At 41.8% G+C, this 72,089-nt stretch overlaps 3 protein-coding genes across 11 annotated transcripts; 2 read left to right on the top strand and 1 right to left on the bottom strand.

Moving 5' to 3' along the window:
• Positions 1-31,259: 31,259 nt before the first annotated feature.
• On the top strand, positions 31,260-32,804 carry LOC147610857 (cell number regulator 4-like). The gene is made up of 4 exons (XM_086785440.1): positions 31,260-31,423; positions 31,537-31,608; positions 31,755-31,967; positions 32,484-32,804. The coding sequence occupies exons 1-4, from the start codon at positions 31,363-31,365 to the stop codon at positions 32,543-32,545; spliced, it is 408 nt and encodes a 135-aa protein (XP_086641566.1). The 5' UTR covers positions 31,260-31,362; the 3' UTR covers positions 32,546-32,804.
• A 7,753-nt stretch (positions 32,805-40,557) lies between these two features.
• Positions 40,558-52,523, bottom strand: LOC147610856 (uncharacterized). Of its 9 annotated transcripts, XM_086785485.1 has the most exons (11): positions 52,243-52,474; positions 51,814-52,028; positions 51,635-51,724; positions 51,401-51,485; positions 50,372-51,298; positions 48,329-50,275; positions 48,062-48,223; positions 42,340-43,934; positions 41,766-41,817; positions 41,270-41,690; positions 40,558-41,193 (listed from the first exon to the last, which is right to left on the bottom strand). In XM_086785485.1, exons 2-11 carry the CDS (start codon positions 51,907-51,909, stop codon positions 41,070-41,072), a joined length of 5,499 nt encoding a protein of 1,832 aa, XP_086641611.1. In that variant the 5' UTR covers positions 51,910-52,028; positions 52,243-52,474; the 3' UTR covers positions 40,558-41,069. The 9 variants fall into 9 exon arrangements, with proteins under 9 accessions (XP_086641611.1, XP_086641606.1, XP_086641608.1 ...); XM_086785480.1 differs by having other exon boundaries at positions 41,766-43,934; XM_086785482.1 differs by having other exon boundaries at positions 40,558-41,184; positions 41,766-43,934.
• An 8,806-nt stretch (positions 52,524-61,329) lies between these two features.
• LOC147610855 (histone H3.3b-like) lies at positions 61,330-63,762 on the top strand. The gene is made up of 3 exons (XM_086785301.1): positions 61,330-61,364; positions 61,460-61,568; positions 63,667-63,762. Exons 1-3 carry the CDS (start codon positions 61,330-61,332, stop codon positions 63,760-63,762), a joined length of 240 nt encoding a protein of 79 aa, XP_086641427.1.
• The last annotated feature ends 8,327 nt before the right edge of the window (positions 63,763-72,089 follow it).

Here is a 72,089-nt window from a genome sequence, read left to right as displayed (position 1 = left end):
AAAAAATTATTTACCAATGATAAGAGAAAAATCCTTTCATTAATATTTTGATTCTATAGAGAGGGAGGCACTAATTTGAGGGAGACTCAAACTTAGATTTGAGCCTCCATTACATGAGCCTTGATAAAAGGCATCAATACCACACATTTCATTGAGGCTCAATTTCAAACTAGAGGGACCCAAGGAAAGAGTTAAATCATGTCAATCTCCTGGTTCTATGTACGGAGAGGATCAAACTCAAGACTAAACCTATTTTGTAGCAACACCTTAGAGAATAGGCATCACCAAACCAACCTCTCTTTGATAATTTGAGGCATTGAATAAAAGAAGGCTCAAACTTGAGTTTGAGCCTCCATTGCATGAGCCTAGAAAGAGGCATCACCACCACACATTTCTTTGAGAATAATTCTCAAGTTTGAGCCATTTAAATCGAGAGTCAAATCATGTAAATCTCCTATTTCTTTGTAGGGAGAGGCTCAAACTTGAGATTAAGCCTCCATTACAAGATCTAGGATAATAACCATAGGCCAACAAGAACACATTACACAATTTAAGGCTCATTCTCAAGTTTGAGCTATAGAGGGAGGCATTAACTTAGGGAAGGCTCAAACTTGAGTTTGAGCCTCCATAGCATGAGCTTACAAAGGAGACATCACCATCACACATTTCTTTGAGGCTCGAACTGGAGTTTCAACCATCCATGTCAAGAGCCAAATCATGTCAACCTCATTGTTCTATGTAGGGAGAGGTTCAAACTCAAGATTGTGCCTCCATTACAAAGTCTTGGACAATAACCATCACTAACACATAATTTGAAGCATTACCACATGAGGAAGGCTCAAACTTGATTTTTGAGCCTCCATTGCATGAGCCTATAAAGAGGCATCACCAAAACAAACATTTCTTTGAGGCTCAATCTTGAACTTGATCCATCCAAGTACGGATTCAAATCATGTCCATCTCCTACTTCTATGTAGGGAGAGGCTCAAACTCGACTCGAGTTTGAGCTGGAGAGGGATGCAACATCACCACCACACATTCCTTTGAGACTCAATCTCAAGTTTGTGCAATCCAAGTCAAGAGTAAAGTTATTTTAACTTATGGTTCTATGTAGCGAGAGGCTCAAACTTGAGATTGAGCCTCCATTGCAAGAGTTTAGACCATAGGCATCACCAACACCCCTCTATTTGAGAATAGGAGAGGCATTACTTTGAGGAAGGCTCAAACTTGAGTTTGAGCCTCCATTGCATAAGCCTAGATTCAAAACCACACACTTCTTTGAGGCTCAATTTGAAGTTTGAGCAATTCAAGTCATATCAATCTCAAAGTTTTATGTAGGGAGAGGCTCAAACTTGAGGTTGAGCTTCCATTGCAAGAGCTTAGCCAATAGGCATCACCAACACCTTCTTTTTGACAATTTGAAACACAACTTTAAAGTTTGAGTTAGAGATGGAGGCACTAAATTGAGGAAGGCTCAATCTCAAATTTGAGCTTCTTTTGCGCGCCTAGACAAAGAGGCATCACTACCACACATTCTTTGAGATTAGGCCTCATTTACTAGAGCTGAAATAATTTGCATCACCACACATTTTTTGGGGTTGAATGAGCCATCCAAGTCAGGAATCAAGCTATGTGAATCCATCCAAGTCAGAATTGAAGTCATGCCACTATCTTTCTTCTATGTAGGTAGAGCCTCAAACTCAAGATTGAGCCCCCATTGAAAGAGCTTAGATAATAGCATCATCAGAGAAAAAGACCTTCTGACTCAAAAGTGTGTTGCCTTGTTCAAGTGAGGAGATGTTTATAGATTATTGTAGAAATAGAGGCTTGGGGGATAGTTGATATTGGAGTGCAAGTTGTTGCATTGAAATTCTCCTCATTATGCCTATGGTGGAGGTCTCAAGAGGTGGGTTAATCACAAGAAGTACCACCTCCTCCTAGCATTGGCTTTGCTCATCTTCTTTTCTATGCTCTTCATAAAATATATCAAGAGGTCGATACTTGGACCCCTCATCCTCTTCCGACGCACATTGTAGCCAAATGTGGTCTGATGGTGACGAGGATGGTGACCAAACTTTGCAAGAGTAAGGATGGCATCCACATATATACTCTTGGAAAGTTTGGTCACCATCGAACCACATTTAAACACCAAACAAATAGACATCAAAAGATGCAACAAGTAGACATCAAAAGATACAAATTACAATGAGAAAAAGTGGGACACCAATAATATAATAGTAAAATTTCAAAGTAAAAGTCATGATAATATTAAACTTATCATCATCAACACTCTCTCTAGCTCTCAAAACATCTAATATGCTTTTGTGCTCATCTACATGAAGCCAACAGAGAGGTTGAGCGTTGCTTTTGTGGCTCTGGACTCGATCAAGATGAAGCTTGATTGTAATCACAAGATGAGAGAAGATGTAGGCCTCATGATCAACCTCATACTACTGGAATTGAATGTATCTCCCATGCTTGCAAACCCGCTGAAAATAGTAACCTGCCATGACCATAGTATGTGCATCAAAGTGAACCCCATGACCATCCATGGCATCCTCGTTGTTGAGAGTTCTCTTTGGCATAGAGTATCTCAATAGATAGTAGTCCACCTGCTCCTCATTACCATCGGGGGCAATGATGGTAGAGAAATCATCCATGGTCCATAGTTAACTGCAAACATGTCACTAGCATCAAGTGCCATAGTAGGTACAACTTGCATAGGATGCTCAGGTGTAATCACTCCCTTAGTCCAAGGATTTACCCATGTAGACATGACACACTCACCCAATCACCCTCAATGCATGCTTCACAAAAGCATGTAAACCGCTATGTGAAGACAATGGGGTCATTGTGCGAGACGCGCTCTAAATGGAGTGGAAGCCCAAAGTGCCTAGAAATCAAATGCCACTCAAGCAATTGACAATGCTACCATCCACGCACCAAAAACATCTCCTATAACCATCCTCGCATCACATGAGGAATAAGAAGAGGCCACACTACCACACTCAAGTGCCCTGTACACCACTCCACCATTTGCTGTGCATGTCTAAACCTCTCTACATCGAGTCGAAGCTGGTGTCACCGTAAAGCGTCCTTCACGCATGAACCTGCGTCATCATGCTCCCCCTTTCCATGGCTAGTCTCAAAAAGTCTCCAAATGACCTATAAAGCTAATTGAACTGTCTCGAAGACTTGAACTTGTTGCCATATATATAGACAGTGATATGTGTGAACACACTTAGGACCGCCGGGGCACTTTTTCCCTCTTTAGGAGATTTTTTCCCCCGGCTTCTATATACGCCCATCATTCTTGGGCTAACTTATCTTTGTACATACATTGACACAATCTAATACACTTTGTGTTGTGTGCATTCTTGCTTCTTCTTCTCCAAGCTTTGTGTGCATTCTTGCTTCTTCTTCTCCAAGCTTTGTGTGCTTTCCTGCAACCCTAATTCCAACAATTGGTATCAGAGCAGGCATCGGCTCCCAGGGCTACCCCGCCGCACCCTCCGACTCACGTTCTCCGATTGAGGTGAGCTTTCACGAGCGCTTGCAGGTCCCTATACTCTGCAAATAAGCCCATAGGGCTTAGCGTTCTCAGAAATTGCATCTGAGGTCGTTTTGGGCTCCGTTTTTGCATTGCAAGTTCTGCACAGGTATTTTCGTCATTTTCTGCAGAAATTTCGACAGTGCAGTTTTCTACAAAACAGGCATACATATTCTACTATGGATCGTGCTACATAGCACGAGTTGTTTTTTGTTCAGTCTTTGCATCATTACAGGTAGCTTTTGCATCAATTTCAGTCAGTGGGGCCATGGCTGATAACAACAATGATGTATTTCGCATGTTATCTGCTGATGACAAATTGGATGGAGACAGCAACTACCCACTTTGGGCATACATGATGCAGCATGTTTTGGTTGCAAAAGGAGTGTGGAACATTGTGCAGGGTATGGATGTACGTCCATGTTCTGTGGATGTAGGATCTGTTGAGGATGTTGTAGGTTCTAGCAGCTCTAGCAGCTCTACTGTTGCTGCTGTTTTACCCACTGCTGAACAAGCTCGTTGGGATGGTAAAGATGCGCAGACTCATGCCTTGATTGCACTTTCTGTCAAACGTAACATCACCCCACATATTCGTTCAGCTAAAACAGCAAAACAGGCTTGGGATATTCTAGCTGGTTTGAACGAGGCAAAAATCTCTTACCTACGTAAAGAGCTAGAATCGAAGATAATGCAGGAAGATGATGACATGAATGTTTTTCTTGCTGAGATTAAAGATCTCAAGGAAAAGTTGATTTCTGCAGGTGAGATTATACCTGATCATTCTCTTGTGCAGACTGTTATTGATGCTTTACCTGAGTCATATCAGACTTTTGCTTCCACGTGGAGACTTGTTATTGAGGACAGACCTGATGTTGTCAAGTATGATACGTTAGTCAACAAGCTCTTGCAAGAAGCGCAGTCCAGGCAAAACAGGGCTAGGCAGCGTGCAGTTGATCAGGCATTTATTACTGCCCAGTAGAGAAGAAGTGGTAAGGCAGCCCCTTCCACTGTTTCTTCTCCTATTAATAGGTCTGCAACTTCTTCTCCTTCCACAAGTAGCAACAATAAGTCTGAGAAGGCTCTTGATAAAGGCAAGAAAAAGACTAGGTGCAACTTTGTAAGGCAAATGATCATGTCATTAAGAATTACCCTAAGCTAAAGGCTAAAGAGGCAAAGAAGAAAGAGTCAAATGCAGCCACAATAGCGGATGCTTCTACAAATGCAGATTCTGCAAATGTTGTGCAGGATACAGAATGGGCGTTTAGCGTGTATTGCCAGTATGACCCATTTGTACATGATGCATGTTTGGTAGTTTCTGTTGACTCTCATGTTTGGTAGTTTCTGTTGACTCTCATGTATGGTATTTTGACAGTGGTGCTACAAAGCACATTACCTCGCATCGTGATATGTTCACTTCTCTTGAGGCTGTCCCTAATGGGAATACTGTCATATGTGCCAATAATGCTTCTTACCCAGTGAAGGGCATTGGTAAATTGCACCTATGTCTAGTGGTAATCGTTGTTAGATACTCGTAACAGCTCATCACAATGACACACTATCACCTCTCTGAAATCTGCTGAATTGAGAGGGAGTCTCTGCACTGTATGCAACTGCCTAGAAGATTTACCATCTTTTTTTGGGCTCGTTGCCACTCGTGCTGGCTTTAGGCTTTGGACACTCAGCCTTCATGTGCCCTACATCATTGCAATTAAAGCAGCGATTTTCCTTTCGCGCTTTAATATATTGCTCTTTCTTTTGGATTTCGGTGTCTCTTTTCTTCCTGGATGGTCGCGGTTTTTTAGACCAATGACCACCCTGTCCTTCCTGGTCCGTCCTATCCCCTTGTTTATCATTGCGGAACCCTTTTCTTTTAAGGCCTGACCTCCTCTTTTCACTACTCTCGGCCCTGCTAGAACCACCACGCGCACTACGGCGCTTGATGTCATTGAATATCTGCGCGTACTTAATTGCCTCTGCTAAGTATTTAGGCTGTAAGGGCTCTACGTACTCAAGGTAATCATCTTTGAGGCCTCTCTTAAAGCCTCGCAATGTTTGGAATGCATCGATTCCCTTTAGCTTGAGTACTATCTCCCTATAGTCTGAGATATATTGAGTTAGGGATTTGTTCTCCATCGAGCACTTGTCCCATAACTCCCAGCTTCTCTCTGCCTCATTAACAGGCAAAAATTCTTTTCGAAACATCGTTTCAAACTCCGTCTAAGTGGCAGGACGAGTTGTCAAACTCATCCACCACTTGTACGCTTTGCCGGTTAATGAGAGGCTAGCCTCTACGGGCTGTATACGGCTAGGCTGCTGTCGCAGCGCGTGCAAATCTGACCACTTCGCTAGAAACATATTGATCGAGTCTTTGTTTCTCTCCTTCTCCTCGCCACCAAAACTAGGTGGCTTTAAGTCTTTTAACGATGAAGCTGTCGCTACGGACGGCCTCGCAGGCACATCGGCCTATACTCCTGCAACCCCCACTGGCGAGGCTACGCTCACCCGTGCCATAGAAGCTCGGCTACCACGAGGAGTTGGAGTACTAGCCGAGGCAGCTGTCAGTGCATCTAACCGTGTGGAGATGCTCTGTAGCATCGTGACTAAATCAGCCTGGACTTTACCCATATTGTTTAGTTTGGCATTAAGATATTTAAACAGTCCACTAGAGAGCTCCGTCTCTGTCAGGACATCAGCAGGGTCCAATAGGTCATAATCGTCGTCGTCATAATCCAAGAGGTCCTCCTCGGTCCCCTCGGCGACGTCGGTGTTCATGTCCTCAGGCTCGTCGGTGTTCATGTCCTCAGGCTCGTCGGCCAGAAAGGGGTCATCTGCCAATGCGGCCGCTCTGCGGGCTCGCTGGGTCCTAAGGCGGGGTCAATAGACGAGGAGGGCGCTGGTGGATCACGCGTGATCGACGAGCGCACTCCGGACCGGACAACGGTCGGGCGTGTACGGCCTGACAATTCGGTCGGGGTCAAACCCGCGCGACTGAGGACAAGAGACCTGAAAAACCTAGAGAAGTAGAAGGCGGTGGGGACACACTACGCCTAGCAGACATCTTTAATTCTTGCAAAAAACAATGCGAGAACTCGAAAATTACCAAAAAAATGCTAATAAAATGAGCAGTGGTGGAGAGAGAATAGTCACCCCCCTTTTCGGTTGCCTGTCGATTTGTGTTGCGCTGCGAGCCTCCAGACAGCGCCGCTTCTCCGGGATGCTCCGATCCGAGAGAAAAAATGCCTGCAACTCATAAGAAAAATAAATTTGCTCAGGAGGCTGTGCCTGAAACAGTCGGTTATCCCTTGCAGGGATTATCCCTCCCCAACCGAGAGAGAGGATCCGTTTGAATTTAGTTTCATTTTTAATTTTATTAAAAATGAATAATTAGAATATATGATTTTTTTTTTCTTCTTCTTCTTCTCTGGTGGCCGCCTGCTGCGCTGGTTGGCTGGCCGCCGCCTGGACTGGCTGGCCGCCGCTGCCCGGCTAGCCGCCGTCACCGCCTGGCTGGCCGTCGCCTGGCTGGCCTGGCCGCCCCGCAGGCTCTTCGCCCCCCCCTCAAACAACGCTCGCATTGCTCCAGCAGGTCGTGGGGCTGGTCTTCGCCCCCCCTCCCACACAGTAGAGAGACAGAGCTTACACCAAACGAAAATTTGCTTCGCAAACAAGCTTCAACGCAAAAAAAAAAAAAACGAAATGCTTACCTGCAATTTGCTTTGTTGTGTGCGACGGGGGGAGAGAGAGAGAGAGAGAGAGAGAGTTCTTCCCTTCAAAATGTCTTCCTTTCAATTCTGGCCGCCTCCCTCCACACACCCCATTGTGGAGATAAGGATGAGAAGATGAATGGTTGAAAACCATTGAGTGGGCTCCGGTCCCTCGGTCACGCGCGGACCCTGACGACCCCATCGAACCGATGCTCTGATACCAGTGTTAGATACTCGTAGCGCCGCTACGGGTGCTACCACAGGAGGGATCGGCCTCTGGCTCACCACCCAGCCATAGAGGAAGAATGAGGATTGCCCCTCATTCCCCAGGCTATATAGTGTGTGGCCTGCCGTCCACACTAGCCTGGCCGCCCATGACTCCGCATGGGCGTCCTCTCCCACTGAACCCCGGACATGGCCATCCGGTCTGCCGTCAGTCACAGGCGTTACAGCCTACGTGACACTCATTCAGGTTTTCAGCATGCCTCTTATGCATCAGATTGTTATGCTTTGGCTGTGTCTAGTATGTGTGAAGAGGAAGAACCTCTTTCATTTGATGAGGCAAAAAAATCAGAAAATTGGTTGGCTGCAATGCAAAGTGAATATGATGCTATAATGAAGAATGGTACATGGTCTTTGTGTGATTTGCCTATTGGTAAAAAGGCCATTGGATGTAAGTGGGTTTTTAAGTTGAAACGAAAGCCACATGGCAGTGTTGATCGCTATAAGGCTAGACTTGTTGCAAAGGGTTATGCTCAAGAAAAGGGCATTGATTTTGATGAGACCTTTGCTCCCACTTGTCGTATGACTACCATTCGTAGCATTTGTACATTGGCAGCTCATAATGGTTGGAATGTACATCAGTTGGACATAAAGACTACATTCTTAAATGAAGATTTGCATGAGGAGGTGTATGTATCGCAGCCTCGTGGTTTTGTTCAAAGAGGGCAGGAAAACAAAGTGTGCAGGTTGAAAAAGGCTTTATATGGTTTAAAGCAAGCTCCACGAGCTTGGTATGAAAAGATACATGCATATTTGACTGCACATGGTTTTCAGAATAGTCCAACAGAAAGCACTTTGTATGCTAAACGTGTGGATGATGTGCATCTAATCATTGCTCTCTATGTCGATGACATGTTGCTCACAGGACCAAATGAGAGTCATATTGCTGATTTTAAGGCTGAATTGAATGCCTCTTTTGAGATGTCAGATTTGGGGCATTTGCATCATTATTTAGGGATACAATTTAAGCAGTGTGATGGAGGTATTGCTTTGTGTCAGACAAAGTATATTGAGACATTGTTGCGGAGATTTGGCCTTGAAGACTGCAAGCCTATTGCTACTCCAATGGAGACAGGTTTGAAGTTGAGTCTTCATGATGCTGGAGATCACTTTGATGTCACACACTATCAGACAGCTATTGGTTGCCTCATTTATGTATGCATTACGAGGCTGGACATTCAGTTTGCAGTCTCACAGGTGAGCAGGTTTATGCATAGCCCAGGGTCTCAGCATTGGAAGGTAGTTAAACGCATCTTTTGCTACTTGAGTGGCACCATACATCTTGGGTTGTTTTATCCCAAGGGGGGATCGTTGCCGCCAGATTTGCATGCTTTTTCGGACTCAGATTGGGCTGGTTGCTATGACATAAGAGTGTCCACAAGTGGTTTTTGTTTCATGCTTGGTAGCTCATGCATATCTTGGTTGAGCAAGAAGCAACCTACTGTGGCCACTTCTAGTTGTGAAGCTGGTACAAGGTAGCTTTCACAGCTACGGTTAAGTGTGTGTGGCTCAGACGGCTTATGGCTGACTTGGGTGTTGGACAGGAGTCTACCACCTCTATCTTCACTGACAGTCAGAGCGCATTGGTAGTTGCGAGAAACCCAGTTTTTCATGCTCGCACAAAGCACATTGAGGTGCATTATCACTATGTCAGGGAGAGACTCTCAGCAGGAGAGATCAGCTTGGCCTATGTGCCAACACAGGACAACCTCGCCAATCTTTTCACAAAGGCGCTTCCTCGTGACAAGTTCGAAGCTTTCCGCAAAGCTTTGGGCTTGCTCCCCTTTGTGGATTGATCTACTTCGGGCATGGCACTCCCCTATACATGAGTGCCAACTCTCGTTCACACCATCACTCCCAGGGGGGATTTGTTGCCATATATATAGGCAGTGATGTGTGTGAACACACTTAGGACCGTCGGGGCACTTTTTTCCTCTTTAGGAGGTTTTTTCCCCCGGCTTCTATATACACCCATCATTCTAGGGCTAACTTATCTTTGTACATTGACACAAACTAATACACTTTGTGTTGTGTGCATTCTTGCTTCTTCTTCTCCAAGCTTTGTGTGCTTTCCTGCAACCCTAATTCCAATAGAACTAACCACCGCATCCGCTAGACCAAATCCACCTCCCATGTGATGTGACTCCACGATCCATCATGATAATGATACAAGCCTCCAGGGTGCTGGCAATCCATCCAAGTGCATCTCTGCATGACGATAGCTGATATGCACCAAAATAGCCACCTAAAGTGCAATACAATTTTATCTTAATACAATGGTCAAAAGTGATCTATTACATCACAAAGAAATCAAAGATATGATACCTACTTTGAAAAGTAGTACTTAGAGTATATCTCCTGGTAGGGCGAGAATGTATAATTCTTAGAAAAGTCCACCCACTAAGATAACTACACAAATAGGAAACTACTCCAAGCACACATGAAACTGATGGTCCCACCACTTGGCACAATGGGTTTGTCGTATATAAGGGTAGATGTGCTCTCTAAAAGTAGTATTAAACAATGCACTTGGAGTATGTTTCTCCACGAGATGCAACCTCTTGGATTGCCCCCCCACCGGCAAGCTGGTGCACTACATACTCATATTGTTGCCAATGCACTAGCTCAATGTAACTAACATCCCCCTCAAGCATAGGTAGCACTGCCAACCCCCCACACAGACCACACTTCGCCTTGACACATGAAAGGTGATGGTATAAGGCATCTGGCTCACATGGACACAAGAGAGTGTATGACATCGCATGGGCTAGTAGGCCTCCCATTGTTTCCACTAAGGGAACGAAACACATCATAGTAGAGTTGAAACTCCACATGGTATCGATAATATCAACATGTGTCACGCTAATAGTAGTAACACACAAAGCATGGCTTGTATTTCTCAAAAGATCTTTGCCCAGTCTCGAGGTGAGGGTGTGCCTCCACAAACTGAGTATATAACACATTTCAACTCACCTCAAGAAACTAAGCCCCATGTTCAATGAGCACACCCTTTGAGACTCTTTTTCACAATGCTTTCTTGAACACTGGTGAAGCTCCACAATTCTCCTCCCAAAGTTTCTCTAGAAGTGCATTAGTGCTATTGTTAATCAAACGATTACACCTAGGAGCATCCCCACTAGAAGCCCACAATATCCCAACATCATCCGCATCTAAACTTTGCCTCCTCAAAGAACCACCTCTAAGAGTGCGTGGTTCTATGCAAAGAATGTGAGAGGTAGCTCTCATCTCACCTATGCCATGTGGGGTTTACATATGGTCATAACAACCAATGCATCCAAGGTATTCCTCTTCTTGAATGCATATAAGTGACAAACACTATTAAGAATCTCAACACCTGCTCTCCTCTCTCTCTCTCTCTTCTCACCAATCCTAGCAATAGCCCTACACTTGGCTAGGTCAGAATGGTTAATAAGGGATGTGAGAGAATAACAGATTGTGACAAGGGAGTGAGATCTCGAAATCATCTCACAGGCTACCCCTAAGCAGAGAGCCATGGCACAACAGTACTTTTGGGGGGGGGTGGGCCCTCCAATCCATCCATCATTGCAGCCACACTGATCCCCACTCCCTCGCTTACACTGGCCCGCACCCCTAGCCATCGCTCAACTATGCGTAGACGTAATAGTGCTGGAGGTGGTTGTGGTGGTTGTTTTGGGAGTGGTGGCATAGATGCAGTGTCTCCTACTACACATCAGCGCCCACTCATCTCCTCAGCTAGTACACCACGCACACCTAGGAGTCCTTATGCTCCTCGCATGGCATTTGCAGAGAAAGTGTATCATGTGCGTAATGGAGCTATGGTCATGGATGACGTAGGGAAGGAGATGAAAGGGCACATCCACCAGCTCTTAAAGATTCAATTTGCGAATGAAGTGAGGATGAAGGAGTGGGATGCCCTAGATAAAGATAAGAAAAAATTAATAATTGAGAAAATTAAGAGTGAGTACACTCCCATAGGTGATGTTGGCAAATCAATGGATCAGCAGTGTCATGGTTAAAACCATGGCATCGCATAGATTCGAGGTGCGGGATGCTGTGAGGGGGAAGCCAAAACCTACTTGGCTTGATGAGGAGGAGTGGTGGTGGATGATCCAAGACGAGTATAGAGACATGCTTGGCACGTACAGCTAGTAGAGGGCAGCCGCACGGGCTCGGATGGACAGTGTTGGCTCTTCACACCTTGGTAGTGGAGGCTACGAGTCCTTTCGTGAGTACTTTGTAAGTTTTTTTACAAATATCTTTCATTCATTGTCTATGATGTGCATTGGTTGCATGTCCTAAACCTTGTGTTGGTTGATTGATTTAGGAGAGCGTGGTAGGCTGTCCTCCATTTTCGCAGGAGGAGAGATATGGCTACAAGTTTAGCACGTAGGCATTGCTTGAGAAATTGGAGTCCGAGGGTACACCTATCAATTGGAGAGTGGCAATGAATGTGGTAAGCATCCTACTACTACTACTTGCATATATTTACTCATTTGTACTGGCAAGTTTGCATTGAATGACTAATTTCTTCTTATGCATGCATTGATATAGGATATGCCTCAAGCCTCACTTGGCAATGAGTAGTCTGGTGCTAGCCAGGTTTACATAAGGCTTGTAAACATGTTTTTTTGTCGTGTTGCTATCCATCAACGGATCAAAACTTTCATGTAAATGATATTACTGTGTTACACATATTTTAGGTTGCCATTTTTACATATATACATATGATGGTCTAGGACATACAAAGTGTTGTTATCCATGCCTTGGATCAACACCGGCATGTAATTAAATTATGAACAATGTAATCATCTTTTTGAATTAATACAAAATGCAGGTTTTCTCTCAATTCTGAGTACAGTTGGACAAGTACTCTTACCAACAACAGGTAGAATGGTGTAGCCAGATGCAATTTACAGTAGCTGGTTGCACCATTTTGCCCAAAAAAATTTCTTGCACAGGACACCAGTATATGTACCAGTATGCACGTCGATATCCGCGATGAAACTATACTTTTATCGACTCATATACTGATGCATATACCGATGCCAATATCGACGCTTATGTACTAGGGGTATACTGGTGTGCATACCGACGTTCGTGGCATTTACCATGCCTTCTTCAGGAGTCGATATATAGGCGCTAGTAAACCATCATTTCCTTGTAGTGCATGATGATGTATGGCTAGCTTGCCTATGGTGGCTCTTGCATTCACACTCTCACTAGGAGGAGGAGGAGGCATGCATGCTTCAACCAAACCAAGGGGGGCAATAAAAGGGAGAGGTGGAGGAGGAGACTGATGTGGAGGAGGTGAGGGTGGTGGTGGCCTACCAATGTTAGTAGCTGCCCGTTGACAATAGCGCACACATAGGTATATTCATACCTTAAACTTTAAAATGAAGAGTTAAAGTACCACAAATTTGCTAAGATAAAATATCACAAGGAGTGGAGATTTGATAACATGTACCAAAATGAGACCAAAATTGGGAGTCTCTCCCTAGAATCTTCTATGAAGAGCTAATATATAAGCTATAAGGAGACACTACAAGACACTGTTGCCATACACACGTTCCATACACACGATAAGTTACGGGCGCGTGTATGGTCGCGCATGTATTTGAATAGTATCGAGCGCGTGTATATTGGCATCTAAATTCGCGTGTATTGAACTTTAAGTAACGCGTCTACCAGCGCGTGTATATCAGCATCTAAATTCGCGTGTATATTGGTTTCAAAAACGCGTATATAAGTGCGTGTATACACATGCAATTATACACACATCAATACACGCATGAATACACGCTTTATTTAAAAAAACTAAATTCCTTTACAAAATTAAAAACTATTTTCTTTAAACCATCTCATAGTACATTACAGTATATATCATTACACAATCCCACTACATGCATTTACAACAATGAAATATATTCAAAAATAAATTATGAGATAATTAAAAGACAACATATATAATAGAAATGTCATCAATTTAGAACGATACAGTGATGGATTGGTTAGGGTTCGATCTCATCTTCAATAAGATCCATTCTTGCCAAACGATCAACATCAATATCCATTTGATCAATTTGTAAGGCTACGATTAAATTTATTCCACTATCGATATTCTGTCCATTGATAATGGTATTGATGTCCTGATCATCCTCATCAACATCACCATCATCCCCTCATGGTAGGGTCATTCTCATGATCATGAGAAATGGCACGCTCATCCTCATTATCATGATCATCTCTTATTTCTTGATCATCGATCACAACATCTTCATTGGCATGTTCGACATCATCTTCATTGCGGCTTGTTACATCCTCCATATGCTCCATATCAGTGAATGTATTATACATCACTTTGGAACGTGGTGCAATAGGGATGACGTACCACCATTTAATGTCATGTACCATTGGTAGATAGATAACCTACTCAAATACACATACTGCAGTAATTAATTAGCATATCAAAAGTTAAGGGGTATGCGAGCTTAGATATATATGTACATGAAACACATTAGTAAAAAAATGCATACCTGCTCACATTGTTGTGGCAATACGAGCCTATCTTTCTTTGTTTGCCAAACTTTGTAGAGTCAATAGTTACATAGCCACTTGCATGGCGTTTAATCGTTGCATTAGGCTCTTTTTCCACCACGTTCATTTGCCATTTCACATCCAAAACATACACAAAGAAGCGACGAAAGTCAAGCCTAAATATGTCTTGGATTGTGCCACAATAATCATCCATTTTTCCATTAGCTCCCTCAAAGCTACTAATGACACCGCAATCTTGTGTATTCCTCTTTTCATCAATTCTTTGTGTTCGAAAATGCTTGCCTTCACACCATATAGCATTGAACATAGTGCACTGGACCAAAATAGAAGCAATATTTGTGTAAGCAATGTGATTAAATATTAAAAGCAAATCACTTACAACTAATGCAAAACATTAGTTCTATGTACCTTTAACATGCATCCTCGTGCATACTCCCATTCTTCCGTCGTGATATGCAGCCCCTCGTCGCTCTCTGCTCTCTCCATTTCCTCATGCAACCAATCAACATGGATATCATTCGGAAGTGTTGCTAGATGCTTAGGGTACGCCTTACGAGAGCCATGTTGCCTCCGAAAGAGAGCTCTTTCTACTTGCCTTTTTGTCTTTGCATCCTCATATCTTGTAACCCATCTGCTCATCACATCACTATTAAGGATGCAAGTGAAATTGAGATCATCAATCAATGTTCTGTCAATTACTTTACTTTGTCCTTTTCCTTGAGGCACAATAGAGGTCATCCTCAAGTCCTCTTCATTGCTCCATAGTTGTGGCAAAGAGCTGTCCACCTGACCAAGAAATTCTGAAATATATACAAGAGACTCTTGTATCAACCAACCCTCGGCCATGCTTCTTCGGGCCTTGCACTTTACCTCACAAAGTCTTTTAAGGTCTTCATGAAGCACTCTAGGAAGAACATCCAACGTGCATGCACAGTGCCACATAAAGCAATTTCGTCCACTAAATGCACAATGAGATGTAGTTGACTTGTGAGAATGGTTCGCGAAAAAGTCTCCTCTACCAAACAAACCACCTCCACTACCATAACACGCACATCATCCAGCGTGGCTGGATCAATTGCTTTGGAACTAACATATCTGAAAAATAAATGAATAGTACGTTATACCTCATGCACGTTCATTTTGCAAGGTATAATGAAGGGTGATCTGACATGGGTTTTACATACCTCACAAGCTCGCCCATCTTATAAATATATTTTTTCAAACTCTTATTTGCACAATGGTCGATGCTAGTAGGTAGTATGAACTGTGCACATAAGAGCACGTGTATGTATGGTTTATGGCATTACAAAATTTAATTTCAACGTACAAGACTTGGAAAACACTTACTTGGAGCATCTTGTGCCAATCGTGGGACTTCAACCCATATAGTTGCTCAACGCCTCTTTTCTTAGTGATTATAAAGGCTCCCTTCAATGATCTCATGCATCCAGTGGGAGTACGCAAAGTGGTGATGGCCTGCTTTATCTGCTTCTCCTCTTTCTTTGATATAATCCATGGTGCAGGTGGAAGACAAATATGCCCACCCTCCTCTCGTGGCCAAGCTTGACGTATACGTCTTGCGACCCGCAAGTCCTCTCGTACGCTAACATTGTCTTGTTTACCAATAACATGTTCCCAAATACCAGATCCCACATTCTTGAAGATGTGCATGGGATCAAGAAGATGGTTGATCTTAAGATGGGTCCAATATGGTAGCAAAAAAAAAATGGAGTACCTACACAAGGGATTGCTCTATGTGATCTTTAATCCAATTAGAGACTACAAAAAATAAGATTGAAAAACATTACTATACCTGTTCATGCTATCTGGAGGAAGAATATTTGTAGACTCCCAAATACGCTTCCAATCTTTTGCACACGAAGTGTTTGTGGAGGAATGTTACTCTTACTAGCAACATATTTAGGATGATCTGACGGGAGAAATCGCTTCACCACAAGTGGGACAATGTCAAGCCTCCTTATGCGTCCCACGAAAGAGAATGCAATCATTGACGCATGCATGTATGCGATCATAATCCGATCCTCCAAGAGATGTCACATAGCGCCTCGCTATGTCTCTTGAGGTGGGTAGTCTATTTTCCTTTAGAAGCATGTTTGATAATAGCCTGCATCCAATATCATCAATTAGTCCTAAATCCTAAACCCTAAACCACTAATTCAAATTTGTAAGTTAGAATGCTTACTTCAATAATGCGTCAAGACTTGCATTGCTCCATCCATAAACTGTTTGTATATTGAGTAGTTCAAGTGAAGCACGTAAAATAGAGAATGTGCACCCTTCAAAAACCGGTGTCGATGAAGCCTTGTAAAGATGCTCTTGTTCCATATCATCGTCGTCCATACCTTTGGGATCATCCCTAAAAAGATGCCGCACCATATGATCAAACACTTCCTCTTCCACAACTTCGTGGGGTGCAGGGCTATTGTCATCCCTTTCCCACTCATCTCTGACAATAGATCCCGACGCTCCAGCATCATCTCGTCGACGCTTTGCGTGCTCTCGCCGTGCGTAGGGTACCATGTTAGGGTGTGGTACTGCATCCTACTTCAATTAGAGTATATATATTACAACTCCATTAATTTAATTTAGATACCATGAGTCATTTGAATACTATCAATTTACATCTACTCACCTCTAAACCTGTTTGATTCCATTCTCCATACATGGAGATGTGATTTAAGGTAATTCGACGCGCTCGTACAATGCATCCTTGACATCGATTATACATACACTTGATCCTTTGTCCCAACCACACATCGCGATTACGATGACGCATTGTCTCATCCTCACCCCAGAACTGCTTGAGGAGGTTGATGACATCCTATGTACAAAAGAGTAAACACAAAATCATAATCAGTTTTCAATTAAAGTATAAAAATCGCGTGTATAAACGCGGCTAATCCTCAAAATCGTGTGTATCAACGCGGCTACATCCTAAAAAACGCATGTATCCACGCGGCTATTTCCTAAAAATCGCGTGTAGAGTCGCGGCTAAATTCTAAAAATCGCGAGTATAAACGCGGCTGATTTATTCTAAACGCGAAAATACACGTGCTTTTACACGCGACGACCTGTCCATACCTAAAAATAACCCGCCTTCTCCAAATAAACATTTTCAAACTCAAGATTTGCTCTCCTTCGTCGCCGCCTCTTCCAACAGAACACTAAACCTAAGTGCAAGGAGCAGACAAGGAGCACACACGGGTGAAGGAAACCAGCCAAAAAGAAGACTCACTTTTTCACAGGTGAGTCAGTTTGTCCTTTGTCCTGTCTCTTTCCTTCCATTTGTTTATGCTATTGTCTCTTTCCTTTATGCGTTTATTTCCGTCCTTCTCCTTCAACGGTTGCCATCTGGTGAACGATTGTGACAATGGGCGACAGTGAGCTTTTTATAAGGACGATTTGTCGGAGGTCGGTCGCTTTCAAAAAAAATTTTACAGGCTGCGTGTACGAACGCGTGTATGTCTGCGTGTATGCTGCCTGCACAGATGTTCACGGGCATATACACGCGTTTTTGACGGGTGTATACACGCGTTTTTTGATCCCATCTGCATATGGCTTGCCTTCACAAAATCATATGTGCTAGCTTGCATTTGTGCTTTGATGCAATCATGTATATACTTTTATTTTTGCAGATTCTTTATAGATCCAGGTTCTTCATCCGATCCATTTGCATACAGCAATTGGCTGATGGAGATGCTAAATCATTTTGGGTGCCATCCTGGTCCAATTGAGCTTACAGAGTACATGTATGCCCATCCCCCTCCTTCTATGCCTAGTATCTATACCCCGCCCGCTGTCGTGCCATGGCACGTCTATGGTGTGAAACCATGCATATGAGGCCATTGAATGCAAATCCAGATGCATGGGATTAAGTGCCATGACTTGAGTCATTATATGATGCCCATGTACATATGTTCATATTGTAAATGAGGTTCAATAAGACGAGCTGCTGAGCCAGGTCTCGAAGCCTCAGTACATGAGTGTGGTGTGAATCGTGGAGTTTTTATGCTTATGGTGAACCTTGGGGGCTAGCAGAAGTCCCTGTGCCTATGTACATAGGTTTGGATTTTGCTTGAGTATTTAACAGCTTTTCTTGGCCCCACGAGATGGTAAAATGCTCAGAAATCATGCTTGAGATGATAGTGGCATTTGATTGAGGTTCAAAATGACTGGGAAATGGCCGTGTCTTGGTAATAATGATGCTGATGATTCAAAGCAGAAATTGCAGCTTTGGAATTGGAAGGTCGTGGGCGCGACATGATGATCTGAAAGTGAAGGAAGAAGGGGCTCTTTTAGCATTAAGTGTGGCCATAGGCTTTGAAAGGAAATAAAATAAATAAAAATATACACATGGCCAATAATTTTAATGGCCACGTTGGGGTTTTGGGTCGTGGCCAGCACAGACATCTCGAAGGGTGAAGGCGTAGAAGGTGGTAGAAAAAACGAAAAGGAGGGGAGCAAAAAAAAGGAAGGACGACGCTCTAAAAAAAAAGACGGCCGGCCTGCAGTTTCGGGAGGGTCGAATCGCCAGGTTTCTGAAAGCTGGAAAATACGCAGAGGGAGTGGGTGCGGGTGCCCCTGTTTATCTCGCTGTCGTCCTAGAGTATCTGGCCCAAAGGAATGAGAGCTTGGAGAGTGCTTGCAGAGAACCTGGGAAATATGTGGAGCGCTATGATGGCTGGTAGCAACGGCTGCCAAGAGGAGCTGGTAATGGGGGAGCCGCCTCTGGACACAGAAGGAGTTTTGGGTAGAAGGGGTGTTGGCGCAGTCGCCTGGTAGTGGCTGGAGAAGAAGCGAAGAGTGTGGCGCTGGGTTTTGGCGCTGGCTGCTAGCAGAGAAGAGAAAGAGTTCGCTCTAAAGCCTCAGAGGAGCTGAAACGCCAGTCAGAGTCTTCTACACAGCAGCTAAGAGAGCACTTGGAGATGATGAACAAGCTTTAGGAAGGAGACAGAGTTGGAAGACGAACGCAGAGCAAAGAGGGAGAGAGGTTGTGAAGGGGCGGCCTCTGGGTGCGCAGGCGAGGATAGAGGGGTGGCCTTGGTTTGTTTTACAGGCGGGAGAAGCTGGTATAGTGAGAGGAGAGACCGTGGCTGGCGATGATGGAGGGCGCTCTGGAAAAAAGGAGACCCGGGTGATCGTGAGTCTGAAGAGGGCTGGGGTGAGGTGGCCGCCTCGGGGGGTATCAAGGGCTTGCTGCTGGGTGTGAAAGGGAAGACAGTGAAAGGGGGGGGTGTGACCGCCCTGGGGAAGAGCTGCTGGGGCCTCTGACGCGCAGCTGGCTGGGGCAGAAGAGTTTTTTTTAGTTATTGAGTGGCAAAACCCTGCATAACTACACTTGCCTATAGTCTCTGATCAGTGTGATGACCCTCCCTCCATCTCCACCATCATCTTCGTAGTAGTTTAGGGGAATTCGAAAGGAAAATGTATTTGACAGATTTGATAGAGCGGCATTTCTAGGCAAAGGTCCAAGTCAATGCTTTGAAAGAGAGATTGCGAGAGAAACGAGAGAAGCTTATTTTGTGATACGGATGTTGCTAAGAATGCAAGACACAGTGAATGTTCAAGTGTTTGCTTCAGGCCTGCTATGCAAGGAAAGGCTTGGAATGTGCGTGGAGAGAGCTAACCTATGGGTTTGTGTAGCATCATGAAGGTCTTGAAAAAGCCTTGAAGGCAATAGTGAAGTTGTGCTGCTGCAACTTTTTGGGCATGAGTTAGTGGTATCTTTGTTGAATTGGAAGAAGTAACATAGTGGTGAGATAGTTCTCTTTTATGAAAGGCATTTTCCACTCCAGTTTACTATTGCTGTCATGCTGCAAACTACTATAGTTAATGATGTTTATGATGGGTCACAATGTTATGGTTTTTCTTGGGCTTTGGAATCTTATGAAGACGAAGTAAGTGATGTCAGTATGTAGCCTATGTTGGCTATGGTTTATGTTATGTGCTAGGTGTTTGAGCCTTTGGAGCTCCATATTTGAGGATATAGTTTCATGTGATTTTGGCAATAACTGGGTATTGGATCTATGATGGTTCCAACTTCTGTTGGTGGTGCCCCTTGAAGAGTTATATGTTCTGTTTCCTTGCTGGGATTTTGGAAGCTACTCTCACAGCCAGAAGTCTCGTACTTTCCCAGCGACACCGCCCACGTCACGACAGCTCTGGTGAACCCGACGTGAATCTGCTGGGGTGAGAGTTAGTGGTGAAATACACAAGGAGGCTATGGCTGAGAATCCTGAGGGTCAGGGGGTTCATTTTGACCCCGGAGTTATGCAAATGTTTCAGATGTTTACTATGTATATGTAACAGCAGCAAGCTGCAGAGAGGGGGCAAATTTCCACGACCAAAGCACTGAAGTCAATCGTGAAAAAGGTGGATCAATTTGATGGTAAAGACATCACAAAGTACCTGCACAATTACACAAAGGAAATGTAGCTAAACAGGGTGACTGAGGAGGATATGGTTCGAAGTTTTGAGCTGGTATGTGTTCCCGAAATAAGAGAGCGCATAAGAAGATTACATGCAGCACATGGTGGCACAAATTGGGAGGAGTTCAAGCTTGCTTTGAAGGATGATTATTTCATGGAGGATTCCGAGACAGGAGACTGTATACGTCTTGAGACTGGCTGGGAAGAACATGTGGATTCTCAATCTATTCATGCCTACATTGCAAAATGCCAGAATAATGAGGCACAGGTAGAGGAAAAGCGTAAGAGGGAAAATGACAAAGGAGATGCCATGGATGATGGTTATGATGCTTCTATGAATGCTTTGCCATGTTTGTTTGATAGTGTTTACGGTGTTGATGATATGCATATTGCTAATGATGTTATGGAGGATAGTGCATATGTGACCGGAAGTCATACGAATGTTGTTTCAGAGGATGTTTGCTTTGCAGATGGTGGTTTTTGTTTGGAGTTTCTCTTTCAAGACAAGCAGGTTTTGTTAGAGGATCAGTTTAGTGAAGTTAATGTTTATGTGGATGAGTCTATTGCTCAAGACAGTGAGGATCTTAGGATGGCTCAGCTGTTTGATGATGACGAGTTTCTATTTGCAAACATCGGTAACCAACAATCTATGAATGAGGCTTCTTGCACTCTTGATGATACTAGAGATGTGTTTTGTTTACATGAGAAAGATGATGCTTTTGATGTTTATGCTATTGATGGACCAGGACATTTTGATGTAGCATCACACCTTGATTTTCTTGCACCAGTTTGCATAGATGCATGTGAAGCATGTAAAGGCTTTGACAGCATATTGGTGGTGAAGATAGATGAGGAGGTAATATGCAAAAGGGCACAATGTGATGAATGGCTTGCTATGATGCGATTATGTGTATTTGAACCAAGGATATGTTATAAGTCAATGGAGCAGGCTCATGTGGAATGCAAATGGGTATTTGATCGTAGTATATGGATTGTTGGCAACCATGACAAATGTATTTGGGGATTGAATGCAGAACAATGGTGGATAATCAGGAAGGCTTTGTTTTTTTTACTTGTTTGATATTTATGGATACCAAAGCTTGGTTTGAAATACTTTAAAGTGTTCCAAACATGGGGGTTGGCCAGATGACAGGTTCTTTTTGCTGATTAATGTATGAAGATGACATTCAGATATATGTGGATCTTGATGATGACTTGGCACATACCGGAGGATGTGCAGGTTTAGAGGGGGTGGATGTCGTGCCATGGCACATCTATGGTGTGAAACCATGCATATGAGGCCATTGAATGCAAATCCAGATGCATGGGATTAAGTGCCATGACTTGAGTCATTATATGATGCCCATGTACATATGTTCATATTGTAAATGAGGTTCAATAAGACGAGCTGAAGCTGAGCCAGGTCTCGAAGCCTCAGTACATGAGTGTGGTGTGAATCGTGGAGTTTTTATGCTTATGGTGAACCTTGGGGGCTAGCAGAAGTCCCTGTGCCTATGTACATAGGTTTGGATTTTGCTTGAGTATTTAACAGCTTTTCTTGGCCCCACGAGATGGTAAAATGCTCAGAAATCATGCTTGAGATGATAGTGGCATTTGATTGAGGTTCAAAATGACTGGGAAATGGCCGTGTCTTGGTAATAATGATGCTGATGATTCAAAGCAGAAATTGCAGCTTTGGTATTGGAAGGTCGTGGGCACGACGTGATGATCCGAAAGTGAAGGAAGAAGGAGCTCTTTTAGCATTAAGTGTGGCCATAGGCTTTGAAAGTAAATAAAATAAATAAAAATATACACATGGCCAATAATTTTAATGGCCACATTGGGGTTTTGGGTCGTGGCCAGCACAGACATCTCGAAGGGTGAAGGCGTAGAAGGTGGTAGAAAAAACGAAAAGGAGGGGAGCAAAAAAAAGGAAGGACGGTGCTCTAAAAAAAAAGACGGCTGGCCTGCAGTTTCGGGAGGGTCGAATCGCCAGGTTTCTGAAAGCTGGAAAATACGCAGAGGGAGTGGGTGCGGGTGCCCCTGTTTACCTCGCTGCCGTCCTAGAGTATCTGGCCCAGAGGAATGAGAGCTTGGAGAGTGCTTGCAGAGAACCTGGGAAATATGTGGAGCGCTATGATGGCTGGTAGCAATGGCAGCCAAGAGGAGCTGGTAATGGGGGAGCCGCCTCTGGACACAGAAGGAGTTTTGGGTAGAAGGGGTGTTGGCGCAGTCGCCTGGTAGTGGCTGGAGAAGAAGCGAAGAGTGTGGCGCTGGGTTTTGGCGCTGGCTGCTAGCAGAGAAGAGAAAGAGTTCGCTCTAAAGCCTCAGAGGAGCTGAAACGCCAGTCAGAGTCTTCTACACAGCAGCTAAGAGAGCACTTGGAGATGATGAACAAGCTTCAGGAAGGAGACAGAGTTGGAAGACGAACGCAGAGCAAAGAGGGAGAGAGGTTGTGAAGGGGCGGCCTCTGGGTGCGCAGGCGAGGATAGAGGAGTGGCCTTGGTTTGTTTTACAGGCGGGAGAAGCTGGTATAGTGAGAGGAGAGACCGTGGCTGGCGATGATGGAGGGCGCTCTAGAAAAAAGGAGACCCGGGTGATCGTGAGTCTGAAGAGGGCTGGGGTGAGGTGGCCGCCTCGGGTATCAAGGGCTTGCTGCTGGGTGTGAAAGGGAAGACAGTGAAAGGGGGGGGTGTGACCGCCCTGGGGAAGAGCTGCTGGGGCCTCTGACGCGCAGCTGGCTGGGGCAGAAGAGTTTTTTTTAGTTATTGAGTGGCAAAACCCTGCATAACTACACTTGCCTATAGTCTCTGATCAGTGTGATGACCCTCCCTCCATCTCCACCATCATCTTCGTAGTAGTTTAGGGGAATTCGAAAGGAAAATGTATTTGACAGATTTGATAGAGCGGCATTTCTAGGCAAAGGTCCAAGTCAATGCTTTGAAAGAGAGATTGCGAGAGAAACGAGAGAAGCTTATTTTGTGATACTGATGTTGCTAAGAATGCAAGACACAGTGAATGTTCAAGTGTTTGCTTCAGGCCTGCTATGCAAGGAAAGGCTTGGAATGTGCGTGGAGAGAGCTAACCTATGGGTTTGTGTAGCAACATGAAGGTCTTGAAAAAGCCTTGATGAAGGCAATAGTGAAGCTGTGCTGCTGTAACTTTTCGGGCACGAGTTAGTGGTATCTTTGTTGAATTGGAAGAAGTAACATAGTGGTGAGATAGTTCTCTTTTATGAAAGGCATTTTCCACTCCAGTTTACTATTGCTGTCATGCTGCAAACTACTATAGTTAATGATGTTTATGATGGGTCACAATGTTATGGTTTTTCTTGGGCTTTGGAATCTTATGAAGACGAAGTAAGTGATGTCAGTATATGTAGCCTATGTTGGCTATGGTTTATGTTATGTGCTGGGTGTTTGAGCCTTTGGAGCTCCATATTTGAGGATATAATTTCATGTGATTTTGGCAATAACTGGGTATTGGATCTATGATGGTTCCAGCTTCTGCTGGTGGTGCCCCTTGAAGAGTTATATGTTCTGTTTCCTTGCTGGGATTTTGGAAGCTACTCTCACAGCCAGAAGTCTCGTACTTTCCCAGCGACACCGCCCACGTCACGACACCGCGAGTATCCAGGTCACTCCACTGCTGTCTATACCTACAAGTCCGACGAGACGGTATGCAGCTTCTCCTCTTCCACGCCCACCGAGGAGACATACTCCGTCCCAGACACACTCACGCACACCCTCCTAGGCACCGTCACGTCAGGGCTCACAGCCACCATCACGTACTCCCTCTCAGAGCCACCATCACGTCAGGGCTCACAGCCACCGTCACTTAGACAATCCCCCAGTCGTGACTCCACCTGCAGCAGCAGTAGGAAGAGTGGGAGTGGAGGATGCGGCGGGTGCTTTAGTGGGGGAGGTAGTAGGGCACGCGGTGAGAGAGGAGATAGAGGGAGAAGAGTTAGAGGAGACTGAGGATGAGGAGGAGATGAGAGAGGTGGGGGGAGTGATCTGCTATGATGTGACGGATAGGGGCGGGATAGTGATGGATGCGAGGGGGAAAGAGGTAATGGAGTACATGCGTGGGGTAGTATCAAACTTGTATAGAAATTATTTTATTAGATTTAAAGATCAAAATAGCCGATTAGTTGGGGAGGTGATAGATGCTGTACATAGTCGGTACCCCAATCCCCCACATGCGACATTCTCGGATGTATGGGGAAGGACGCGAATAAGGGAGATCTTAAGTAATAAAAGATCTCACCTTAAGAAACTCGCATACGATGATGGGCTAAATGTAGCTGCGGGTGGCTATCTTGCCGAGAAACCTGTCGTCGCACTGCACACAAACGCGAGTGGAAGGAGGCAAAGAAACGAGCAGAGGGTGGCGTGAAGAGCAGAAAGCATGTGGAGGCACGACAGATCCAGATGGAGACCATTGGATCTTCGCATTTCGGATCTGGCGGTGTCGAGTCATGGGAGGCAGAGTTCGTAAGTATCTTGCCAATTTCTTTGATTGTTTACTTAATTCATTGATTCTATGATTGTTTTAATCTTACAAATTGTGTTGATTATGATACAGCGACGGGTTACGGGGAGGAAGCCCACAGCCCACGATACTAGGTATGCTCGCCAGCATAGCAAATGTGACACGTGGGCCCTCTTCAGAGCCGAGGGACGTATTACGGACGCGCAGTTTGACCTGGCCATGAGACCATACGGTCGACAGGTACTTGAAAACTCTAAACGAATGATTTTGGTTTATTGAATTACATATATATATACTTATATACTATATATTACTTGAACAGGCACAAGCTGCTGATGATCCACCCGCCGCCACTGTAGAGGGTGGACGTGAGCACTACTCATCGGACATTCCGACCGATGTGAGCTCATCTGATCATGGAGGGAGCACTAAGTCATCATCTGGGTCTGAGTAATACTCAGACTTATAGTATCACATTCCATATTGAGGATGTGGTTGTATATATATTTTTGTAACTGAAGCCATGGGCTACTTCGACATATGGACTCCCTTGTATATATGTGTACACATAAAATTTTGATAGTAATATTGAATCGTGAATCGATAGTATTACATTCAATGGAAGATCAATTAGAAAATGACCTTCTTGAAAGGAGGGCAAAACTTTGCATTTTTCACTTCCATAGATAGGCTAACACAAAAGTTACCTTTTTAGGATTATATCAATTTTTTTTTCTTTGTGGAACATGAATACAAACAACCCTTTTTTAAGTTAAGAATACGATGTTGATAACAACTAACCATGCTCCTCAATATAGAACCAAGAATATTCAAACATAATAGTGATTAGAAGCATGAAACAAATGTTTTCAAAAATACAAATAAAGATTTTATTTATTTTTGGGTCATACGAGGGAAAATTGTTTAGCATGCTTTTCTTTAGAGCAAGTCTCCAATTTTCTACTACTTTTTGCTTGCATTTCCTATCAGGTTAAAATAGCCGTAGAAATTCCATATTGGGGAATATGGGAATTTCCCACAAGTTTGGGACACGTGGTCAAAAGTTTGGATTAACCATAACTTGAACACCACTAATCCAAAATGAGCGCTTTATAGCTCTTTAGATTCCATTTTTCAAGCGCTTTCCAACGATAGGTCAAATGATAGGGTTTTGAGAAACTTACAAACATGTTATCCATGTCCCCTTTTTTAAGTATTCAAAAATGGGAATTGGGAAATTCCCAAATTCACTAATATGGTGTTTAGAAAAGACGCTAAAAAATAATTCAATTGTCCTGCCCCAGAGAAAACATGTGTCCAAGGTTAAAAACAATAAATCTAATTGGCATATCCCAGCCAACAGATATGCCCCCCTCCTAGCTGAGGTGCAAGATGGTTTAGAAATGCAATTTCAGGCCAAAGAGGCTATTAGCTCAGCCCTTATAGGGGCTGAACAACCATCCCCGGGAAGGGTCCCCAACAAGGACCGTGTTTTCTTTAGTCAAGATCTTGATTCCCCTATGGAATCAGATGAGGATTTCATTGACAAAACTCAGCGTATCGATGAAGTTTTCAAAGCCCAACTTGATGAAGAAGATGCTTCTTTGATGAAGAGGATGTCCCTCTCACCAATGAAACAGCACGAGGAGGATGACTTCTCTCCCCTTCTTATGGGTTCGAAAATGAAGAGGAAAAAGGAAAAAAGCCAAGATGTCCTAAGAACCTCCGTGTCTGCGGGGAAACCTTCCAAAACCAGTAAAAAATGAATTCTATTAACCTTCTCTCCTTTAACTGTAAGGGGCTCACGAACCCGGAAAGGGCTGTGGCCATCAATATGTGGTTAAGGGACTTAACTTTTGAATTTGACCTTCTCAGTCTGCAAGAGCTTAAAATCGGGGGTCCTCAGCTGCACATGAACCTTCAAAAAATCTCTAGGAATGCTCGATGGTTTTTTACCAATCATCACTTTGGGAAAGGTGGGGCTGCGATTGGCATCCACATGAAGTGGGAGCATGCCATTTTAGATGCTTGGTCTGATGTTAACCACTGTTGGACCACTGTTAGGATGGGCAACCCTTTCAACTTCACTTTGGTTTCTGTGTATGCTCCCTGCTTGGCCAGCTTGAGAGCTGCTACCTGGCAGTCTATCACTCAGGTTGTGGGACCCATCTTGCTCATTGGTGACTTTAACATGGTAGAGGCCCAGGTGGACAGAAGTAGACTTCTGGGCAGTACCATTAGTGGTCATGAAAAGGTTAAATGGGACGTGTTGAAGGTGGAGAAAGACCTCTCTGACCTTTCTATGAAAACTGGATTCTCCTGGTCTAACAATCAAAAAGGCTTCTATCACAGAGCTGCCAGATTGGACAGACTTTATGCCTCGGGGAGCTTGATTGATATGTTCTTAAAAACCAAATTTACCACTGACTCCTCCCTAACCATCTCAGATCACCTCCCTCTGATCTGTAATCTTTCTTTAGGCCAGGCCAAAGGGAGGGCTGGATGGCCCCATCTTGACCCCTCCCTCTTCCGTCTCCCGTGTATCCAACAGATGATCAAAGCCTCCATTGCTGATGCCTTCAATCAGTTCGCTTCCCCATCCAAAGGATGGGACTGTCTGGTTAACAAGGTTCATTCTAGCTGAAAGTTTCTACGATCCGTCTGAATCGTAGAGTTCAGATCAGGAACCAGATACAGGACATTTATCTGTCTAAAAATTGTGTTGTAGACCACTCTTTGATTGAGCTAAAGAATCAACTCAGACTTGAGGAGTTGTTGGCTGCTAAGGCCACTAGATTGTGGTACAGAGAGGTTTGGGCTGGGAAAATTGACACACCTCACCCTAAGATGTTTGCTCTCCTTAAAAGGAAAAAAGGTAGAGATCTCATTCCTATGGTCAAGAAGCCCAATGGTCATCCTGCTTTAGATGATGTGGAAAACTTGCAGGTTATTAAGGATCACTTTTTTAACTTGTTCTCCACAGCCCTTCCTCCCTCTCAGGAAGTTTCTGCTGCTAGGGCCAAAATTGCCCGCATTAGGAGAAAGGTTGTTAACCCCTCTTTAGCTCTTAAGCTTGACTCCCCCATCACTGAAAAGGAGGTCAAGGAGGCTATCTCTCATCTCAAAAAGTGTAAATCTCCGGGTGAAGATGGGATTCCAAACGAATTCTTTCTTGTTTTCAAAGACGAACTGACCCCTCACATCCTTAACATCTGGAGGGAAGCCATGAGGAAGGGAGGTTTAGCTGAAAGGACCAATATGGGGGTTATCAAGCTGATTCACAAAAAGGATGAGAAAGAAGATCTAGGTAACTGGAGACCCATAACATGTCTCTCGTCCCTTTACAAAGTTTTTGCTCATATCCTGACTAACAGAATCAACCCCTATATGGATGAGTGGATCCTCAAGGAGCAAAAGGGCTTTATCAAGGGAAGGTATATTCTTGATGCTATCATTAGTCTTTGGGAGGGTATGGAGCATGCTGAAAAATCTGGCCAGAACTACATCTTCCTCAAAATAGACTTTGATAAAGCCTATGATAGAATAGACTGGTCTTTCCTCTTCCAATCCCTTCAAGATATTGGCCTCAATAGGAAATTCATAAAGTATGTCCAAACCTTGCTGGGGAATGCTTCTTCCAAGGTGGCAGTTAATGGGTCTCTCACTGATGCCTTTCCTCTTAGGAAATCTATAAGGCAAGGTTGTCCCCTTTCCCCCCTTCTTTTTGCTATTGTTGCGGATGCCCTGGGGTGGCTTGTTAACAAGGAGATAACAAACAATAATATCAAGGGTATTGAGATCCCCAACAGGACTGATCCTCTATGCCTGCAGCTTTTTGCTGATGACACGAATGTGCTGCTTCGGAATGAAGTGCAGACTGCTGCCCACTTCATGACCTGCCTTGAAACCTTCTGCCTTGCCAGTGGTTTGCAAATAAACCACTCCAAGACCAGCTTCAGAGTGTTCGAAGGTGTGCCCCCTCCCTCGATCCTGTCCGCTGGTTGTAAGATTATCCCAGATGGTGTTGGCTTCTAGGAATCCCCATGGGCTTTAACATCTCTTCCAAACAAAGGTGGGACTATGTGCTTAATAAACTCAAGAATCAGGTCAAGAAATGGAGTCACATTAACACCGGGGTGGCATCAAGAGCCTTTGTCCTCAATCACTTCATCATCCCCTCGGTTGTTTACTTCCTGGCCTGTTGGAGACCCTCCAAGACCCAACTCCAATCACTTAACTCTATCATGGGTAATTATCTGTGGGGGGGGGTCTCTGGAAAGTAAGAGGATCAGCAAAGTGGCTTTTCAGGTATGTTGCTTGGAAAAAGAGCAAGGGGGTCTTGGCATCATCAATATTGGTTTGCTTGCTGAGAAGCTTGCAGCTAAATGGGTGCAAAGAGCCATCTTGTCTAATGATGTTTGGGCAGACTTGCTCAAAAGGGATGTTAGTAAGTTTTGGCTCAAAGGTAAAAGATCTTGGAAGGGTTTCTCTCTCAATGAAGTGTTGTTCTCAAAGGCCTATCTCTCCCCCATAGGCAGCAAACTGTGCTGTAGGATGTGGGAGTCTTGGATGAAATACAAAAAGCTCTTCTGTTTCCAAACCTACACTAAGAGAGGTAGGTATGCTTATGCTGCAGACTCTGTGTGGTTTGGGCACCTCGTGTTTCCGATTTCCAATGAACAGGTCCAGATCAGTCTTTCTTGTTTCAAAGCTGGTATAAAGGTTTGGGGTGACTTATGTGACTCATCTGGCATGTTAAACAGGGAACAAATCAGCAATAAATTCATCTTGTCCCGTGGTGGAGTTGAGTTTGTAATGCAAAGGTGTAATGTTCTCAAGGTTTCCATTCCCCCGGGGCTGATTTGTGACTGTATAACCTTTTCTAAAGCCATCCGATGGGGCTGCTCCAGTAACCTTGTCAAGTTACCTAACACCTTTCATGCAGGAAACCTGATTCTTAAGCTTAACAAGAGATGGTCCTTGTCCTGGAACAAACATCAATGGGCCTTCCGCTTCAAGCTTATTTGGGCCTTCGCTCAAGAAAGAAAACACGCCATTTTGGCCTGGCTGGTCATGCACAAAGCAACCTGGACCCTTGAGAAGGCTTTGAAGTTTGGGCATGGGAACGGTCTTTGTCCCCGCTGTGATACCAAGCTAGAAACTGTTCCCTATCTCTTCTTCTCTTGCCCAGACACTAGTCAATTCTTGAATGTTCTGAACAAGGCCTTTAAGAAAATTAGGAACACCCCTCTAAGTTGGAAAGAAGTCCTCCTAGGAGAATGCCACTCTCTGGACCCCTTAACGTGGCAGTCCGTCAGAATTCTGTTTCTTTGGCATGTATGGAAGCAACGTAATGAAGCGCTGTATGAAATAAAAACTAATCACCACTTTTATCTATTTCTTGACAGTGTACTCAAGCTAATCCACCAGCTTCAGCCGAGTGGTGTTCCTATGGAGGTGGACCGTTGGCAAGACCTACCTTGGAGGAAATGGAAGAAATTCCATGGCTCCTCGCATTGCAAAACAAAGGAATCCATGATACAAGGTCTAAAACTGGAATGTCAAAGAAGGCTTCAGCACTCCGAGTACTACGTCCAGGCATCGGGGAAAGTTTCTGTGGGGTCCCTTAAACCCGCACGGTCTCAATCTTCTGCACATGATGTTTTCCCATCCTCTCTCCTGGAATAGAAGACAGTCAAGCTCCAACTGGTGCTGGCTGGCCACTGCTGAGTGCTTCAGGCTGTTCATCATGCTTTGTCTCATGAACCGGTTCATCAAAGTTTTACTGCTACAGTGTTGCTGTAGAAGTTTCAGAGTTGTTCCTTTTTTCTGAAGGTTTTAACAGTTACTGGTGCTGGCCTGCCGAGCTGTTCATCATGTTTTGTCTCATGATCTGGTTTATCAAAGTTTCAATCTTGCTGCATTTGTCTTAGAAGTTTCAGAGTTATTCCCTTTTTTCTGAAGGGTTTAACAGTTCGTAGTGTCTCCCCATGGACCTTCCGCATGGGGTCTTGTAACCACACTTTTTTTAAATATATTCCTCTGTTTTAACTAAAAATAATAATAATTCAAAATTAAACCTATAATGCATGGCTTGTCGTGATGTACATGAGAAAGACAAATGAGCGGTTACAATTGGAGGCGGCAATGGTATATTAAAGTGCCTAGGGGATACCGTCTCCGGCCGTTCATTTAACTATAATTACCACTAATTACGGGAACCTGTACGTTCTCCATCACTCACTAATTACAGCAACTTGTACGTTCTAAATCACTCACTAATTACAGGAATTTGTACGTTCTCAATCACTCACTGAGCACTACAATGCCCAAATCAGGAAAATGGACGAGCGGGATCTGTGGCTGCTTTGACGACTGCAACTCATGTAATTAGTCTACAAATTCAATACGTGTAGAGCATTATCGAGCTCGGGTAGAATCGAATCGAGCTTCTATGTACTGACATTGTTATCAGAGTTACTGTTGAAAAAACGTGCAGGTGCGTGCGCATGGTGCTGCCCGTGTGTTGCTGTTGGACGGATCGTCAACATACTAGACGGGGGACAGACCTGTGAGTTCGCCATGGCGTCGAGTTGTTCAGGATTGATTATTAAGAGCCGGCAACCATTAAGGAGGATTATCTTTAATTTGAATTAGGGTTATAAACATGGCGGCTTTGGAACGTAAGCCCTAATGAAGCATTGGAAATTGATGCAGCTTGCTGTGCCGGAGGGACGATATTCTGCTTGATACAGCAGTTCACAGCGCTGGGTTGCCTGTACACCTGCATGTACAGATGGAAGCTGCGGCAGAAGTATGGGTTGCCGGAGGAGCCCTGCAACGACGTGTGTACTGATTGCTTCTGCCTTTGCTGCTCCATTGCTCAAACCTACCGCGAGCTTAAGAACCGCGGCGTCGACCCTGCACTAGGTCAGCAGCAAATCAACAATCACAATAATTAGAGTACTCAATCAACTAGATATTCAAGATTATAAATCACAATAACTAGAGTAGTCAATCGCCTAGATATTCAAGATTATACACTATCATTCAGCATATACAAATTTGCTAGGTCTTGTTTGGGTGGCCTTCCAGAGTGTTATAGGTTGTTCATGTCTCACCTCAAATGCATGCATGATGCATCGAGCATGCACCAATGTGTAGATGCACAATGCGTGTGTGTGTGTGCGCGCATGCCATGCCACTGAGGAGACATGGGTGCATGCCATTGAGGAGAAGTAGTACACATCTATTGCACAAGTAGATCAAGTCATTCAATAATACCAATGTGCGTGTGTGTGCATGCCATGCCACTGAGGAGAATTAGCACACAGGATTGCACAAGTAGATCAAGTCATTCAATAATAGGCAAGCCCAAGAGTGTGACTCTCAGTTGATTTGACAGACATTGGCATTAATCTATATACACTTGTTGTATATCAATAGGTTATGATGCTGCTAAGAGATCATTTGGAGTGCCTCTACCCCAATTCATGACACACAAATGATAGAGCAACCTGCAATTGTAATTATGTTTCACTTGCTTATGCTTATCATAATACACATACAACTATATGCTATGATCAAACACAAAAACAACCATTTTGGTAACACACTTTTAGTAGAGTTACTTTGTTGTAGGAATTCGTTCATGATACATGAACCATAGCTTTTGGAGGTTATCAATAACTATGCCATTAATATTTCTCAAATAATTACATGTACAAAAGACATATTTGCAAAGTTCTATCAACACACACACACACACACCACACACTTTTTCAATATAATTTCTTTGTGACATCATGAACCATAGTTTTTAAAGGTTATCAATGAGTACACCATTAATTTTTCTCAACTAACATGTACGAAAGACATATTTGTAAAGTTTTATCAACCCACACACACAGGCATGCATGCACGCACGCACGCACGCACACACGCACACACGCACGCATGCACACACACACACAAACGCACATGCACACACACACAAACGCACATGCATACACATAGGGACACAAATAGTCGATTGTACTATGGTGTACCCACCACTATTAGAAAGGTAGCATATAGGTGAAAGAACTCAAACTTGATGAAGTGGAGGCTTAAACTGCAATATTGAGAGTGCCTAGAGGAAAGTACAATCCACACTTCATTTCTTTGTTGCAGATAGTGTGGAAGATGGTGTGTTCACCCTGGTTCAACATGCATCCATAGTTACAGAAACATGACCTTTGTTGTAGAACTAATACAAGACCACAATATCCTTAAGGATTTCAAATCTCGTAAATCGGCTTCAAAAAGAGAAGTTGAAGGAATAATGGAGGTGTTTCTTACTAGAATCAAAGATCTCCATGACCAAATGGCTGGAAGAGAAGTTGAATGAAGGTAAAGCGGTGGAGGTGTTTATCACTAGAATCAATGATCATGACCAAATGGTTATAAGAGAAGCCCTAACAAAAAGAAGAATTCCACATCGACGGCTTGACTCAACGTTATTGAAGAAGACAACGAAGATTCTTTCAAGAAAGAGGGTAACTCTGATCCCGACTATTCAGATCAAGGTAAGTTTTCAATTCATGCTTTATTGAAAATTTAAGGGAAAATAAAAAAAGAATAAATTTCTATATTGCATGACTAGATCTGCAAGATCTTCATAATTCTTCTCTAAATATACTAATACAATTTTGCAAGCACTGCAATAAAGAGCATATCAAATAGGTGCAATGTTTGTAATAAAATTGTGATAGTTGATGAAAAGAGATAATATGGTAGTTAATGAAAAGAGATACTTACATTCTGCATTGACCATGGATATTAGCTAAGGAGTTCATGAAAGTAACCTCTCTATTGAAAACATTATATTTGTGTATCAAAAATATCATTTTCTACTTAGAAAAATGGATTTGTGTTAAACCTGCAACAGCAAAGTTTTAACAGTCTCTCTCACTCACTCCCTCTCTCTCTCTCTCTCTCTCTCTCCATATGAGGATCTCTCTGCTTTAGCTTCTTCCTCTGCTTAGCTATGGAGCCTTTGCAAGCTGTGTGTGTAGCCCCTTGTGAAGCTAGAAAACGGAAGGTTGATTTACACATTCGTATTCTTGAAGAGTATGGTAGCTCTAAAAAAACCCATCCTACTAATGCACAATCTGTCCAAGCTCGTAGGATAGCTAAGGAAAAAAATGTAGATCTTTGGGTTGATGGGCATCTCTATCCAGTTGACCCTCCATTAAGAGCAAACCCTCCTTTCCACAATTTATCATCTTTTATGCAATTTCTTGGTGAAGGAGAGCTTGGCTTGTTAGGATACTGCAGAAGATTGACTACAAGTGGAGCTTGGGAAACCCATATTCTCCAATCTCAATTGCAAGCATCACAATTCAGCCTTTTACAATGTCAAGAAGGACTTAAAACATCATCAGATAAAATGAAAGAGATCCTCACAGAGAATGTGGAGAAGGATGCAAAGATTCAAAGGTTAGAGGAACTTATCAGAAGAAAAGGATTCGTACAACAAAGTAAGTAACGTAAACTTTAAAGGTGGAGCACAGAAGAAAAGCATTCATACAACAAAGTAAGTAAAACTTTCATTATGCACTTAGTGATTTAAACAAAATAGTCATGATTTGTGTTCTGCCAGGAATTTTCTGCAAGAGGTGTGTGGTTCTAATGAAGAGGGATGGAAGGATTTAGTCAAAGCCATTCTGAATACCAAGGATATTCTCTCAATTATTACTGACCCTCATCATCCTAAAATACGCCAAGCTGTTGTCAGCAATGTAGTGAGCGAGATTACCACCTCCATGGATTCTTCATTAATTCAACATGCTTGTGATACAGCTGGAATCAACATGAAAGGGTACCAAGCAATCCGTTAGGTTATAAAAGATGCATTTCTAAGATAAGGAATCACTGGCACTCTATTTCTTACACTCAAGGTGATTCACAATGTCAAGCGTATCAATAATGATGATGTGCAGTGAGCCATAGGACAATTTTATCACGTTGAGGGCACACTAACATTAGACACAGGGTCGAGCAGAAAGAAAATCAAGACGAGGGATTTAATATTCACGTGATCACAAGTTTTTTCTTGTTAATAACACATGTGAACATGTTAATAACATGTTTACATGATTACACGTTCACAAAATAGCAGGTTACTGGTTACCAGGTTACTGGTTACCTGGTAACTGGCCAAAATCCTGCCGAGATTCAGAAAAAACCCGATGGGCCCGCCGGGTATAATTTAAACCCGACGGGAACTGCCAGGGCCGTCAGAATTCCCACCGGGCAACATATTTCTATATATATGAAGCCCGCGGGGCCCCTTGGGAATTTATTACTTGACAGTATTACTTGACAGCTGTTTACACACAGGTACTGTCTTATCTACATGTGGGTAGTGTGGGTGTGTGAGTACTCGTGCGGGCAGCTGCCCACAGTCGCAGTGCGCAGCTAGATGTGGGTGGTCCGCCACACGAGAGATACGTGTGTGTGTGTAAGGCCATTCTTCGGAATGGTGCTTATCATGGGGCACATGGTCGGTAACGCGGCCGAGTTGTGTCCTATGGTAAGTATGGCACGTTGTAATGGTACTAGTCGGTAACGCAGCAAGCATAGTATCATTATGACGATGTCACCTTCCCTTCCCTTTATCAAATGCGGGCATATGGTCGGTAACGCGGCTAATTTATGTCCGTATCCAATTCCTATTCCCATAGATTCGGGCGGCACCTTGTTGGTAACGCAGCAAAATGGTGTCGTTTACTAGTGCATATGCTTTGATTGCATATTGCGGCATTTGATCGGTAACGCGGTCAAAAAATGTCGTAAATTTGTTTGGTTTGCCGGTAACGCGGCCTATGTTGTTTTTATTGCGTGTGATACATGCGATACTTGGTCGGTAACGCGGCCTGAGTATCACATGGGTCATAGTTTAAATCATATTGTCTACAAGTCTCATTTCATGAAATAGTAAAATCAAAGTAACAAAGTAATAACCAAAATAACACTAAAAAATAGATGATATTCTCTCTCTCTCTCTCTCTTTCTCTCTCTTTCTCTCTCTCTCTCTCTCTCTCTCTCTCTTACCTCTTCTCTCTCTCTCTCCTACCTCTATCTTTACTTGGGTGATTATGGCTAAACGTCCATGCAAAGATGACAATGTAAACAAAACAATTCTACACACTATTTTAGTCTATCTTGGAGAATTTACGAAACCATTCAAAATGTCTTCTACTATTCACTCTCTCTCTATATATCCCTCTCTCTCTATTTTCCTTCTCTTATCTCTGTCTTGACTAGGTGATTATGGTTAGATTTCCATGTATAGATCACAATGAATATAAAACAATCATATACATTGTTTTGCATTATCTTTAAGAATTTATAAAACCATTTAAAATGTCATCTTTAAAAATTTTTGAAATTATTTAAAATGCCATAAAGAGATTATAAACATTGTTTTGCACTGTCTTTAAGAATTTATGAAACCATTTAGGAAACTATCTTTAAACATTGCTGAAATTATTCAAAATGCCATCTAATATAATCTCTCTTTCCATCTATTTCTCTCCTCCTTCCACTGTCTTGACTTAGGTGATTTTGGCTAGACAGTGAATATAAAACAATTTTAATCTCTCTCTCTCTCTCTCTCTCTCTCTCTCTCTCTCTCTCGATTCACGTGATTATGGCTAGAAGGATATGTATATATGACAATGAATATTTAGCTTGATTGTTCAGTGCCTTTCCTCTCTATCTGTGTCTTGATACTCTCTCTCTCTCTCTCATATATTTCTCTTGATCTACTTGATTGGTGGTAGCAGTTCAGTGAATGTGCAACAATGGATGCTTCTTTTGTTTGATCAATGATAATTAATGTGACACACTTGTTACGGTTGTTTTACCTGTTTTAGTGTAAAGCATAAATGGATAACATGTTGATGTATTGCTTGATGTTTTCAATACTATTGTTTGATATTCTGTTTTTGTTCTGTATCTAAAGATATTTGCTAGATTTGCGACGATGGCCACCATGCTCTCCACCGAAGAGCGAAAGATCATCCTGCGGCGAGCCATTCGCACAGAGGCAGTTATCATAGTGTCACAATGTTCAGAAGAAGCTGTCAGAAAGACTAATGAGTCAGATATCCTCATGAGAGACCTCGTCGTGCAGATCTGGGAAAATGCACAGCATCGTCTCAGATGCGAAGGCAATGCTGAATTGTGTGAAAGACGAAAGTTAGTCGACTTTGAATACTAGCACAGGATACGCACTATCTTGGGGAGTATGCGTTCGGCATATGAGGATCTTATAGATGCCACACCACCTTCTACCGACTTACGCCGTCTACAATTGTGGGACGAAACATGGAACGAGTAGAAGGTGAAGAGCAAACATATGAGAGTTCTTTCTGCAGACACACTTCCCAAAAGAGTGTGCATCGCCCAAGATATAGCCGTTGCACCGTCCGGACAACTGGATGTGACAGGGAGACGGGCGCAATCATGCGTACCATTTTCAACAAGCGATGTACACACCTTATCGTCGGCGTTCCGCATGAGGCCTTGATCGAGGGGTAAATAATAGGGTCAGGAGCTTTTGGCACAGTGAAGGAGTATAAGGTCCAAGGCATCTCATTTCTTCCAGAACACGTTACTTTTTGCGGAAAGCTTTACAAGGGAGAAGACAGCTCAAGATTTGAGAGCTTTCAGGCAGAGCAGGGCATGCAAGTTCTACACCCGTCCATCGTGCAATGCATAGCCTTCACCAAGGAATCGCCGTGGATCACTATTTTTCCGTTATATAACGGTGGCTCGCTGGGTGACACGCTCCTGAAGGTTTCTTTCAGACAGTGAGTTTACCAGAGCGATGTACCGCTTGGATCAGGGATGGAAAAAGCCCCCGCCTCTGCTGACATACAATTAAACTAGGTGCAGCTCGCTCAAATAAAGGAGGTGGCTTTGAATATGCCTCACATTATGCATGCCCTGGTGGATGGCCTAGTAGCCGCACACATGGCTAGCATCATTCCCTGCACCAACGCCTTCAACTTCACTCCTCCTTGCGACTATTTATTATTCAAAAACTCCTCCATGAGTGCTGCACTAAATCCCCCTGCGAGCCCATCTTCAAAAAGCAAGCGAAATCAATGCATTTGCTGTAATATCCAAACTGCTCACACCGAATGAATTGGAAATAGCATCACCACATTTCTTGAGCCCGAACGAAATTGCTTCCTCTGCTGAATTATACGGATTGCTCACATTAAACAGTACCCTTATTGGGTTGTGAGCTTGCCATCTCCACTCATCATCAATACAGTCGGCAACCCTTACTTGACTTTGATTATGCCAGCCTCCTTCTACACTTTGCCCTGCTACAACGCCTAATTGCATTTGACAGCCCATTCCTTTTGCTGCTCCGCCAAATTGCTTTATTCAGCACACACCTCCGCTAGTAGGAGAAAATAGGATACCCAACGTTGATCGCTAAGTGTTGAGGCTGTGCCTTCAACAAGACTTACACAGACACACACAAGAGACTCTCATTGGAGCATTACTCAGCGACAGAGGGAGAGAAAGAGAGACGAAACTGAAACTGATTTTGTGTTCGTTATTTTCCACACCCGATTACAAGAAGGCTACGCCTTTTAAAAGACTCCTAGGCGACTCTTTCCATAACAACTAACTAACTAACCGATTCTTTAGTGACTCTTCATATTCCAACCTAATGACACTTCCGATGACAACTTAAATGACATCTTTAATGACACTTCTAATGATAACTTTTCGGACAAATGACACTTCTAATGACACTCTCTACAGCTGGATGTAGGGGCGGGCATATTGTTGAATGTACTTAAGCAGCTCAACAGGCACCGATCAATCATTGGGGCAATGGGGAAAGGAGATGGAGTGGGGAGCCAAGTATTGCTCCATGTATGCGATCTACATCTCATAATGTTGGGACGTAAAAGGGCGAGCAACTTTTCAAAGTCGACTTCACGAGAGAACATGACAAAGAGCTCGCTCTTGCCCGCCCACGGGGTGGAGGAGAGGAACTCATAGAAGTTGTCAAAGTAGGTAGCCATGTGAATGCAAAGAGATAGTGTGAGCTCGTGCTTGGTTTCTATTGCGTGAAAATGAGAAAGAAGGCACCTTTGGCTACTAATAGTTAAAATTTAAAGTAGCCTTTTTACACTAGACCGCTAGACAAAAAAATTACAGTTTGCAAAAATATTAAGATTTCAATTAAATAAAGATTGGTTAAAAAAGAGCCTGCTACAAAATTACAAGCATGTCATCTAATCTAAAATTGTTATAATGTCTTCATTTTTTGCCCCTCTTGTGACATTTACTTCATGTTGATCTCCATCTCCTTGTTGACTTGAACGCTTGTCATTGCCTTCACCTCGATCCTGAAACTCTTGCCCCTCACGTGTATCAAAACAGAGGCTATTTTCCCATATACTCAGCTCATCTTCAAGCTCTTCCACATGCCTACTATGTGTTGGTATAGGGCTATGCACCTTGCTGCTGAAAATTCAAGGTCCCCCATTTGCCATGATTCTAAGACCATGGTTGTCCCCTCCTTACGCTTTCCAATCTGTAAAAATATAGAAAGTGGCACAATAACCACAAAGTGTAAGGGTTAATTCTAGACGTGTAGTGGAATCAGATATACCTTTCTTCTCATCAACTTGAAACTTGACTCTTCCACATTGTCAAAGCCCATGATGCTAAAGTGTTGACGCAGGTCTGCTAGGCGCTCCAATGCTTGCTTGCTGCCACTCGCTCAATCCATCCATTTTGCATCATCACAGCTACCTCAATAGGCATAATTACTTCTTCTGAGGCTTAAAGGGGATCCATGTCCCGTGCTTTTGCATCCATCTTTGGTTGTGCAGACGCATGTACAAAATAGAGCGTGCCTTCAAGAACTTGAAAGACACTGTAAAATCTACTACATTGCACATACATATATACATACATATATATACATACATATATATATATATATATATATATACATACATACATATATACGTATATATATATATATATATATGTAATAAAATTTAGATAAGAAAAGATAATGTTTTTAAAGAACACAAGAAATGATACAAATTTTAAAATGAGTAGAGCTACTTTAACCAAAACCTAGAAAATTATGATTCAAATCCAGAAAACGAGTTGCCACAACATGTGAGAGAAAGAGAGACAAAGTTTTCTACCCAAGGTAAGCCCTGATATTCTCATCGACATCCAAGAAAGTGATGTTTATTGGACCAAGTTACTTAGGGGGTTTTGCCTACACTTTTTGAGTGGAGCAAGTGTTTATAAAGAAGATGTACAGTGAAAACGTGAAAGATTGGAGCACATAATTAAGAGAGAGAGAGAGAGAGAGAGAGAGAGAGAGAGAGAGAGAGAGAGAGAGAGAGAGAGACTAATGAGGAAAAAAAGAACAAAACTATAGTAAACATATATAATGTTGTGCAGTGCACATGTGCATGGATGAGAAAAATTCACTCTTTCTTTTATGGCTAGAGGTCGTGGGAGCCCTGCTTGTAGATGGTCTAAACACATGCTTGTAGCCTATGGTGCCTTCGGCGAGTACGTCCAGAAGAGGTTCCCAACTGAAGCCTTCTACCAATGGACAACAACACCGTCTGCTAAAAAAATCACCCTTTCAAACACACAACCCTAAACTAAACCTTGGCTTCTAAGCTCCTCAGAGTCTTTACAATTCTTACTTTCTAAAACGCTCAACATTCCCAATCCTGCAACACCAAAAACATAAGGAGTACTTTTTAACCTATAAGATCAAAACCTTATTCATTATCTTCTTCCTATAGTAGCCCTTGGGAAAAAAAAAAAAGCAAACCCAAATTTCTACAAGTATGAGACCAAATTAATGGTTCTCTGTGTGAACAAAACCAGCACTGATTAACCAAGGAGGTTAAGATGTACAATAGTATAATTTGAGAATGATTATATGACAATGGTTAGATAAGTAGAATGGTATCATGGTTGTGTGTGAGGCTTAGTACAACAGAGGCAGAGACGGAGCTTTTCCACAAGGCGTGTTCGGCCCGACTTCTTTTTCGACCTTGTGCTGTCGACATCCGCATCAACCCACCTGTTGACACTAAAAATCAAACAAGGCGATTCAAAAAATTGAAGTAAAACAGCATACTACGCTAGTTAGAGCATCAAGGGCTTACAGCGAGCTGGAAATATCAAAACTTGGCTGGTCGAAGATATCGGGAGTTGATTGACGATCCACTTCGATAATCGACGACGTGGGTTGGCCATGCAGATCGGGGTTGGCTATGGAGTCCACGTCAACTTTGTTAGAGAGGTTGGCTGGCCATGCACGATTAGATTGGTCCTCCTTCAAAGCAGAGGGAGAATTATTACTATCATACGGGCGGAAATTTCCCGCATCGACAGCTTCCAACTCTTCCCACAGAGGTTTGCTACTATCCTCCTCCATCACCAAGCTTTTTAACACCCCTTCATCTTCCTTCTGTCCCTGTTCATGTGTAGAATCTGCCCTCACTACAGAATCCTTCAATTCTTCGTTTTCTAAACTAGAAGCCGGAGGGCCTTCAAGAGGACCTAAATGCGTTGCAAGAGCTCCACCTGCAGCACCAATATCATCACCTTTAGAATCAAAGCCTTGATTGTATTGCAACTCCTCAAAGTTTGACTTCATACCTCCGATATTAGAATTTGATTGCTGTGGTTCAAGACTGTCTTGCATGCGATTAGAGTGATCAAAACTGACAGCTAGAATGTTAACACCACCCTTTATAAATTGTCCTGCCTTATCTACAAACCCTCTGTCTGAATAGTCAGCTGGCGGCCCTTCATTATCAGGACACTCTATCACATCATCTCTACTTCCCTTTTCGTCTCTCTCAGCAGCATTCTGAGCATTTAGTGACACTTGACTTTCACTCTCTGCAGCATTTATCTCCGAGAGTAGCTTCTCAAATTCATCATGGCTGAACTTCAGAGGTTCTTCCAGGCCTTCATTGGAATCAGGTTGGTGAGCTTCAAACAGCTGCCTTGATGCAGTATCAACCTGCAGGTTATAAGGTAGTTGGGACTGGCCATCACTATCATCTTCTCTCTCAGACATTACCCATGTTACAGGCTGAGTATCATCTTTTGAACTATGGCTCTCTAAAAGAGCAGAGGGGTGTGTACCCAAGGAGGCCACAGCATTCGATGGGCTATCTACAACATGCAGGTTCAGATTAGTTTCATGCAGTAGATGAGAATGATTCATGGCCTCTTGCTGCTGCACTTGATCTTCCTTGCTCCACAACTTCTCTTCGAAAGGCATCTCGAGTGGAACTGGTGAAGCCCCGGTAACAAGGGGATCAATATGATGAGTAGCAACATTATTCACCAAAATTTCCTTGCTTGAACCATCAGGGCTGTGATCATCTTGGGCATTTCCCTGGCTTAGGACATCACAATTTTGATCTTGAACATCCAGACCATCCCATTGCACATGGTCAATTCCCACTGCAGCACATTGGTCAGCAGAATAAGAGAATTCATTTTCCACATATCTTGAGATTTCTGTCCCATTGGCAGCCGCTGTAAGGTGACCACTCTCTACATCAAGCGGCAGCTTTGTGTGGTCGTCCACATGATACATGGAGGACATCAAGCTATCGTCACGCATGCCCATGGTGTCCTGATCGTCAATGACGTCTCGGTCACACCTAGAGTCAGAGTTCTTTTGTTTCTCTTGCCTTGTGCAACATTGTTCCAACTCAGGGTCATGTGCCACAACTTGCAGGCGACCTTCATCTGCATTTGGTGTAGTTTGCAACACTTCTGTAGGTAAAGGAGCTGCAACCAGACCATCGTCCTGCTCAACACTCTCTGTCCCACCCTTGTAATGAGTGTTCTTTTGTTCAGAGTCGTGTTCCATGACATCAACTTGGAGACTTTTATCTACTTGAGGAGTAGCTTGCCACTCTTGATCTGCAAGTAAAGGAGATGCAGCAAGTTCATTTTCTGATTTTTCCATGTGGGTGCGCTTGGCACTTGAGTACAGACCCTCATTGCCCAATAATTCATCAAAATTTTCCATCATTGATACTCCAAAATTCTCATCATTCGATTCGACTGACACATCTAATGGATGTGAGGGCTTCCTTTTTCTATGCGGATGGTTATCTGGGGCTTCAAGCCGGCAACCATAGTGAACAGTGTCAAGCTGTAAACTACCGTCTTTAGCTATTTCATTCAAATCCTTAATACTTAGCTCACTCTCTGCGGCCATAGTCACGATGGGTATTTCTTTAGTACCAATCTTCTGCAAACGTGGTCCTTCCTTATCATCCTGCAAAGAAGAAGATGACAGTGTGCGCAGCAGATTGGAGTCACCAGCGCTCTGTCCATAGAACAAGTGAGCTGCTTGATCTGGCTTCGTGTTTTGTTGGAGCACTTCCTTAAGCACAGTATCATTCATGTGAACAGGCTCAGCATAAATATGAGACTCACTGCTTGAAGTGGGCGCCATTATAGCAGCAGAACTGCAAGGATATTCACCCTCTGGAGAGGAGGATGAGACTTCATCCTCGCCTTTGCTCTCCTCCATTAGGCTCTCCGGCTCACCGTGATGGATTTCCACAAGAGCATTGACTGTCTCTTCTTCAGCTTCTTCAGAAGGGCTTTGTTCAATCTCAATGCAAGCAACCTGATCATTCGAAAGGACTCTTGATGCATCATCTCTGAGAGCTACACACTTGGATTGTTCATCTTCTTTCTCCTCATCCAACTGACCAACTAGAGGTATCTCATTTAACTCTACAGGAAGACCATCCTCGCGCAGGGCCGCACTTAGGTCAAGACCTGCATCAACTAAAGAAGCGTCAAAGGAAACGTAAACCCTTACGATAATTACTAATACCAAGTGTCAAAGGAAACGTAAATCCTTCTGATAATTAAAAATATACACTGTAAAACGTGAAACTGAAGATTCCGTCCTTGCTGTCAATCTTCAGATTGATTACCATTACATTGAAACGTTGTCTTACTTGGTGATTGCATTTTATATTTTTATTTTTTTGGAATGGATGATCACTAGGTAAATAAGGGTTGTTTGAGATTGTGTTACTGGGCGGCGAGGGTGTGTGCTGAATGTCCAAGGGAGGGTGGCACTAAAGAACATGAAATATAGGACTAGAGTTTAAAGAAGGGGGTTTGTTTTTCTCACGTAAAAATGTAATGAAATAAGGATTGACTAGGAAAAACCAAACAAAAGAGGTAATTTTGGCACTTAGAAGTGTGTAATAAAATTTCCAAACATTAAGGGGTTTCTTTATTGTCCCTTGAATGCATGTGTTAAATCCCACAAATAGTTTGGCCTAAGCTTCATGAACATTCAAGACTCTATGGAGAAGAAGAAAATGAATATGAGAATAGCGAGCATTACATAGAGAAAATAAGCTATCCCTCCATATATTTACACGTTACCTCGTGGTGTCTAGCATAAACCCTCATACTCACACAACCTCTAAGACAAATTGTTTCCTATGCTACACACCATAGAATCCTTGCGTGTAACAGTAGTCACTTAAAAACCTTGTCATCATCGACAAGCATTCATACTTGACATGCTGGTAAATATGTTCACACTTTCTAACACCCAACTTACTAGGGTTGTAACATCGGGAATTCCATTAAACATTCAACCAAACATAGTAACATAAGGGAAGAACCTCACTTTCTAATAGTTGATTTCAATGGAAATTCAAAAAGTACATGTATGGGCCAATGGTTGTAGAATAAAAGAAGAGTTTTAAAAAAAGGAAATTGAGCAAAAAAGAGGAATTACTAGAAAGAGGATTCACAATATGAGGGTGCATGCATGCCACAATATTATTAAAGGCGCAAAGCAATAGTACATCATTTTCCACTTTGTCTAGTCATTGGTGGTGTAATTACAAGGGTGTCAAGTAGCAATTTTGATTGATTTAAAATGGCTCTGACAAGCAATTTATGCCTGCATTACGGGTTCGAAATCTGGCTTCAGAAGGTTGACACACAAGAAACGTTTAAGTGAAAGCAAATTTTCTTCAGGAACACAAGGGAATTCAATCCTAGAGTAGTGGTTATTTGGCAGATAATTAAGGCCATCGTAATCAATACTGTGTCAGATACTCGTAACAATCTTGTTTTTGCTTAGAAGTGGAAAGCTTCTTGTCAAAAAGCCATGGGAGCTAAAATTGTTCTTATGGAGTTTAAGAATTTCAAGATATATACGATTGAAAACCAAATAGTATGCTATCAAAACAAGAAAACACATTCAAAGCAAGAATACATAGTCATCAATTTGGGCTCATTGAAGTGTAATCTAAGTATTTGCAACCTACAAGTATGTTTTGTTTGAGAAAATAAGCAAGAATACATAGTCATCAATTTGGGCTGATTGGAGTGTAATCTAAGTATTTGCAACCTACAAGTATGCTTTGTTTGAGAAATTTGATTTTAGAGCTTAGTTATCTCATTACTGGTAACAAGAGTGCATAGACTTTCTTTACAAACATTAATTGACATTAATTGTGTATATGTATAAATATATATAATATAACCATACTTTCATGTGCGTGAAGAGTTGGCACACTTTCTTTCCATAAATAACAAGATGCAAGGAACATAAGGAACATGCCTTTTCTTTTTAAAAAAATACCTTCGTTTTGATAATATAGGCCCAGTTCACATAAGGCGGCGGAAGGAATTTAAAAAGTGTAGAAGCCAACAAAAAGTTGCCATATGGACATTAGTGTTCACATAGAGCGGCGGAAGAGAAGGTTGAGAGGTGCCACATCGTGGAAGAAAAAAGGGAGTTTTGTTCCACCCCCCCCCCTTGGAACAAACTTCTTCCACCCTCCAACTTGGCAAAAAGTGCCATGTTGGCACCAATCAACTCCTGGCTCTACTTTCCATGTTTTTGTTTTATTCTTTCTTCCGCCGCCCGAAAGGTTCACACTGGGCGGCGGAAGAAAATTAGTGCAGTCTTCCTTCCGCCCTCTGTGTGAACACTCGGGTGGCGGAAGTGTGCATTTTTTAACTTTTCCACCTGGAATTGCTCATTTTTGAGTGTGTTTTCCGCCGCTTCACTGTGAACTGGGCCATAGTACCATGTATGTGTGAGTTCTGTGGATTTTGTATTTGTTTCAACAAAAAGAATCTCTTGGAAAACGGAGTATGAAACTTCTCTACTCTCCTTCTGTATTGTCGACATCTCCTCACCAGTGCCTTGAAGTTTCCCATGGTTTCCCACGATGAGTGACGCGTTCATGGACGTGAAAGGGCACCCTGACATGGTGCTCCACACCGGCATTGTAAAGCTATTCACGTGAAAGGGCCACCCTGACATGGCGCACCACACCGGCATTGTAAAGCTACTCACGTTGTAAAGCTATTCACGTGAAAGAGCACCCTGACATGCCTACAGCACGTGGTTGTAGGATGAAGATGAGCTAGGCTAGATCCTCAATTAGAAATCAGGTAGAGCTCTCGATTGAGGATCTCGCTCTTACGAATCGAGGAACATCAAGTCTTCTAGAGAGTTTGCCATTGTGACTTCTTTGTGTCGCCTCGTTGGGCTCATCAAAAAAGGTTTAATCGCCACGAAAAATGAGAGAAAAGAGAAACCATCGTTTTTGAAGTACAATGGTTGATGGACCTGGGTAAATCAACCTCCCCCGGGCCCCTCGGCCTGCTACTCTCGCAACCAATCTGGCCTGTTGTCTCTGGCACTAAAGCTGATCCAGGAAATGCTGACCACGAACAGTGGCAACAAAGGTTTATGGCTGCTAGGATGGACATCATCCTCCATCTAGGTTATCGCCAGGTCCAGATGACTCGGATCTTTGGCACCTCACAGGCCATATGGGATTTCCTACGCTCAACTCTCGAGCACACAGATCTTGTCTACCAAGTTACCTTGGTCAAGCGTCTCTTAAATTTGTCCATGCATGAAGGGCGTTTCTCTGCCTCCTAAATGGAGGGAAGAGGTTCTCCGTTACCACCAATGGCAATAGCTCTAAGCCAATAGCAACAATGGTGATGGGATTCAAGTCTTCTTCTTCAGGAGGTGCACCTTCAACACATCCCACCCCGGCCCAACACTTCACGGCAAAATTCACAACCCATCACCAGGTCATCTCCACAATACAATGGGAATGTGACGTGCGGCTATTGCAAGCACATTGAGCACGACTGTCATACCAAGCGGTGTGATCGAGCTGGAGATTCCCAAACTGTACAGCCACAAGTCAACTTTGCCTCCGCAGCGGTTTCCCAGTTCACCAGCTGAACAAGACTCCACTCCAATCCTCTTTGTGTGCCACTTCCACGGTTCCACATATCCAGTTTCTGATCAGTGGTATTTTGATTTAGGGAAGTCTATTCCCTCAAGTGGTAGGGAAGTCTATTCCCTCAAGTTTGACAGGCAAGGGTGTCCATCAAAAGGCAACCCTGATCAAGCAATCATGGGATCTCCGAGGGTCACTCAAAAATATGTAAGATGGCAAGTGAGTTTGACAAAAGAAGTTTTTTTCTCTCGTAAAATTACATAAATAAGAGAATTGTTGATTGAACTGGTAAAAATTTTAATACTTTTATTATAAAAAATGTTATATAAGGGTGTTTTTAAAATTTAAAAATCTATAAGTAAAAGGTTTTTTAAAATACCCCTTCAACAAAAGGAGTTTTTTTCTCTTTATATAAAAGGATTACTGATTGAAATGGTAAAAATATTGAAGCTTTTATTGTAAAAAATGTTAAAGAAAGAGTGTTTTTAAAAATTTAAAAATCTATGAATAGGAAGTTTTTTTAAATACCCGTTGAAGGGACGTGTTAGGGGTTAAAAAGAAGGATCCCCCTTCAAGAAAAAAGAAAGTACAACCAATTATGGTTTTCAACGACTCAGCTTACCGTGTGAATAAACTTTGAGAAAAACCCGTTAGATGAAAACTTACCTTGATGTGGATGACTTGACCGAATTGTATCGCCTTGAGAGATGAGGTCGTTGAACGAAAAGCTGAGACTATCATCGTGTGAATTAATAGCATTGGATCCTTCTCTCGATTTGGCTGAAAATCCATCATCTGATTCCACCTTCAATTCAGCATGCAAGTCCTCTGGCAAAAAAGTCCATCATCAGCCTCGTGGGAAAGGAACAATTAATGCACGTAATTTGCAGGTAATTTGCAGGGACTTCAACCACCCGCAGCTTGTACTCATACCTCTAATTGAATGCGATGAAGATGTGCTCTCATCAGAAGAGCAATCTGAGGCTGAAGCATTTTCGTCAGAAAAGCGTTTTGAGTGCTCTGCTACTACTTCCTTTTCATTAATATTCATCCATGGCATGGACTCCATAACCACATCCACCGTTCGATTGGGTGAGCCTTCACTGCAGAATGAACTGAGGGACCCAAGGCTCTCTGAGAACGTGAGCCTTAGGCTCTCTAATCTGGCGTGGTCACTTTGGCTTCCCTGACGAGCGGCGAGGATGTGCTGCATGGACTTCGCCTTGGATAAGCTCCGCACAGACATTTGGTCGCTCTGGCTCCTCATGTGATGGGCAATGGGCTGCTGCATTAAACTACATTGATTGATCTGTAATACATTATCTGGAGCAGCTTCAGGTGTATGCTCCTTAATCTCTGCAGGACTTCCGAGACTGTTAACATCCATATGCATGATGCCGAGTAAAGTAGAGCTTCCCTCGGATGCCTCATGAGAGGAGTTGAGCATCGATCTTCCCGAATCATCCGATTCTGTAGAGGCAGCGTGACCAGCAGCTACTTGATCTGGTGCGTACGCAGCTACTTGATCGGGCACAGTACCTCCTCCAGCATTTGACAGGGAATGAAGATCCACATGCTTGGCGTCAATACGTTCATCTTCAAGCCCCTGCGTTAAGTTTCTTAAGTAATCACCCTTTGCCAGAGAGACGGACTCGAAACATTCACCAGCTTTCTCAACACATGCCCCATTAACTGACTCCTTGAATGCTTCTGTTAAGTTTCCGTCTGTAAATGGATGACTGCCCTCTACCAAACAAGGATCTTCTGCTAAACCAAGCTCCTGAATTGACTCTCCTTTGACAGCAAGAAGAAAAACTTCATCATAAGAAGATAGATCATCAACGCTGTCGTAAGGGTCGTTCACCTGCCCCTGATCGATAGCGCTATGATGAGGAATTGCACCAGATACATCTGTAGGAGCTGTTATTGATGGCACATTGTCTGAAGTACCCAAATCAGTCTGCATTTGTATGTTATTGCTTTCCACCAAGGCAATGGATTCATTTAGAGCATTAACGGATGGCAAATCACTTGCATTAGAGTGAGTTTCAGACGCACTCAACAGCGTCTGGCCTACCGATAGTGGGGTGAAACTAGAGGATTGTTCTTCCTCACAAGCCTTAAGCTGGCCTGTAACGGTTCCCACGGTGTCTCTTAGAGCTGCAAGGCGGCTGTCTCCTATTAGCTCACTTGAAATGTGATCAGAACACGAGGGGCCTTGAGGGAAACTGTCTTCAGCTACTGCCTTGACAAAGCATGGAGCAAGAAAAGTAGTATCTTGCAGGATGAAACTTGCATGGTTCATCACTCCTAATTCAGTCTCTCTGGCGGATACCTCTTTCGTTGCTGACACACTGGGATCACAGGTTGGGTTTTCAATCAGTGATTGGCCACTTAGAGTAATATCTTCTTGAAGCGTTCCACTCAGAGAAGAACCTAAATTATTCTCCTTATTAATCGAGCTGAAGATCTGATTTTCCATAGTGCGAGGTTGAATGGCATCCTGCACGCAGGCTTCTGCTGCACCTCTGAGGGTTTCGCAGGTTCTCTTTGAATATTCTGGATTTTCCCTAATGCTGGAATCTATGGCATCCAGCTCCTTGAGGACTTCTGCTACATCTATGGAGGCTCTTGTTGAAAATTGTGGCTTTGCATTGCTGGCCATGGGCGAAGATAAATCAGAGGGCAAGGTGTCATCTTGCTCAGTGATGATCCTTTCTGTCTTGGTGATGGGGGCATCCTGAGTTGCTTCGGCTGCTGGAATGGATGTTTCATTGCAACTGAATCCATGGAAGTTTTCCTGCTCTAAAGCAGGAGCGGCCTCCAGCTCGTCTCCATACTTTCCGGTACCGGAAGAATTGTGAGCACTCGGTGAAGAGACTGCAAGGTCGAGACAGAAAACATCAGCTTCCTTCGCATCGATTCAAAGCAAAGATTGAATGCGAACAAAACAACACAACGTTCCAGAAAGCTAACCTGAAGGACTACGATAACGATGGTTCTCGGAGAAGTCTACTGTGAAACCATCCGAATATTGTCTCCACAGAGCCGCCTCAGAAGAAGGTGGAGAACGTGAAGTACCCTTCATAGAGAGACGAACTTGCCTATCTTCAGCCGAGATGGCACCACCGCCTGGCCGAACTTCTTCCTCAGCTCCGTCTATCACTCGACGGCTTGTAAGTTGCTCGCTCTGAGAATAGAGAGCGGGTGACGGCTCAGTAACGTTTGAAAACTTCATGTCGGCAGATGTACGCCGCCTGCTGCTAGACTTGCGCTTAGATGCCCCGACTTCATCCGACTCCGTATCTTCAGCAAAGAGTTGTCTAAGGGAGGAGCTCTTTCTTCTGTGTCTCTTCGCCGCCCCGTATTGCTGATGTTGATCGGAGGGCAATGTATCCAAGCTGTAGGAAGACGTAGAGTTACTGTCAGAAGGTTCGCTTTCAGCGGCGGCGAGCTCTGGAATGATTTCGCTGGACTCAGCGGGGTACTGAGAAGAAGCGGATGTGGTGAGAGCTGGCTGGCGACCGGCGGACACCGCCGACTTATCGAGCGCGGACTTGGTGGCCAATTCATGGGAACGGGAGAGCAACCTGGAGCGGTCCGAGAGGGCGCGGCGGTAAGGGGAGGCTGTGATGTGGAGGGGGCTTTCGCTGGCGGAGGCTACGCTGGCGCGGGGGCTGCTGGTCGCAGACGCGATGACGTTGAGCAAAGGGCTAGCAGTCCTGGACGTGGAGTGCCACTCGAAGTCCATGGCATCCACGACATCGTCCGTCGTGAACTCGGGCGCCTCCTTGGACTCCAGCAGCGGCGACAGAAGCTCCAGCAAAGCCATCACGCTCTCTGATATTGCCTCCATGCCGTGCTTCCGAACAAACACGAGCATCTGGCCCATCACCGCCACGCCTGCACCATCAACCATGCAGGCCACCTCTCAACTTCCGGATACTTAACAAACGAATCAAAATCTTCTGGCATTCAGATGACCATCTTAGCAGACCACCTTACCCAATGAATCCAGCCCAATCAGGAGCCTCAACACAAGCTCTGTGTTCGACTTTAATCTTGCCCGATTTGGAGTTTTCATAAAAATCTGTCATATTCCGGAAGATCAATTTCAATAAAAACACAAATGCCATATATATTGTTAATCCACACATTCATTCTGTTAGATTAGATTAGTAGACTGTAGAAAATAAGATTATGTAACTAGCAAACTAAGCCTAAACGTCCTTCACTAACCTGCTCCTCAGGAAACGAAGAATCGTAGACCATGTCCAGCAAAGAATTTACTTCATTGCTTTCATCTCCAATCAGCTCCGTGAGAGTAACCTAGATTATCACACCAAAACGAGTCGAAAATGTTCTCAATGTGCCTCACATTAAGGAAACGTCAAATTCATGGTGAACCATATAATTACCAGATTCGCCTTGAAGGCTTGATTAACTTCCTCGGCCTCTTTAGCTCGCTCCTTCAACCTGCTGTTTCCAGAAAGCACCCTCGCGAAGAAATCCATTCCTGAAGTCCGTAGCCTCTACACTAGCAGGTTGGGAACGCACATGACGTAACTTAATGTTGCGAGGGACTGACAGACTACAGTTTATCAACCGAGAATAATTTGACAGGCCGGCAAACCTAAAAACACCAAACCAAAAAGGGGAATTAGGATTGACATTCCGTATTAAAATTCTAAATGGAGAACAACAATTCTTAACCCCTGGACTCTGATATGATGAGCAAGCACTATACATGCAGTGAAGATAAGCTGTATATATTGGACGAATACATTTCTCTCTAATCAAAAACATAGCTGGACATGTAGTTCAAGGACTTGGAGGATGTGTAGTACATGAGAGAGCACTCATGTGGAGACGGCCATTGCTTGATCAAGCGATGGTTGCAGCTGCAGCCGATAGAACTACGAACGATTAGGTACGTAGATTGCAGAGAATTTTGGGGTTTTTAAAAGTAGCGATAGGGGTGAATGAAGGTAGGGAATGCAACAAGTCTGCTAAAAGAGAAAGGAAGAGGGGCTGCGAAAGCAATGAGGGGAAGAGAGTAGAGAGAGAGAGAGAGAAAGAGGCATAGACAAAGACAGAGAGAGAGAGAGAGAGATGACAGCCAAAGCCCAGAGGGCGAGGAGCATACACGAGGGTCAATAACACTTAGGTGGAAGGGGTGTTGACACGAGTGAGAAAGCCATGGAGCTGTAAGTCAAGGTGTGGCGACACCGGCCTATCAGCATCGGCGTCATCAATGGACAAATCATGATTTCTCTTCCAAACAGTACAAAGACCAATCTACAGATTCCAGAGAGAGCTGCAGAGCAGCAATCTCTAGCATTCTCATGAACACGTTGAACTTTGAAGTAATCACAGTGCTTTTAGCTGGTAGTGGCAATGGCACAGTTAACGTGGTGCCTCTACTCATCTCAGGTCACTCCTAGCGAGTTGAAATCTCCTCCACAAATCACCCTCCAAAGGGTGCTATCGCGCATTAATAAGCGCTCATACTTTGTGAGCTTAATTTATGCATGCAGCTTCCTCTTCAACTCCCTGCCGTGGCCCTAAGCCTTAAGCTACACGATATGAACCTAGAGCCAGCTAGCTCACGACTTTGCCTTCAGCCTTCATGAGTCACGACCCCCCCGCTTTCCTCAGCCAATTAGCCCCCCCCGCCCCCCCCCCCTCATTAAAACCTGTCGCTTTGCACAACTCATACTTATCTTGCAACGCATTTGGACAATTCATCCATCGCCTTTCTCTTTACTTTTTGGTAGGCTTCAAACATTTGTCCTTCACATCCTCACGCCCACGAGTTAACATAACTCCACCTACATTTCCAGCCTCTTCACACTTGTGGCATTTTTTCACCTAGGTAAGTTTTTTTTGGCTCATATGTAAACTTAGTATATCATGTGCATTCAAAGTTTATATCTAAAACTCTTTATCTGTAGATTTTATATATTTAAAAGTAACTTTTTTTTAATAAATCTGTTTTTTTAATTCTATTGTTGATGGTTCCCTTTTGTTAAAAAAAAATCTCTCAAAAAATTAAATAAAAAAATGTCCTTCTGCTGAACTTAGGTGATATGTTACATACTTTATAAGTGAACCCCCTAAGGTTTTTGGCATGGTGTTGGCCATCATAAAGCACTCTCTATATCCATCTTATGAATTTGGGTCAATTTCCTAAACGCGCACTTATATTAAAAATAAGGTTTTTGGCATGGTGTTGGCCATCATAAAGCACTCTCTATATCCATCTTATGAATTTGGGTCAATTTCCTAAATGCGCACTTATATTAAAAATAAGGTTTTTGCAAAAGATCTTGCTTTTTAATCAAGTAGCATAACTATAGAGTCCTAAGCTAACTCATTTCATAGGTTAGTCAAGTTTTGATATATTCAATGAGCTCAAAATCCTTCCTCATAATCTCCACTTCCTCATTCGCCACGTGTCCATCCTTTTCTAACCATTTTTCTATATTAGCCTGATCTTCTCTTGGAAGTCTTCCTTTCTTTTTCCATTTGCAACATCTCTTCCACATCATTTTTGGTGTACTATGCTTACATGCCTTGAAACTTGTTTTATGCAAGAGTGTGCGAATCACATTCAACAATTCAGCCGAGCACTTTAGTTGTTTTCCTAATAAGATTTCTTCCCAGTCCAAATTCCAGTTATGAAGGGGGGAGACACAAAGGTTCAAAAACTAGAGTCCGTCTCTATTGAAGGGGCATCATATGAATAAATGAGTAATGGTTTCTTGCTCCTATTTACATCTCGGACATACACTATCCCCATAACCTCTTTCCTTAGCCCTCTCATTTGTCCATAGGGCTTTGTGCATAATCAACCAGAGTAGACATGATTTTTTTGGCAGAATCAATGGCAACCAAATTTTTGAGAACTTAAATCCCCATTGTTTTCTGTCCCACAGTTCTCGTATTTTTCCCATTTGGGCCAATTTCCACATATGCAAGTTCTTAGCATGGCGTTGGCAATCATAAAGCACACTCTAGATCAGCCCTTAGTTCTGAAGACTATGGAACACTTCTTAGGGCTTTTTACCCTTCAGATAAGAGCTGCAAAACTTTTACTCTTCAAAAGAAATGCTTCGGTTCAAAAAATTACTAATGGTGCCCTTCCAAATTATAAGGAAAAAATGCTAGTCCAACTTTTACCCTTCAAATAAAATAGTAGGAATGTCCCTTCAAAACAAAGGGCTACTTTAAAGATCCATCTTATGAATTTGGGCCAATTTCCATGTAGGCAAGTTTTTGGCATGGTGTTGGCAATCACAAAACACACTATGCTCATCCTTTGTTGCTTGCAACCATACAAATTATGGATTAACTTTTCTTTTTCTATTTTGATTCTCTCACTACTATTACGACTGGTATTTACTTAAAACATAAATGTTTTTACGTAGAGCATGTATGGAAATTGGGCCATTGTCTTATAACTCCAAAGTGATTGTACTCAAGTAGTACTTTTTATGTATGTGGTAGAAAATAAACATTCAAAATCACATGCAAACTCTACTCTACTTTTGAAGTGTTTCTTTAATTTTGACGACATTCACAACTCTGGCCGACCAATGATAATAAAAAAACCTTTCACATATGCAAGCTTTGCACTACTTTAGCAATCTCACGCTACTCCTCACTACTTTAACTAACTCTGATACACTCCGCACATGAGCCCGTGCTGCGGTGATTAGGTAGAGGCACGATAACCTGTACCATAAATTGTACATTGCATACATGCTAGCCAAAATAATAAATACTAAATATATGACTTGCTAGCCAAAATAATAAATACTATATACATGATTGTCACCAAACCTATAGATTAACATTGTAGCCTATTGGTTGTCCATATCCCGACATCCATGCAATGGACCACTTCAATTGGAAGTACGCTGCAATGGGCAAAAAACACTCCATGTGCGAACGCTATGATGAGGGGACATTATCCTTGTCAAAGTTTCTAGTGTGGGACTAGTCACAGCAATTATGAACTATGTTGTGCTTATGATCCTATTAGCAATGCCAAAATAACACTTAAAGTTTAATGAAGGATTATGTCCAAAATAACACTTAAAGTTCAATGAAAGATTATGTCGTGCTTAGTTTCTCTACCACACTCTTTATAGTTACAAAACTTTATCTATTTTAATTGTTGAAATGTGGTTGTTATAAACCCTCTTAATAATTTGAGTTTAAAAAAAACCACCCAACTAAAATTTTTTTGTCAAGAGGAAGACCAAGTAACTTGTAGGCCTCAACGTTTGAAGTGCAAGGCAAAGTACATGAATCACAAGATACGTATGATTTTATATCTCATTTTTTTAAATCCAATTTTTTAAAAAATGGGATTTTGGGCGGTAAAAAACATGTAAATGTGTTCTAATATAATTTGATCGCACCCTTCTTAAAAAACCAACCGGTTGAAATTTCGCTTGGACCAGTCACCATTATGAATTAACTAGTTAACGCAACCGACCGGTTAAAATTTTGCCTGGACGAGGCACCAAAACTAGTTAACTAATTAATGAATTTCAATATCCAGGAACTTCGAAACCAACCAGCTGAAATTTTTGCTTGGATAATTAATTAATAATGAATTAATTTTAATATCCACAGATATTAGCAGGGTAGAGTTTTTGGGCAGGAAAACCCAGGAAGGCCATGTTAAATTTTATTTATTTTTGACTGTTGGCCAGAACATGGAAGTCTCCATGGTATGAAACCATGGAAATGGCAGTGGGCACAAATTACAATAGCCAGAGGCCCACCAATCCCCGGATTAATGATTAATAACGGCATTTTAGTTACCGGATTCCGTGGCCGTGATCTGGTCAGCGGTGCAGTGGGAAGATATTTGGGAATGGACAAAAGTCTCAAATCGTCCAAGCATTGCATGCCCAAGTGTCAAGATAGACCTCTCATTTACTAGTCATTAGTTCGGCTTTTTGCGAAGCCGTGTCGCGTTGCCTTCCCCGGCTCAGCATTTCCTAGAAGCCTCCTAGCTGTTGTTAATCACCTCACCTTATATAGACTCTCCGGAATCATGATTATTTATTAGAGCTGGATTGTGGCACTAATTACTCTAGGCCCTATACAAGTACCCAATCAATCCACACAGTTGCTTTTTGAAGCCCTTTTTGGGCATTTGGCCCTATTCTCTTTATGAAAACATATTTTTCAACTAATCAAAATAAGGACAACTCTTAAATCTATCCACACAGTTGCTTTTTGACTCCCTTTTTGGGCATTTGGCCCTATTCTCTTTAAGAACACATATTTTTCAACCAATCAAAATAAGGACAACTCTTAAATCTATCCACACAGTTGCTTTTTAACGCCCTTTTTGGGCATTTGGCCCGATTCTCTTTAAGAACACATATTTTTCAACCAATCAAAATAAGGACAACTCTTAAATCTATTCTCGTTTTGTTTCCGAAATCTCTACTATATGTCGGTTTTATAGTTAATATATTCTCTTTTTGTTTCTGAAATCTCTACTATATATCGGTTTTATAGTTAATATATATAAAAAGTCATTCTTTAAAATAATGGCTACTTAAATTTTCAGCCGATTTTTCTTAATTCTGGCTGGTACAAATACATTAGAATGCTATTTTTTTCGAGCATTGATTTGGCGTCCTTCTGTTGAATTTTTAAGGAGCCGGGTAAGGGATAACTGGGTCAGTATTGGGGTAGATGTTGAGGTCATCCAAGCCCTCCCCAATTGGTATTATATTTTCCTTTAGGACTCTGATATGGCTCTCAAGGTCATGGGCTCGAAGGGGCAATGTTAGACTTTTTTTATCAACTTCTTCTTGATGAGCCAAACATAATAGGTGTTTAAAAAGCATACTTGGTTCTCATTTTATTGGCAGGAAAGTTTTTTCCATTGTGATATGTAAGTAAATACTCTACGAATAGCATCAGTTGCATGGTACTTATGATCTTGACTTAGTAGAAGAACTTCAATTTCATTTTGTTAAATTCAAAGACATTGTTATTGAGCTAGCTATTCATAATGACAAAGTGACTGCATCATAATTTGTTCATTGACTCTACGAATAGCATCAGTTGCATGGTACTTATGATCTTGACTTGGTAGTATAACTTCAATTTCATTTTGTTAAATTCAAAGACATTATTATTGAGCTAGCTATTCATAATGACAAAGTGACTGCATCATAATTTGTTATAAAGTGAAATATATACCATGTTCATTAAATAAATTAGATCATGTGTCTATTATTTTTTGATTGACACCGCAAACAAAGATTTTCACACTTTTGTTTAACTTTAATCCTCACATATAGTTGATCTCTTGGATATGTCAATAAGGCCACATAAAGTTTATAGTCATACATAAGATTTGGACAATTGGCCAAATCCATATCATTAACACCCACATGACATAGATTTTAACGAGTGACTAAATCTAGAAATTCACATCCATCTATAAGATTTGACCACTAGCATTATCCACCCGTAACATAGAATTAGACAAGTAATTGAATCTAGCCAATAACACCCATGCACAAGATGTCTACTGTCATCTGGTGAGATTTGGACAACTGACCAAATTCAACATTCAAATCTATCCAAATATATGGATAACTAACTATATGACCAAATTTAATTCGATGTACTTAGAGATATATCAAGTATTTAAGAGCAATGAATGCATGTGTTTATAATTTTTAAATTGAGTTTTAGTAGATTGACTCAATGTCTTCTGTCTTTTTTGTTTCTTATGATACCCATGCACAAGACATCATCTAATGAGATTTGGATAACTAACCAAATCCAACATTCGAAACCATTCACAATTTGTGGACAACTGATCATGCTACCAAGTTTAATTTTATCTAGTGAAAATATATGCAATATTTGTGAGAAACTATATGTGTGTGATTTTTTAATTGAGTTTTGGTCGATTAACAACATGTCTTTTATCTCTTTTTTTGACAAATAAAGTATATCACAGATGTGTTAAAATGAAGATAATGACAACATAGGATTGGATAAGAGGGCTACACAATAGGCCGGATGTCTATAATACTATATTTGAATGAATTATTGCTAGAATTCACAAAAGCGTACAACTTACATTGTGGGAAGTAATGGATTATACTTCATCCAAGATGCATAGAGTTTTTAGCCAATCTATTCATTAAGTTCTATGTTGGGATGTGGTCCATGGCTTTTCACAGAAATGTGGTGCATATGGTGGAAACTTTAGAATTACACGTAGAGAGACAATTACCATTTTTTATTGTATGGAGACAGGAGGAGTGTTATGTGTATGATCATGAGAAGATATTTAGGCTAGAAAAGATGGAGACCATGTTCAAATCACTCAAAAATGTTTGGCACCAATGTAATGCATAGATCAAGGAGATACTCTAGTCTTGAGGACCCAACAGTTGACATGTTCAAGTCACTCAAAAAGGTTTGGCACCAATGTAATGCACAAATCAATGAGATACTCCATTCTTGAGGACTAACAGTGTTGACATTAAAGAAGAGGACCGAGTATATATAGTGGGTGTTGTTTAAGATAGAAATGTGGTAGGTTACATAAATAGTTATAGGGGTTTTAGTGAGAAAGGGAATGTGAGAAATGTATTTTCTCCATATTTTCCACTTTGGCACACGTCAATAACCTTGAGTATGGATATATTTATATTGAATGTATATGTAACCTCAAGGTAGGAGATGAGCTCTTTGTTGTCTATAAGTTTTGATGGCAATGTGTTATCAATATTAAGTTTCTATCATTTGTCATTATGTTTCATTCAGTCTGTTTTGTAAAACAAGCATTGGTCCTTTATAATCATGGCAATTTGTAAGTGTCATTGTTAAGGCCTTATCTTTAATGATCGCTCTATCTATAACTGTATTTTTCTTAGATTCACAAATGTCATTTTTTCTATCTCCACTATTATCTTTGGCTTACTTACAAACAAATATGATAAATGATACTATATTGGTAGTTATATAAATAGACATAAGGATGTCATCAAATTGATACACTCAATGATGTGTAATGTTCATGGATATAATGTTGAGTTCGTGCAAGTGAAGATATTTTTTAACTAAGGACATTGGTAGTTATATAAAGGGACATAAGGATGTCATCAAGTTGACACACTCAATGATGAGTAATGTTCATGGATATAATGTTGAGTTTATGGAAGTGAAGATATTTGTAAACTTTGAGTTTGGAGTAGGACATGTTATCCTTGTAAAGGGTCTGTCATTAATTGATAACTTTGAATTGATCAAAAAGTCATTTTCTATATTTTTTGATATATGGTTGAGATAACATGATGAATGTGATCACAAAATTCGTGGTATACAATGTGCATTTGAATAAAGCATTCCTATAAGGTTGTCCTTAAATATAATATACTTTGATTATTGTAAGTCTTAATATCACAAATATGCACTTTGGAGAAAAGAAATTAATACTTTTTATTGATCTATTATTGGGGCTAATTTATCCTAAACATATGAAAATGGAAATTGGGATTTTTTAAAATTCCCTAATATATACTTTAGATTCTATACTCGTTGTTTTTTGAGTTGTATCCCATAAAAATGTGTTTTACCATCTTATCATCCAACTTATTGTGCTTTACCATCTTATCATCCAACTTATTGTGCTTTACTTAGACACAAGAGTAGAAGCAAGATAACCAAAAACATGTAAGTGAGCCACAAAGAGATTCATGCCATTTGAAGCCGGTTAGCAAAGGCAAATGTGTGGATTGCACTCGACAAATTGGCACCTTTGATGCAAAACATATAACCTTCACATCGGATGAAGCAAAAGAATTTACATTAGTTGTTACTACATTTTACGACTCAATGGGTAGAAGCTTGGACTTCAAGTAGTATCACACATTACATGGTAAGAGTCATTCTAAATGTATACATTTTATTTTTCAGTATTTTGAGTATGCATATGTTGATTGGGAAAGCATATCTTGCAGGCTCATGGTCCATACTTTGCTAACAAGAGAAGTTTGGCAATATGGTCTACACAAGGCATGGAGCGATTAGCCCAACGTGGATTTCAAAAGGCAACGGCTCATGGAGGTGGAATACATGATGCTACCCATGAGACAATTGCTCGAATGGTGGTATAGGAGGATATATATTAGGTATGAGGAGAAGATGTTAAAGTTCATACCTAATGAGTCAGAAGCGCTCTATAGAGAGCGAGACATCTAATAAAAAAGCATTGTATGAGAACTCAACATCAAGAGAACACCATGAAAATTGGTTGAGGTCTCAAGAAAGGATTGGTAGTCAATGGAAATGTAGAGAATAGTCTAATGATGGTAGTCTTTAGTAAATGTAGAGAATAGTCTAATGATGGTAGTCTTTAGTAAATGTAGAACTTTGTTGGTGCAACGATTGAATAAAAAATTAATAATGCTAATGTTAGTAGTCCTATTAAATTGTGAGAAAGATACTTAATTTTTGATATATTTGTGTGTGTGTGTGTGTGTGTGTATACACATACATTTATGTGTGCATACACACACACACACACACACACACACACACATACGTATATATATTGTCCTTAGTATCTCTTATAAAACTTGTGAATCTAAAGTGTGAAAAAGATATCTGACTTCACTCCACTTCACTCCACTTCACTCTCAAGAAGTAGTATGGCACGCACGAAGAAGTCTGCTTATAAAATCCCAATTAAGGTATGACCACAACCACCTCCTAATCCTAACAAGAATTATACTTATAAAATCCCAGTTGAGGTATGACCACAACCACCTCCTAATCCTAATATCAAGAAGTAGTATGGCACGCACAAAGAAGTCTGCTTTATTATAAAATCCCAGTTAAGGTACGACCACAACCACCTCCTAATCCTAACAATGAAACTGATAGTGAACATACACTATTTGAGAATGTTGTTCCTGCTCCACCACCAACACGTTCTATAAATGTAAGAGATCCTCTAGCTCTAGCTCTAGCTCCAATGGGTCCTCCATGACCACCTCACAGAAAGCGAAGATGGAGACCAGGCACTGTTGCCCTCCGAGAGATAAGCAAGTATCAAAAGGCAACGGACTTGCTTATACCAAAGGCTCCTTTCACAAGGTTGGTCAGGGAAGTGATGCAAGATCTTCAAAAGACATCTACAAGGAGGTATTATGCACAATATTACAGTAACTCCGTTTCTGGTCAGCCCAAGCATTGATGACAATTTAAACAGAAGCTGAACATTATTTGGTTGATTTATTTCATGATGGCCAATTGGCAACCATGCCAAGCGTATCATTGTCTTATGGTTGATTTGTAAGATCCACAAAAATAGTGATGCCTTCAATCTCAACCCTGACATGATGTGCGGACCTCTAGGTGCTAGGAGATATTTTAGTGTGAGGAACATTATGCACACTAAATCAAGCTTTGTACTTTGTACTTTGTACTTTTTTAGCACTTTCTGGTATTTAGTTTGTCCCTTGAACCTTGTACTCAGATTTTAACTAAGTGCTTTGTTCTATGAAATTTGTACCTTGTACTTTAACTATGGCAATTTTAACTTGTCTCATGGACATGATTTTTGTGTGATAGTAATTATTTTTTATATCGAGCCTATGAAGCAATTTGGATAACTTTTAAGTGCAATTAGGTGTGTATAGTACATACAACATTTCAATGCAAATATTGATATTATTGTCACATTTCATCATGATATTGGTTTTTTCCAAAAAAATTGACATGAAATTTTGGATATTATCAAAACATCACACACATGACTGCTATAATGTATTTATGCAAAAATGACACTTCCATAGCCAAATGTTTTTTTTTGGCCTTTTGGAAACAAGCATCAAAATATGCTAATAGACAATCTTTGTCAGAATGCTATGAAATTTGATGTGCACATAGATCTGGGCTGAGGGACACCTCAAAAACATTTGGGGCGGATTAGAGTCCTGTAAGGCTCCCAATTGAAGGCTGATGTGTGTCAGCCTTGATTTGTAAATCTAGGCCTCCACATGTCAGCCTTTGGTTGGGGGCATAACAGGCCTTTGATAAGCCCCAAATTATTTTTAATCCAGGCCTCCACACACTAGCCTTGGGGGCCTTATATGTTGAAATATACAAGTGAATAGGGTGTGTGTGGGAACAAGCCCTTGGCTAGACGCTGTAAAAGAGAATGTAAATGTGAGAGAACCTGTGAAAAGGTGAGAAGAATCTACTAGGAGAGAATAAAGGGTAGCATGAGGAGATTTAGGAGGTGTGGAGATATTCTGGGAGAGGTGGAGAGAATCAAACAAAAGAGGTGGAGTGAATCAAGGAGAAATCAGTGGGATTAGATGCTTGGATGTAAACTCTATAAATTGATGCTTGGATGTAAACTCTCTAAATTGAGGCATTGGCCTAATGAGAATTTGCTGGTTTTTTATTATCCATGCCTACATTAAGCTATCAATTAATTGCTCACTAATCATGTCTTAATTATCATCTAATCTCTTTTCTAATGATGTTGATTCTAGCATTTGATCCACCATAGCTCATCACATTGCTGTAATTTTAACATTATAGGCCTCAGGCCCAAATGTTTTTGGGGTGTCCCTTATGCCTAGATCTAAGCAGACATACAATTTCATTCAATTTAGAAAACTTTAAAATTTTTAGGAAATTCAAAAATTTGATAAAATCAGTTTTGATTTTCTGAAAATGACTATATTAACAAAAGTTTCCCTCATTTTGTTCATTTCTTGTTTATCTTCTTTTTGATTCATGGCTCACACCCTATGTAGGGTGTGGCTTGCAAAAGAGAGCAGGCCTATGCCATCACCGCAAGACTCCGACACAAAAGCCGAAACTTACTCTCACACCAGGCCTAGCCTAATCCTCTATACCTCAGCCAAGCCCCACACCAGCTGGAGGAGGAGGTGTAGCCCTAGCCTAAATCTTAGCCCTAGCCCCAGCCTCAAACTTAGCCCCAGCCCCGACCACAGCCAAGACACCGCAAACAAAGATGGAGGCTAGGTACTATGGCCTTTAGGAAAATCAAGGAAAATTAGGCACTATTAAAAGACAGTGCTAAACTTAATTCCTAAGGCAACTTTCGTGAGAGTCGTACGAGAAATTCATGATGATGACTTAAGGTTGAGAGGCAACCACAGATTTTAGGCTTGGCAAGAAGATTGTAGCTACCACATCGATGGACATCATAAGTAATGGATGTTTTGCAGGTGGTTGCGGAGGCTTACCTGGTTGATATTTTTGGTGATACCTTGATAACAGCTATACATAGAAAGAGGGTCACCATCACTAAAAAGGACATGTAGCTAGTTCTTTGCTTTCCCAAATGGAGGGATACTCCTACAGATGATAGATGTTTGTAAGTATACCAGTCTCTTGGGGGGTCCACCAAAAAATATGTAAGTATATCATGTGAGTTCAAATGAAGGGTTTTTTAATTTAAAAATTTAAGGTAAATTTAGAGAAATACATTTACAAAAGGGGTTTTTCTAATCAATTTTAAAAAAACCCATAAGGCCATAAAGAAAAAGGGGCCATTTAATTCATGAAATTAAATTCACAGGTAGTAAAGGGTTTTTTAAATGCCCCTTGAATGCACGTGATACATAGGGTTTCTTAGTAGTACACACCCTTGAGACCAGTCTTTTGTAATCGTATACCTATGTAGCAATCAATCTGTAATTTGATAACTTTGATGAATGTTAAGACATTTTCTCTGCTCCTTGTGTTGTGCTTTTGTTAATTTTCTATCTTGTGGTAAGTTTATTTAAAGTATTGTTTCTAATTGTGTGCAATTGATTTTACTGTGTCAACCATAAACTGTCTACCATATCAAGTTTAATTTTTAGACACATAGATATAGAATCAAATAGCTAAAATTTGATAAAATCAAATAAGCAAATGATGCAAAGATAAAAAAGAAACCCAAATTTTAATATTGTACAGAGTAAAGAAATCCATTATTGTATTACAAAAGAGAGTCTATGTTCTCTATCTCTTGCTACTTGGCTCACCAGAAGATGGAGGAGGGGCTTTGATAGAGCTAGGAGAAAAATTGCAAGCTCCCTTTGGATTGCTAAGCGATCATGTATCCCTATAATGTGGCTAACTATCACAAGCACTTGTAGTACAACCCCTACTGCTCTGAGTATAGAAAATTAACTTAGAGCATCATCACAGGAGCATGACTTTCTCTAAGCTAGACATTGTAGGGATAGTTTTGAAAGCAACAACTTTAGTTAATGCTTTCAACTTCAAAAAACTATTTGAGCTACCTGGGGAGCATATGCCTTGTGGAAGATAATTATATCTTCCACCATCCGATTAATATATTATTTCAAGGTTGAGTCTTAGACTCTTTCTTGCCTTCCGGATCTGTTGGCTTGCCTCAATGAGAACTCATCAAGGTACAAGACATACTGCAAAAACTAAAAGTGAAAAATTATGTCAGTACAAGTGCATGCATATTCCAGAATAACATTTGCACTACCAACCAAGTCCAAAATAACAAGTTTTTTTTCACTCACTCCAAACTTGACCTGCATGCTGCCCGTGGCTTATAGAGGCCTTAGATGAAATTATGGACTGATTAGAGCTTTGGAAGTGCCCTAGCCAAACGCTCACGTTTTGGGCCCTGAATCTGCAGGGCCCCAGATGTGAGCATTGGCTGGGGCACTTCTAGGGCTCTGATCAGCATAGAATTTCATCTAGGGCCTCTACATGCCTGAAGATTAAGGTCCCTAGATGCCAATCTTTGGCTGGGGCATTGTTAGGACTCTGATCAGTCCATAATTTCATCTGGGGCGGCCTGTAAAGCCCCCAGGGAGCATGCACGTCAAGTTAAAACAACTTAGAAAAAAATAATTTCTTAAATTTTTTCCATAATTTACCTCCTCTCTCAGCTTCATCTTTCTCCTTCAAACTAGAGGTGCCTCGAGGTCACTACATGGAATAGGCCTCTCTTCTTCACTTCCCATTGCTGATATCTCGTGCTGTTGTCGAGGCCTGAACATCTCCTCTTGTAGCCTTTAAAAATTTGCATTTGAAACTCATATTTAGGAGAAACTACTTCAATTAATTCTTGGACTTGGATGATGGCTGATACATCATTTAAGCTACTACAATCGTAGCGATAGACTTCATTGACGATAAAAGGTGGAGCATCCTATATGCTGAAGTCAATGAAGTCATCTCCAGCATCTCGAATAAGTGTGTAATACAACTCATCTTCCCTCATGTCTAGGAGCTCCAAGACATCTTGCATTAGTGTTAATCCAATTCTAGGATTAACAAGAGCTACTGCCATTATCTTACATCAAGGAGTCACGATAGATACACCAAAGGGTCATACATTCAAGATATGAAGCGATAGTGTCCAAAGTTACAACTTGGAAGGGCACCCGTAATGGTGTGACGGAGTATTTATGGCAATTCCCGCTTCAAGAGCGTGTGGTAGCAAGTTAGGATGAAGTCCTAAGTGATGTACTTCATGGATATATTATGACAGTAGTCATTGTAATAGCACTAGGCCTCTTATGAGCCTAAAGTGCCTGGCCGGCCATAGTTTAAGTGAGTGTGAACACTTATGACCATGTATGTAAGTGAATTTCTCTCATAATACAACATACTCTCCCATTGTGCAATTGAGTCTTGCTCTTGCTAATCTCTGTCCCTAATGCATGCTAGTGAGTGTGTGTGAGTGAAGTGAGGTGAGAGGAGGGACGAGGACCCGTAGTGCAACGCGGCGATGTGACTATGCTCGCGGGAGACATGGTGGAATTGCTTCTCAAGGAGTTGTAGAGCTTGGAGACCTCAAGGGTTACAAGCTCGACCATTGGAAAGATCCCCACAACAGTGGCGGCTCACCAGGTAAGCTCTTTTTGATGTGTTTCAAGGAGGGTTAGGGTGAGCCATAACAATTAGCAGGTACTCCTCTATAATAATGGTGGTCAAGGATTCAAGGGATGGGCCTATAAATTCTATATGTTTAGGCTCTTGGATGCCTATGCGTGATATCTCTAGATTTTTCTCAGCCTCTACTTAAGGATCAAGAGACGTCTTTACTGGCTCTTGATCAAGGTATGTCAAGCATGGGATGCCATTGACAAGGTCATCATATTTAGGCTCCACCTGAATATTTGTTGATAGAATGTGAATTGCAAGAGAAATATCTTGTTCAATCAGATTGATTGGAATATGCTCTTCAAAGGAGGTAGGAACGAAGGTTGTAAGGAGGTCCAAGGAGATATGCACTAAGACTCTCTTTATTACTTTCTTGTGGCTATCTCCGCTCTTCATGGAGAAGAGGAATTCCATAGGGATCCACCTAGAAACATGGTTAGGAATGGAGAAGGTAATTTCATCACATCCCAAGCAAACTTCGGCGGCCAACAAGACAGAGTTATCAGGCTCTAGGCTAGACAAAAGCTCTCAAGCTCTATGTTCTTACAACATCTAGCATAAATTGAGTCTATGAGGTGAGCGTAGAGAGTTTGATGAAGGGCCACTCATCAAAGGCTACTCGAGGATCATCCATGATGATATTGAAATACATGAGAAAAAGTGAGAAATTTCATGCAAGGAAGGCTAGAGAGTGAAAGCAAGTGAGGGTATAATGAAAGAAATGAACTTACTTATACTTATACTCACTTACATTTATATTAAAAACTTACTTCAATGTTGAGACTTATAATTAAACTTATATTAATATAAATATCTATGTATAAAGTGCTTTACATCAATCCTAGATTTACTTTTTACGTCAAGCACATATTTGATTTATACTTTTACCTATTTTTCAAGAACTTAAAAATTGCACGAACGAACACAAATTTTGAAAAAGGAAAAAAATTTGTGTTATTAGTTTGAGATGGGGAATGCTACAACTACTCCACAATCTCAAGGATATGAGGGGCAATACATTGCTTATATATAATAGAATTTTCATGTCTACTCCTAACCTTCTACCATCTAGCTTGAAATGTGAAAAGATGTAGGAAAGAAGAGAGCTTGAGCTCTTGCAAGGACACACACTCACACAAACCCTAGAAGAGAACACACAAGGTGAGAGGCTGAAAATTTTTCTTCTTCTTCACACAACAAAAGAGGTCTACAAAGAAGATAAAGTGACTAACACACATAATAAAGTATATACAAGTGGTCCATAATGTGAACACACTAAGAGGAGTAGGTAGATGTGGACTAGTTAGTGTAGTCCAGCAGAAGATCTGGCGAAGATATATCGATGCCAGCTACTAAACCCACCAGTGATTTAAATGTCATGCAGGCATCTCGTGAGTGTCAGCTCATGTTGATCTTGACATCTCAACACTCCCCCTCAAGCTCAACTCTAGCTCATGAACTCCAAGCATATCTCGAAATCTGCGGAGCTTCTTAGCTCCCAAGGCCTTCATGAAGATGTCAGCGACTTGATCATGTGTGCTGACGTAGGCCAAGTTGACGTCGCTTGCCAAGACTCTCTCCCCCCAGATGAAGTGGTAATGTACCTCAATGTGTTTCATCCGCACATGAAAACTAGGTTCTTGGCCAATTGTATACTGCTAAGATTGTTATAATATATGACAACCTTTCTCTCCACATGCAACCCCAAATTAGAAAAAGGAGCTTGCGTAACCAAGCTACCTCACATGCTGCCACCGTAGCTCCTCTATACTTTGCCTCTGTACTCGACAAGGCAACTATGGGCTGCTTCTTGCTGCTCCATGTCACAGCAACACTCCCTAATGAAAACATAAATCCACTGGTAGATCTCCTGTCTAAGATGCTACCTGCCCAATCTTCATTTGAGTACCCATATAGCTCCAATGGTACACCTACAACATAAAATAATGCATAATCAATAGTGGCCCTCAAATAGCGAAGTGTGCATTGCAAACTATTAAGATGTGGTTTATATGGAACCTGCATAAATTGGCTCTCTAAGCGAATAGTGTAACTCAAATCTGGCCTGCTGATCGATAGATCAAACTCCCCACCACAATCTTCCTGTACATAGTGAGATCCTCTAACACAACCTGCATCCACACTAAACTTTTCATTTTGATCTAATGGCATCGAGATTGGTTTACAATCAGCCATCCCATACTTGGACAACATGTCCAATGCATACTATCTCTGTGTGACAGCCAAATACTCTCAGGTGTGCGAATGACCTCAATTCCCAAAAAGTAGCATAGATCTCCCAAATCCGTCATCTCAAACTTTCTTTTGAGAAGACTTTTCACATGCTCAATCTCATCCAAGTTGTCACCCCCAACAATAAGATCATCTACATATATGGTGATGATCACAATACCCTTATCACTCTTGCACACATATAAAGAGTGATTTGCATCTACCATATATGAAAACCAATAGTGACAAGATACTCAGCCATCTTTTTATGCCATGCTTGTGGAGCTTGCTTCATCCCCATACAACGCCTTATGAAGCTTACATACATACTCTGGGTGACCTGTATCCTCAAAACCTGGTGGTTGATCCATATACACCTCTTCTTACAAGTCACCATGCAAGAACACATTTTTTACATCCATCTGATGTAAAAACTAGCCTTTAGCTATAGCCACCGCAATCATGGCTCTCATAGTTGCCATCTTTGCAACTGGGGCAAATGTCTTCTCATAATCAATCCCATGTGTTTGCGCATATCCTATGGCTACCAATCTAGCTTTGTAAGTGATTATGCTACCATCACTGTTATGTTTCACCTTATACACCCACTTATAGCCAATAGCTTTCTTGCCTTCAGGCAATGGCACCAAATCCCAAGTCTCATTTCTATATAATGCATCCATCTCCTCATCCATAGCTTTCTCCCAACACACATGTCCAATAGCCTCATCAAAACATGTGGGTTCTACAACCTGCACAACTTTTGCCATGTAAGCATAGTGATGTGCCACCACCACATAACCATCATCATAAGTCAACCTCTATATACAGGGTTTTTAACTCTTCTAGATCTTTGTAGCTTTGTATTCATGGCTTCCATAGCCTTCTTCACACCAGGTGTTCTCATTGCTGGAATCCCAAGCTCCTCATCAAGGCTCATCTTTGAGCCACTAGAATCTCCATCAACAAGAGAATGCCCTATAAAAATATTATGCATACCAAGGGGCTTAACCATTTTCTCTTTGCCTTTGTGTGATGTACCAACTATATTTCTAGGATGGAGCCTCCCACTTCATGGTCTATTAATAGAACCGCTGGATGAGGACTCTCCTAGTCCACTCAATGACTGTGATTGCGGACTTGCATTTTGTGCAACCACATTTCCACTTACATTAGCCCCAACAACATCTTTTTCAGTAGCATACTAGCTACTCATCTCATCAAATACAACATCCCTGCTTGCCCTCAACTCATCTCATCTTTTTCAGTAGCATACTAGCTACTCATCTCATGAAATACAACATCCCTGCTTGCCCTCAACTCACGTGTAGTAGGATTATAGCATCTATATCCCTTTTGCTCAAGGGAATACCCAATAAACATACATTTTTTAACCTTTGGATCCAGCTTAGTATGCAACTCATCTGGCACATGCACATATGCAATACATCCAAAAACTTTCAAGTGAGACAAATCAGGTTTCCGTGCCAGTAAACTTCTTCTCTGGTGTTACATCATGTATGGCTGCAGTAGGAGTCCTGTCCATGACATAAACTGTTGTAGACATAGCCTTAACCCAATAGCTATGCGGCATATTCTTCTCTGCCATCAATACTCGTGCTATCTTTGCAATGTGCTTATTTTTTTGCTCAGCAACTTCATTTTGCTGCAGAGTGTATCTTTATGTGAATTGTTCTCTGAATGCTATTCTTTCGCAAGAATTCAAAGAACTCATTGGAGAAGTATTCTCCCCCTCCATCTCACCTTAGGCACTTCACATGCTTTCCTGTCTGTTTTTCAGTCATCACTCTGAAATTTTGCAAATGAGTGAACACTTCACTCTTCTTCTTCATGAAGTACACCCACACTTTCCTCGTGTGGTCATCATCAATGAATGTTACATAGTACTTGCAGCCACCCATAGACAAAGTCTTTACAGGACCCCATACATTTAAATGCACAACATCTAGTACATTCTTGCTCACATTTCTGTCATGATGACCACACTTTCCTCGTGTGGTCATCATCAATGAATGTTACATAGTACCTGTAGCCACCCATAGACAAAGTCTTTGCAGGACCCCATACATTTAAATGCACAACATCTAGTACATTCCTGCTCACATTTCTGTCATGTGGAAATACATGTTTTGTTTGCTTTCCAAATTGACATGCTTCACATACTTTCTGCATACTTTCAACTTTAAACTTAGGTAGCTCTGTCATAATTTATTTAGTCTTCTGCATATACTTTATTCTTTGCACATTTACATGCCCAATTCTCTTATGCCAAATGTCTATATCTGTAACAAATCTTGAACCATTTGCAAACATTGCATCACTCACTTCAGGCATATTTACATTCAATGTAAACATTCTCCCCACTCTGTTGCCTTCTATAACCAACCTGCACTTATCTTTAAAGTCTTCTACATAGCAGCCAACCATCAGAGCTAAATCGGACCTATAAACCTTGCTTAATCATCTAGCCAACAGAAACTAGATTCTTTGTAATGTTCGAAACATAAAGTACATCTGTAAGGTAATTCACCTTACCATCCTGCATAGACAATGGCACATCTCCAACATGGGCAATCAGATGAGCAGTGTCATCCTCTATTTCAACAAAACTTGGTCTTTTAAGAATCTTCATTTCCTTGAACCACTCAACGATGACTCGTCATGTGGTTCGAAGCACCTGAATCAACATACCATACATCATCCTTACATGCTACTGCATCATTTTCAGACACAGCATTAACCACATGTATAACAAACAACCTCTCATTATCCTCATTATTTTTTCTAGAGGACGCATAGTTATTTTGCTTTCCCATTTCGCATGTCATTCTACTTCTAAAGAAAGATATTTCAACACTTGTCTTTTCTTTGTCAGATGCTAACTGGTACTTTGATTTCGGTGCCACTAAGAACATTACTTCATGTAAGCAATTGTTTTCTACCTTCTTGCAAGATACTCCATTATTTGGAACAATTTTGTGTGCGAATAATGCATCCTATACCATCAAAGGCATTGGCATTGTGGAATTGACTTCATACTTAGGGGGTCCTTCTACTATTGCTAGCACCTTATATATACTTGGAATCTACAAGAATCTCATTTCTATCTTAGCACTTGCCAAAGTAGGCTTGAAGATTTAGTTTTCTGATCATTGTTGTTCCATTCATGGACATAAATGATTCAGATGCACTTCTATTGTGTGGTACATTATGCAATGGCCCATACATGCTTGACAATTATGAAAGGAGTACTGATCCTCATGTAGATGCCTTGACTTTTTCCACGCCACATATTCAGCGTGACACTAAGCTTTGGCATGCTCAATTTGGTCACTTAAATTTTCCATCTTTTTTGTGGTTACAACATTAAGCTATGGTTCATGAGCTTCTGCCTATGTAGATCCCTCACAAGCATGTATGCGAGGGATGTATACTGGAAAAGATGCATCATCAGTCCTTTCCAAAAGATGGCACTTTT

This window comes from Cibotium barometz, chromosome 48 (genome assembly GCF_041138505.1).
Source record: "Cibotium barometz isolate CiBa-2024 chromosome 48, ASM4113850v1, whole genome shotgun sequence".
Lineage (NCBI taxonomy): Eukaryota > Viridiplantae > Streptophyta > Polypodiopsida > Cyatheales > Cibotiaceae > Cibotium > Cibotium barometz.
The sequence above is the reverse complement of the archived record's forward strand: the minus strand, read 5'-3'. Positions and strand labels throughout refer to the sequence as shown.

What these genes read in the sequence shown, in the direction of transcription:
- LOC147610856 (XM_086785476.1), bottom strand. Translation starts at nt 51,909, where the DNA reads ATGGATTTCTTCGCGAGGGTGCTTTCTGGAAACAGCAGGTTGAAGGAG. An exon ending in TTCATCGCATTCAATTAGAG is followed by an intron (nt 48,224 to 48,328) that starts GTATGAGTACAA and finishes CTTTTTTGCCAG; the next exon opens with AGGACTTGCATGCTGAATTG. An exon ending in GTCAAGTCATCCACATCAAG is followed by an intron (nt 43,935 to 48,061) that starts GTAAGTTTTCAT and finishes ACGCTTCTTTAG; the next exon opens with TTGATGCAGGTCTTGACCTA.
- LOC147610857 (XM_086785440.1), top strand. Translation starts at nt 31,363, where the DNA reads ATGCCCAAATCAGGAAAATGGACGAGCGGGATCTGTGGCTGCTTTGAC. An exon ending in CTTTGACGACTGCAACTCAT is followed by an intron (nt 31,424 to 31,536) that starts GTAATTAGTCTA and finishes AAAAACGTGCAG; the next exon opens with GTGCGTGCGCATGGTGCTGC. An exon ending in ACTAGACGGGGGACAGACCT is followed by an intron (nt 31,609 to 31,754) that starts GTGAGTTCGCCA and finishes AAATTGATGCAG; the next exon opens with CTTGCTGTGCCGGAGGGACG.
- LOC147610855 (XM_086785301.1), top strand. Translation starts at nt 61,330, where the DNA reads ATGAAACTGATAGTGAACATACACTATTTGAGAAT. An exon ending in AACATACACTATTTGAGAAT is followed by an intron (nt 61,365 to 61,459) that starts GTTGTTCCTGCT and finishes ACCACCTCACAG; the next exon opens with AAAGCGAAGATGGAGACCAG. An exon ending in TCACAAGGTTGGTCAGGGAA is followed by an intron (nt 61,569 to 63,666) that starts GTGATGCAAGAT and finishes GATGTTTTGCAG; the next exon opens with GTGGTTGCGGAGGCTTACCT.